The following is a 72,089-nucleotide window of genomic DNA, read 5'->3' as shown; positions in this document are numbered from 1 at the left end:
AGAGATCTACCAAAAATCACCTCGTTTTTTCAAATATGAGAAACAAAATGGAGAAGATAACTTATGTAAGGGGACATTATGAGACTGTATTTGTGGGACTTGGGACCTTTTTGAGTTTTGTATTTACTTATTACAATGAAAAGTAAGGGAGAACTGGAAGGAATATCGAAAATTATGACCAAAGGAAACTCCAATACAGTCATGCAGCACAGAACAACATTTCAGTCAATGATGGACCACACGTATGACGGTGGTCCCAGAAGATCAGTACCATAAAGCCTAACTGTGCAGCAGGCTGTACTATCTAGGTTTGTGTAAGCACACTCTATGATGTTCTCACAACAACAAAATTGCCTAACGTCGCATTTCTCAGAATGTATCCCTGTCGTTAAGTGATGCATGACCGTAGTTGGTTACCCAGCTTTACTTGAAGCAAAGAAAATTGCTTGTTAAAGACTCACTTGTTTCTTTTCTGTGACTGTGCTTGGACTACTACTCAACTCACTCTTGTCATGTGAATTGCACTTCAAGTGTTAAAAATAAATGAACAAAATACTTATTTTAGCAAAACGTTTTCATTCCCTACTTCCAAAAAATTCAATGTGAACAAATAAAATTCATCATTTAAATACAAACCATTTTTAACAGGTCATATAAATGATTGATTCTATTAACTACTGAATCAATAAAGTAGAATCTCTTTCAGTGCCCTGGGAATTACATGATGAATCTTTCCTTTTCATCAATAACTCTGAAGAGCCCTGTGTTAATAAATACTTCATATTTCTCATCACAGATTATTTGTCAGTGAGTAGTACGACTAGAGCAACCTCCCAGATCCCGGATCTGATTCACTGTCTATTTGAACTTAGAGATAAAGATTCTAAGGAATTCTTCCCCTAAATGATGAGAATGGGACCTATTAGCAGAAATATAATTATTCTGAATAAATAAAAATCAAAATCTTTCATTTTTTCCTTACGTCCTTTCATTTTTTCTCTATCTTACTCATAACAACACTCTGTTCTTAATGATTTTCATTTTTTCCTAATTTCCTTCTTCAAAACCATAAGGGAATTGCATACTTATTTTTCTTCTGTTTCCCTATTGTATTTATCCATTCATTTTCCTTGTATGTTGTGGACAGATTATCAAAGTTCACAAATATTTTTTTCTATAGAAAAATAAATCACATAAACAAAATAATTCTAAATAATTTCTAGTGAAATTATTATTTTGTGATGTTTTATAACTCAATTCTCATATTATACAAAGTATATGTGTTTGAAGCTCCAGATAAACTGACAGGATTTTAATGTTGGGATGGTTTCGTTTTGTACATGGGCATGATCTGGACAGTTAAAATTCATGACAAAATTAATATCTTCCAGTGATCTTACTTGACTTATTTATCAATGATAATAAACTCTGAGGTTGATGAAGAAGAGGGAAGGCTGAAAAGTCTGCCTGAGCACACAGCTAAGCAATTTGTTTTCTAATGAACCTAAAGACAAAAACAAAAAGATTTTAGTTTTAATGACCAACATTTAGAGATGTCAATCTCTTTTTTTTATTTTGGCCATTCTCGTGACTATAAATGGTATCTCACTGTGGTTTTAATTTACCTTTCCCTGATGACTGATGATGTTGAGCACCTTCTTCATGAGCTTTGTAACCATTCACATATTCTTTTGTGAAGGCACTAAGGTTTTTGCTTTTTTCCCCATATCATTTGTATTTTTATTATTGATTTGTAGTTTGTTAGATATTCTGGATTTTTTTATAATCATATTTTGATGCAATTATTTTTTCTAAGTCTGTGGCTTGCCCATTTATGTTTAATGGTATCTTTTCATGAGCAGATATTCTTAATTTTCATGAGATCCAATTTACCAATTTAATCTTTATGATTCATACTTCATAAAACAGCTTGGCCTATGCCAAGGTAATAAAGATATTCTCCTAATGTTTTCTTCAAAAGCTTTATGATTCTGAGTTTCTCATTTGCACCTATGACCATCTCAAATTAGTGATAATGTACAGAATGTGGAATGGATTGCAGTTCATTTCTAACCATCCCAGGAACATCTGTTAAAAAGACTTTGCTACCCCTTTTGGATTGACTTGGTACCTTGATCAAAACTCAATTTGCCATATATGTATGTGACTATTTCTGAAATTCCAGGTCTCTTCCATTGATCTATTGTCAAACATTGTGCCAAAGTACAGGATCTTGATTGTCATAGCTTTGTAAGTCTCGAAATCAGGTAATAAATGTTTCTCGAATTATTTTTTCAGTGTTGTTTTCGCTGTTCTAGATCCTATGCATTCCACATGAATCTTAGAATCAGCTTGTTTATTTCTCCCTAAAAATTCTACTGGAATTTTGATAGACATTGCTTTGAGTCTGTATATCAGTTTATAGAAAATGAATGATATTAGTTCTACCCATCCAAAAACATTTTATATCTTTCCATTTATTTGTGTTCTTTGATTTCATTCAACAATGTCTTGTAATATCAATGAAGAAGTCTCTTCCATATTTTGTGCAATTTGCTTCTACATATGTGATGTTTTTGATGTTATTATAAATGTAATTGTTATTTCAATTTTATTTCTGAATTGATCATTGCTGTTATATAGAAATGTAATTGATTATAGTGATTTTTATCATGAAAACTTATGCCTTCTTGACAAATTGATCTTTTTACCAATAGATAATGTCCTTTTTTATCTCTGGTAATTCTCTTTGTCTTGATATTAATATAGCCATATATATATATATGCTTTATATATACACATTATCTATTTATTTATTTATATAATGTATATATATATTAAAATCTAAATATATTTAAAATATAAAATTTAAAAATATAAATATGTTTTATTTATTTATATATATAATGTATATATATAAAATATATAATATATACTTTTATACCTTTTTACTTTTAAGCTACCTGTGTCTCCTGGAGACAGCTTATAGTTGGGTCTTCCTTTTTAATCTAGTCTACAAATCTCTGCTTTTAAAGTGAAGCATTTAGTCAATTTATTTAATATAATTTTTAATATAATTATTAATATTGTTTTGTTTAAATTCTTCAAATTGGTATTTATTTTCTATTTATTCCATTTGTTCTTTGTCTCCCTGCACCAACTTTCCTGCTTTTTGTGGGGGGACAGAAATGGATATTTTTGAGAGTTTTATTTTATTTCATGTATTGATTCTTAAGATCTACACCTTATGTGTAATTTTAATAGTGGATCTGAATATAATACACATAAACAGTATACAAATTGTGTAGTAGTTTCCATGTATCCATTCTACCATTTGTGTTCTCTTTGTCTTATACTTTACTTATGTATATGTTAAAAACTTCACAATACAATATTATTGTTTTTGTTTTAAACCTTGGTCTTTTAAAGAAATAAATAATATAACTAAAACACAAAAGGATTAAAAGAAAAGCTCTTGAATTCCATTTAGTATCATTCTCTTCAGCCTGAAGAATTTCTTTCTGCATTTCATATTTCTTTCTGCATTTCTGGAGATAGATTATTTTAGCTTCTTTCTATCTGAAAATATCATTATGTTACCTTCCTTTTTGAAAGATATTTTTGCTGGATATAAAATTCCGGTTGACAGGTCCATTCTGTTTTTCAGCACTTTCAAGACGTCTTTCCTTTGTCTTCTGGCTTCCATTATTCTAGTGAGAACTTCTCCATCGTCTCTATTGCTGTTCACTTGTACACATGTGTCTTTTTTCTCTGGTTACTTTTAAGCTTTGCTCTTTATCTTTGGTTTTTAGCAATTGACTACCATGTGGTTTTCTTTGTATTTATCCTGCTTGAATTTGTTAAGTGGCTTGAATCTTTCATCAGTTTTAGAAAGTTCTTAACTAATATTTTATCAAATATTACTTCTCCCCCATTCTCCTTTTCCTCTCCTTCTTGGACTATTTGATATTTTTCCACAGATCTCAGATGCTCTTTGCATTTTTTACTCTTTTTTTTTTTTCAATTTAGATATTTTGTTGACTATTTCAAGTTTACTGAAAAGCTTCTTCTGCTATGTGCAATCTGCTTTTAAATTCATCTAATGAATTCTTCCTGATGTTACATTTTTCACTTCTAGCATTTCTATTTAATTTGATTTTAAAAGATAGTTTTTGAATTTATGCTAACATTTCCCACTTCTTTGTGAATGTGTACCATTTCGACTATATCTTTTATCCTTTTTATCATATATGTTTTAAAGCCACGATCTGATGATTCCAACACTGAGTCCATCTCTGGATCTGCTTCTATGGACCATTTCTTCTCTTGACCATGCATACCATTTTCTTGCATTGTTGCATGTTTTGTAATCTTTAAGTATATGCCAGACATTTTATATAAGAAAATAGTAGAATCTAAATCAAATAGTGTTTACCTCCAGAAACGTGCAGGCTCCTTTTTCTATTAGTCTACTAGAGGTGGGATAATGGCTTAGCTGGGTCTGGACTTTGCTGCTGCTTTAGTTTGATTCAGTTCACCACTGGCTTGAAATCTTTTGAGGGTGGAATTACATTTTCTTATCAGTGGAGACTGAGATCTGAGCACTGACAACATTCCAGAGATCAGTCTGTGCTTCACAGCCAAGCCACCAGCTTTCCGGATTGTTAGGGATATCGCCACATTTTACTGCCCAGTTATAATTTGGGGGTTACTCTCTAGAGTCTCTTTGCTCTCCAGTCTTACCACCAAATACTTTCTGTACCTCAGGAGATATTTTGTAGCCTTTCTCTCCCTTCTCTATTCTTTAGAAAGCAAATGTCTATACACTCGTGTAGGGCCACCATGCCTTCGAGCGGTTCTCTTAGCTATCCTGCCCACTCTCTACCTTTAATATTAAAGCCTGGAGTTCCTGAGCAGAGAATGTTCTTGGAGCTCTCCCACCAGGCCCACGATCTTTTGTACTTAAAAGTCTAGATTACCTCAAGAGATTTATCTTAGCTGCTTAACTAAATATTTATCCTAATAGGATGTATCTCAGAATCTTTATTTAGAGATAAAACCACATTAATACTTAAGAAGAAATTTGTTTTTAAAAGTTACGCAATCCACATAAAGACAATTTGACAGTACATAGTCTAGTTGATACTAGTTTTTTTGTGAATTAGAATGTATTAAAATATCATTATTTTAAACTCTATTGCTTAGATAGCTTCTTGGTCTAGCGGAACTCTGTCACAAGGTGATTCTTGATTATATTCTCTGCTTCTTCATTGCTTGCTAATGAAGCTTGGGAGCATCATGTGACTTCATTGCTTCAATTTTCTCAGTCTGTTCTTTATCCACTCCAGGGAGAAATGTGAGAATTAATAAGTCTCTAAAGTACTTTGAAAACTTTTAAACAGGTACTATGTAAATCTAAGCAGTCATTACCATAGACAGTATTTTAGAAATTATTTTTATAATTCAAAAGAATCATAATAGTCTTTTCAATTGTATAGTATTCATCACCATGTAGATGAGGACTAGCTAATGATTCATGGATCTAGAATCTCAATTTCTAAACAAAACACTAATAAAATGCAAAACTGGTTCACTTTAATTTTAGAATGTAATGATATCTACACATGGGAAACTGCATACAGCTTTTAAAATCTTGGAAGGAAAATACAGTTTATAAAATTCCTACTGGATATCATAGTCCACTTGAATCAATGGTAGTCCGTGGAATTGCATTTGCAATTGTGTTCCCATGCTAACTCACGGGAAAGAAGAAATCTCTCATGTTATCATGGAAGATGGAGTGCGGCTGATGGTCACAATGCATGAGAAGAACTCTGTTCCCTTTGAGGACAAAATTATTAAAGTGTTTGTCTCCCAGAACAGCAGGACGTTTCCATAAGCCCTTGTGAGTGCTCCAAAGAGAAAAACGAAGCTCCAACTGAGCATAACCAGTACTGAAGCACCTAAAAAAGCTACTTTAGAATTAGGACACTTGAAACTACATAGAAGCAAAATTAAGTTTCCAAGGAGCGTTCCTGGTTCCTTCCCTGAAGACCCACAGTCTGCATGGCTGCTTGAACACACTATGGTACGGAGAGATAATAGTAACTCAACCGAAAAATCAGGGTCTGTGCTATGTGCCAGTCCACCAAAGTGTCTGTCTTCATCCTTGGAACATGTTGCTAGTCTTTTTCGATAGAGAGGCTTCTTTTGAAATCTGCTGTGTAGTGGTGTAGTGGCTTAAGGAGAAACAAGTATATTTTTAAAAGCCACGCAAATCTTCTATTCTCAAAGCTACATTTTACAGTTATAGGGACCTTAATGTTCTGTCATTTCATGAGAAAACTGTTCATCTTCTCCAATAAAAAATGCACTAGATCAGAGGGCTCCAAACTGTTATGATACACAGTAAAATGATGTTGAGCAAAATCCCCCAGTATATGCGTATTTATTTATTTATAAATTATATGCATGCACTAACATTACTAGCCAGGATGTAAAGGCAGAAGACACACTTGGGATTACAGCCATCTCTAATGATGATATGCATAAAACTATAATTGAAACAGTCTTAATAATTTCAATTTTGTTGGCTAACTACTTGTCAGATATTTTTATGTTTTGTTTGTTTTGTTTTGTTTTTTCATGAATATTGGCTGATGTTGAGCTCATTGAAAACTAATAGTTACAGCTCTGCCAATGTCTAGTTGTTTGTTTGTGCTTGCGTTATGAGTATAACCTTTAATCTGTGGTTTTTCTGCCAGAATCTTTTAAAGTCACTTGCACTTTTTAACGAACAATGGCCTTTCATTACAGTGGGTGATATAATGCACAGACTTCCTAAACCAGGCACACGTAAACTGCAATACGCCATAAGAGACTGAATATTTGTATAGCATATATGACATACGACACTGTGACATATGAACTGAGTAGGAAGGCCTAGTTCATTTTATATGCTAAATATTAGAAACAATTAATCTATTTCATATTTCTAGATTAAAAAAAGAAGGAAGTTCTAATACTTTCTTTCTGTATTCCATCTTGCTCACCCACTGGGCTCTGTGCCCCCCACCCCTTTGGAGCACACTGGTTTAAATGACTCATATTTGAAAATGGAAAAATGGAACATGATTAAAGGAAGGAAAGGGCTATTATTTATCCTAAAACACTTCATGCTCCAAGTAAAACTCAAATTGAAAATCAAGAAATGATGACAACACAGGCAAGGATCAAATTACATTAATTTCTGGTGATCTTTATCTAAAGAGACAAGATTATTTCTTTCCTAGAAGAGAAGGAACCAGAGTAACACGTGATAGCGAGAGGTGACTCCATGAGTACAGCATGCAGGAGACTTACATAGCTGACAGGGAGAGTACATAAAAATGAACAGAAAGAATAAGACTGCTTAAGAGAAGAAATGTGGGTAAAAATCAAAGTGAAAAATTCAGTGAAACTCAAACTGAGGGAGGAGAGATATTTTCATTATATAAGAATATGTTTTTGTTGTCATGATAAGGTTGTAATAAAAAGGAAGGAAGTTATTATCCTCCTCAGATACTCTTGTCAGCATTTATATCACTGGTAAGACCAAGTCATCGTCTGTTGGTACATTTAGCTACAATGCCTCAGTGACACCACTCTCTCGCTTCTTATCCTTGTCTCTGTCTCAAGAAACAAGTCCCACTCCTCCTCTAAAGCTCAGAGTCCCTTTTGCGCCACTCTGCTCCTCTCTTCCCAGTACCATCAAGACCCTAATTCTCAATTGATCCCCGCCCTCTTAGACATCTTCAAACACTCCTCCCAGTTTTCACCCTATGCCTTCAAATACGTATAGTTGTCTGCTCTCCTAGAAAATGTTCTCTTGACCCAGCTGCCCTCTGTAGCTACTGCTATGATTTTTTTCCCTTTTACTGTCAAACTTTTCAAATAAGCAGCATATATGTGCTGATTCTATTTTCTCTAACATACCCGAGAATCAGGTTTCTGTTCTTATCACCTTGCACAAAAGAATTTCCCAACATTCTCATCCAGTCTTTACTATGGCCTATTTATGTTGGATAGCTGTCTCATATCACCTCTCTCCCTCCTTCTCCTTCCCTGCTACACCCCTACCCTGGTCTTATCCATTTCCTGCCCCTAATCCAGACTTTCTCTTTCCTGTTCAGGATCTTTGCTGAACCATTATGACACCTCTCTGTTCATAATATTAATGTTCCCTACTTTAAGACACAGAACACTTAATTCGTCATTCTTTCTTTTAATTTTCTCATTATTTTCCCATCCCACTTATCAAATCATTGTTTGTTGCAATAGAAGAGACCAAATAAATATTTAGTGAGTGAATGAATAAATGAATGGACATGGATCCTATGCCCCGAAAAGAAGTATCCTTATTATTCCATTAAGTCCATAACTTCTATCTTTATTATGTTGATAAACTATAGCCATTTGGTTTTAGTGGGTCGTGGAGTCACTGTATATAATTAAATGTGCCAAGCTACTTAAATTCCTGTTAACTAGCCAGGAAACTGCAGTATAGGATTACTAGCGATACACAGTAGGGTTGAGTTAAGCAGCATTTCATAGCTGCATTCTTGTGAAGACTAGATGGGCAGCCACTCTGTAAGCAAGTTTTCTTGCTGGAAATTATTCCATTATTAAAGCACCACAAACAAAAAATGTTCATAAACATATACACTACACAAGAGTTAAAAGAAATAAGATGTAATACTTAAAACAAAAGTTAAAAGTTATGAAACATAGGCATTTAGAGACGATATTGACTCTCTTCTATTTTCACCTATGATAAATTTCAACTTGTTTGTCCTTGGGTTGTGGGAGCCTGGTATGTGTTGAAGTCTTTCAGCTAACTAGCTAATATATTTAAGCTTTTCTCTAAGAGTGACATTCACTACTTTCTCTCTGCAAGTGCTTGCCAATCAATACAGCAGAGATGAGCTCAAAGTCATGAATAAGGTGATTATGTGGCTTTTGTGCTTGCCTGACTATGCTGCTTCCCTCCAGGGAAAACTTGACACGCCTGAGCTTCCTACTTGCTTTGCCACATCATACCCTAAGTTTTGATTTGGCTGATTTACTACAGAATGAAAATCATATAGACCCCTCTGCCTCCTCCCAACAGTTTATTCTTGTGGTGAGTCATTGTAGCAAAATGTGAAATCTGTTGACAAGCCTGTTCTGGTTAGAGGCCCTTGTCAGCCAGTCTGGAGGCTAGTTTCAGTAATTCCTTTTATGAAACACCAAAACTCCATGTAACAACACAGTAAGTGGATATAATACATGACATAGCCTTACAGAGACAATGATGCAATGTACTATACTGTTTATATTATTCTTCAATTTTAAAATCCTCTTCTGTTCTGGAAAGCCTTCTATAATTATGCCAACTTTTAGTGATGTCCTTTGCCTCTGAACCCTTACAGAAATTAACATTTTGCCCTGAATTAGCATATGTGCTATCGTTTTCTGGTTGTTGTTATCAACCACCTGTCCTCTTTGAGGGTGGGGACTGGATCTTTTGGTTTAGATCTCTGAAGTATTGCACGTTGTAGAATATGTAGTTTGTCAATTAGCATTCGTGCGTCTACAGAACAATTCAGGTTGGCCATGGGGTGGCGAGGAGTGTGGAAGGTAGTGACGAAAATAGTGATAAAATGTATTAGTCGAGCATTTCTAAATTGCAAGCAACACAGATCCAAGCCAAATTGTTTTATTGCCTCTTCCATTCAACAAATATTTATTGAGTATCTACTATGTGCAGAAACTGCCCTAGATGCTTGGAATCCATCAGTGCACAAAACAGAGCACAATTCCTCTTCCTGAGGAGACTGCATTGAAGTAGAGTGAGATAGACATTACACAATAAACACAATAAATAATTAGAAAATATAATGGAAGATTATCGGGGAGAAAAGAAAAAAAAAAAAGTAAATGGTATTTGGAGAATTGGTGGGAGGAGATTCAAGGTCAGGGGACACCTTGTCGTGAAGGTTCTAATTTGGTAAAGATCTGAAATAGATGATGAGAGAAAGCCATGCTGATATGGGCATGTTCTAGGCAGTGAAGGCAGTCAGTGTAATCATGCCTGATGTGTCAAGTTCAAGGCCAGTGTGACTAGAGCAGAATGAACAAGGGGGAGTATAGTAGAGGAAGAGATCAGAGAACTAATAAGTGGTGTGTGGGAGTGGTTGGGAAGAGCATTATCAAGTGGGTTTTCATAGGTAACTGGAAAGAAGTGAAATTTTAGTCAAGTGAAATGGAAAGCTAATGCTAATGCAGGGTTTTGAGCAGAGGAATGACATGATCTGACTGAAATTTTAAAAGACTCAATCTGGTTTCTTTTTCTTTTTTCTTTCTTTTTTTTTTTTTTTTTTTGAGGAAGATTAGCCCTGAGCTAACTACTGCCAATCCTCATCTTTTTGCTGAGGAAGACAGGCCCTGAGCTAACATTCGTGCCCATCTTCCTCTGCCTTATTTGTGGGACGCCTGCCACAGCATGGCTTTTGCCAAGCGGTGCCATATCCGCACCCAGGATCCGAACTGGCAAACCCCGGGCCGCCGAGAAGCGGAACGTGCACACTTAACCGCTGTGCCATCAGGCCGGCCCCTCAATCTGATTTATGTGATATCGAAGCAGGGAGACCAATTAAGAGGCAGTTGTAGTACTACAGGTGAGAGAAGGGAGTGTCTTGAAGCACAGTGGCAGTGTCTAACATTATTAAGATTCTAGAGATGTAGTTTAGATTCTAGATATATTTGGAAAGTAGAATGAAAAAAATTTTCTGATAGATTATACTTGGGGTGTAAGAAAAGGGAGGAGACAAGGATAACTTCAAGGGTTTTGGCTTGGACAACTGGAAAGCTGCAGTTGCCATTTAATAACATGGGGAAGACTGCAGGGAGAGCAAAGTATCAAGGGGAGGATCAGTAGTTCAGTTTGGGGCGTGTGAATTTAGAAACTTCTATTAGATGTCTGAAGAGATAGTGAGTAAACAATTGGACATACAAGTCTGAAACTGGATGTGAGATCTGAGCTGGAGCATAATTATGGCTTTAAGCCACAGTGGCCAAGAGCACCCCACTCTCCACCTGCAAAGTCAGTAAATGGCATTATGACGGCTCGGCGTCCACGCTAATTTGCATGAATCGTCAAGGTTGTGACGACAAGGAGAGACAGCTTGTGGAACTGCTTTCATCACCTTCTATTTGTATTCTGAATATCGGTTAAGTAGAAAAATTTGCTTCTTATGCTGACCCCACTCCCCAATTTGGGTTTTTCTCCAAGGCAATGGGTATCAAAATATGAAGCATGATAGAAAGATACATCCCTGAAAAGGAAAGTGCTAGGGCTTACGAGACTGATTTGGATGAAAAACAGCCATCCATTTCTCCCTTATAGGTGTTCTCGAGCAATGGTCAGAAGCTTGTTTTCATAATTGTACACTAGTATCTTATATCTAAGGATATCTGATATTCCTGTAAGCCTAAATATATAACAAATGTGCTTGTTCTTGGAGACAATGCTTTAAATGCTAGTTTATTACTATTGAATCGATTTGACAAAAGTAAAACAATATCGTCATTCACAGTTATGGGAATAAAAGTTAGCGATGCGTTTTTCCAACAGTGATTTTCTAAAATGTACATATTCACTTTACCAGCTCAAAGATGGTGCTGTTAAATTTAAGCCAAAATACAGTTGCGTTAAGTTTTAAGTACCTTTAGTCTCACAGAGTTGCATAAACTAACAGACCCTAGTATAAAGTTCTCATTGCCAGAAATTCTGATTATACCTCTACGGCACAGGAAGTTTGGAATCAAACAAGTTTTTAAGTAATTAGGAGCTGTAGAAAATGTTCCCAAATAACACACAACAGAGCAACAAACATTTACTGTCCTGGATGGCAAAATGAAAAATAGGAAACTACTGTTGCTTGTTCATAAAACTAACACCAGGGATCAAATACGGGATTCAGTGATATGCAAAGTTGTTTGCCCCTGAAACCAATCTAATATTTTTTTTTGAGGAAGATTAGCTCTGAGCTAACATTTGCTACCAATCCTCCTCTTTTTTTTTTTTTTTTTTGCTGAGGAAGATTGACCCTGAGCTAACATCCGTGCCCATCTTCCTCTACTTTATATGTGGGACACCTGCCACAGCATGGCTTGATAAGCGGTACGTGGGTCTGCGCCCAGGATCCAAACTGGTGAACCCTGGGTCTCTGAAGCGGAGTGCACAAACTTAACTGCTGTGCCACTGGGGTGGCCCCTCAACCCAATATTTTAAGAGAAGCACCCTGAATATCTTCTCATATGCATGCTCAGTCTAGGAGCTATGAAATTTCTCTGCATTTTAGTTTCCCCTCTGAGAAATAAGAGTAATAACAACATTTTCCCTGAAAGGTGGTAGTGAAAACAACAGATTATGCTAAAGAACCTGATAAAAAAAAGTATTTCTCTAAAATGCCATGCAACTCCGAGGTATTATTATATTAATTATAATAAAAATCTTATTTCTAAATATTAATTCTAATATTCAACAGAAATAACATTCAATTGAATTCCTATATCAGGAAATACTGATAAATGCCCCATTGATAATTCTATTAAATGTATATGACACCTTTGTTAGCAAAACCCAAAGCACACATACACACCCAAGCATTTCCTTTCAGCTATGGTAAAGCTACTTCATGACATCTCATTGGCCTTTACCCACCTGATTCTGCAAAGCATACATTTTAAGAGGACGAGGTACAAGAATTTCAAAATATACAAGCTTACTGAGCTAACGTGGGTGCTGACAGGAAAACCTTTGACTATAATTATTCTAACAACAGCATCAGGTTACAAAGTCCCTCACCATGTGGGGTCGAAAGCTTCCCCTAAAGAAGCAGAGTTTTCTCAGTGAACACTAGGCAACACGGCTCATAAAAAAATTCATTATGGCGCCCTTCTCCTCCTGTGGTAAGAAAGATGTAGAATCAGGAATTTTCCCAGTAGATCCTTCTTACGGCATTTTGAAAATAAACTTGGACACACACACACCCAAACCCCCTGACAGAGTGTGTGGAGTTTGATGAGAGAGTTGTAGGTAAGGCATGTCACATGCCTCAGATCAAAGGTGCCACGCATACTACAGCAGCCTCTTTTAATGCAAAGGTCCCCCATATGCATGGGCTAGGAACTGCCTCTGCTGACAGAGTTATGGGAAATGAGGGTGGAATGTCCAACATGTAGAGAATAGGCCTGTAATTATTCACAAAACTTCGGGAAATAAACATTCGCTTTCAAAAAATTGTTTTCAGCTGCTTTAAAAGCCAGTGACAGCTAAATTACAGTCCAGGGAAGGAAAAGTTTCCATTTTCTAATTTGATGCATTTTGTTGCATCATACTACATTATCCAGAGTCGGGGCTGCCACATCCTGTCAGGCTTCAAACCACAGGCTGGAAACTCCACACAGCTGAAAGGGCTGTTTGTCCAGTCACACAGTGTGCTAAATGTGCTGTGAGAAAAGCATTTGGGGACTCGGGGCAATTCTTTTGGTTAACATTGCTAGGATTTCCACAGTGCTTTTGGCTGTACATGCTGTGGCTTCTCCTTCAGCATCTTCTTTGCTCCAAGCTGTGTTATGTTTATGGAAACTTGACGGGCTCTGCCTAGGAACAGCCCCAAAAGCACATTCTCCCATGCCTTTGCCAGGAAAGGAGGATGGAAAGGGAGAAGGAGGAAATGGTGGGAACCAAAACAGCAAGTCTTGGGTGCTCACAAGCTGACCAGTAGCTGTCGGGAAAATAAATAAGGTGCTGATATCTGACAGTCTAAGAGGGAAGAAAGGAAATTAAGTTTTTATTAAAAGAGATAACAGAAATGCTATCAGCCAGGCAGTTTCCTATTGCCTGCTGAGTCCAGGCAATGAGGACTCCCCGTTCTGTAAATGATAAACTGCCAGAAATGGCCTATAGATGCACAGTAAGAGATTCATAGAAGCTTCATTCTACTGCAGATCTTACTCTCATAAAACATTTAAGATACTCTAACCAATTAGATATGAAAAAATTAAAAATTCTATATACATTGCTTAATTTGAGGCCTTGAGCTAGATTTTTCCACATTAAACCCTAGACCACGACCAATTAGAAATATGTATTCAAAAGGCAAAATATTTAATACAATTTTACACGCAAAAAAATGAAGCTGAAGTTCTGACTGAGATTAATATTTATTACAAGAAATTCAAAGTAATATTCCCTGACTCCTTATTAAGATCTTACATTACCATTTATTATGACTTTGAGCAACTCAAAAAAAAAACACAAATAAAAAAATTAAATATAAACTTGAAGTATTAAAAAAAACCCCTGATAATCCCTCCCTTTAGATTAATCCACTTGCCTGTCAAATTTGCTACACAAACTTTGAACTGTTGAAGTAGGCAATATTTCTCACCCCAAATGATACCTACACCTTGAAAACCTTTTATCTTTTTAAAATTGTGAATGGCCCAAATAATTTAGGGTAGAACAAAATAGGAAATAGAGGACTTGCTCCAAATGAGGTAGATATTTTTATTAGCACAAATTAAAGCTGTTCATATGTATCTGCTTCCTTCAGGACGCTGAACTGGGAACAACCAAGAACTCCCAAATAACGTTTCTCACACTTCCCAAATTTAGTATGAAGAATTCCTGGGTTGCAATGAAAGTGGATTTTTTTTTTTCCAAATAGGTTTTCAAATTCAGATATTATGAGCAGTGTTTGGCTGACTACATGATTCGCGGTGGCGAATCCTTCAGTCCTGGCGAAGCAGGAAGATCGGCGGACTTCAGCGCAGTCAGGTTATAAGTACAGACACTCCAGTTTTCACTTTAATGGGTTATTTTGGTGTGGAAAGGGCTGAAGCTTGAGTGAGGAATGAGAAAATAATTGTCTGAGTATGAGAGTTGTGTAGAGTTGCTCTGGATTTTAAATAAAGTTATCTTTGCTGAGCCAAAATCTATACTACATGTTCTGTCGAAAATCATTTCTGATTTCTGAATTTATTTAAAAAATTCTAAGACAGGAATGCAACTTAAATCACATTTAAATTGTATTTAAAATCTTTGGGGGAACAAAGCATGATAAAAATAAACAAGTTTAGGTACTACATGTGTATTCTTTATTGAAATAAAGTACTTAATTCAAGACTGCCCCAGAATATCTGTAGCTCATGTTATATATTCAACAGGAAGCCTATGGCCATGAATTATTAAAATCTCTGAAGAAAGAGATGAATTATGTAAACATAAGACATTGAAATAAGTCTCAATAAGGCACCTGGTTAAGACAGCTCTATAAGTTCACACTTAAACACACAACCTCTTTTCAAAAAGAGAGCAATGGTAGATACAATCGATTAGAAATAACTCAGCTCCAGAAATATGTTCATCATGTACTAGAAGTGGAATCAAACTGCAGAGCAGTAACAGAGCTGAAACTCAGTGCTTTCTGGGTTCTGGGACAGGTTGGCCAGAATGTTGGCTCCTGCAAGGTTAACAGAGTGTAGAAATGCTTCCTGTAAGATGGCAAGCAGAAGCCAGGCTTACTCCCTGAAGCCAGGCCTTGAAGCTAGGACTCTTTTCAAACTCATCATGAAAAGAAGCCAAAGAAAAACAGTGTTGACAACCAAGAGAATCAACAATTAAAACACCAATTTATTCCAAACAAAATTAATTTTAGGGAGTACTTTTACAGTCTTTAAAATAAAGATGCTTACGATGTTCAGTTCACCTTTTTCAACATGGAAAATAAATTACAAAATAAAATGTGAAGAAATGAAGAATGGAAACAGTATGTGAAAAGCTTATTAGAAACCTTGGGGATAAAAAAATGGGCTTAAAAGTCTCAATAAATTGTATAAATGCTGAAATAGGAACAAAGACAGAACTAGTGAATTTTAAGAACTGAGGAATTCACTCAAAGTACACCACAGAGAGAGAAATAGATGAAGAGCAGTTAAGAGCAGGAGGATAATCTAAGAAGCTTACATAAGTCCAAATCGATTTCTGAACAAAGGGAAGGGAGGGAATTATAGATGGATAATGTTTGAAGATAAATAGCTGAGATATTAAATATTTGAAGAAATCCTTGAATCTTCATGTCATGAATACATTCCAAATGCCAAAAAAGATATATAAAAATAAACTCCACATCTAGATACATACTGCAAAAATTGCAGAATATTAAATAAAAGAGAAAAATCTTAAACTACCAAAAAGAAAAGGCTGTTTATTTACTAAGAATAACTCTTAAACTGGGAGAATCTTCAGCCAGCAACAACCAAGGCTAGAAGACAATTTAATAGAATTCAAAAGTATCTTCAAAGTGCTGAGAGAAAATAACTGGTAGCCTAAAATTTTATACCCATCTAAGCTATCACTTAATAATATTAATAATAACAACAGCAAAAGAAAGCAGACACACAAAATCAAGAGAGTTTCACTAAAAGATTAAAGAATGTATGAGAAGAATAAAGCACAAAATTATTGGAAGAAAAAGAAAATATTAAGCAGAAATTCATAAAAATGTGTCAGTAAATATATTAACAGTTAAAATGGTAACTATTTAAAAAATGTAAAACTAAACCCTAAAATGTAAAACTAAACTCTACCTAGTAATAAAATACTCATTAAAAATATTTATACTTATTTATGTGTTATCCATAGAGAGTATAAATATCTTTGGTAAAATTCCTAAATACTTTATATTTACGGGTGCTATGCCTCAAGCACTCCAAGTACTATTCATACTCACCTCAGGATCTTTGCACTTGTTCTTCTCCTTGTTTGGAAATGTATCCTCTTAAATCTTATCACGGCTTTTGTCTCTCACTTTCATTCAAGTCTCTGCTCAAATATTGCCTTTTCAGTGCTAGAAGTCAGAAAGAAGGTGACAAGTCTACTTGAAATAGCCCCTCTTTTATTTGCCACCACATGATAGTATATATTTATTGATTGACTGATAATCTCTCCTCTTTGATTTAAGCCTCGTAAGAGACATTCAGCTAATGCTTGTTGAGTGAGGGAATGGAGAAATAAATGAAAGTAAAAACTAAAATAATGTTAGTACTGACTTCTGAAACCAAATATTTTCTAAAGTATTTATTAAAATAATAATATGGGCTAATAGAGTATTTGGATAGCCATTGTAAACATTATTTTAAGTACTTTGATATTGCCGAATATCTGGAAGAATAATGGACCGTGTTTCCATAGTCAAGCTGCATTCCATACATTATCTCATTTAGTCCTCATAAAAGCATAGCTGATGAAGAAATGGAAACTTAGAAAGATAATGCTAGTTGTTCAAAGCCATTGAGCTAGTGAGTAGTAAAATCAATGTAGTATAACAGAGGTCTATTCGACTCTAAATTCAGTGTGTTTTCTACCACACTGATCTTCCTACTCAAATGCCTCCAAACTACTTATTTTGTGCTTAACTATTAGCTGTGCTTAAGTCAACATCATCACTACCTCCTTGCAAGTTCTCTGCACCACGGAGGAGAAACTGAGAACTCTATTTCCCAGAATCCCCTTTCCTCCATGATTTCAAGTTGGACTTTGCCAGTGAGCGGCTTTCACATGAAAATGAAGGGTGGGAGGGAAGGATGGGCATTATTTTCCCAAGATCCTGGCAGCCAGGCACATAGACAGACCTGAGGTTCACAGCAGCTTTCCAGGGAGCTCCTGAGGACCACCTCCTTCAAAACTGCAGGTGAGATCATCAGAGGCGGCTCTTCTGATCTTTGCTTCCCCAGTTCTTCCAATGTAAGCCTCTGACTGTTATATTAAAACTCTTTATACCTGGGGTCCATAGAGTGGGTTCTGTTTTCCTGACTAAATTCTGAATACATGCATTTTGAATATGATATTTTATCACAACCTCTCTTAGCGTTTTAACAGATGAGAAAACTGAGGCATAAAGAATTAGTCGCTCTCGTGGCGTTATTCATAATAGCCAAGAACTGGAAGCAACCTAGCTGCCCACCAAGGGACAAATGGAGAAAGCAGATGTGATATATATATACACAAGGGAATATCACTCAGCCATAAAAAAAAGATGAAATCTTGCCATTTTCGACAATGTGGACGGACCTTGAGGGTATTATGCCAAGTGAAATAAGTCAGAGGGAGAAAATCAAATACTGTATGATCTCACTCATACATAGAAGATAAAAACAACAACAAAAAAACACACAGAGACAGAGACTGGACTGGTGGTTAACGGGGAACTGAGGAGGGAGGAGGGCGAAAAGGGTGATGGGTGCATGTGTGTGGTGATGGGTAGTAATTAGTCTTTGGGTGGTGAACGTGATGTAATCCACACAGAAATTGAAATATAATTATGTACACCTGAAATTTCTATAATGTTATATACCAGTGTTACCACACACACACACACAAAAGAGTCAGTTGTGCTACATCACAATAAATGACCAGGGATTTATCCCTCAAGTGTGTGCTGATTCTGATTAAATTGGAGGAGTATATTGGGGAGAATGTGGAGGCTGCTGGTCTCAGTGAGAAGCAGGGTCATAATCTCCTGGCTATGTCATTGGCAATACCTGGGTACAGAAGCAGGAAGTGATGGTAAATGTATTTATCAGTCATGTACTAAAATATCAAGGGAATAATAAAATGACAACTCTGGTTTGGCTTTCCGTGACTCACGTTGGTACCCTAGAAAGTCACACTTCGGACAATTTTTTAGCCCTCTGCACAAATCAGGACTAAAGATGTAGTCTCATATGTTAAACATTGTAAGTTAGCTATACCATTATGTTTTATTTTCATATTTTTAGAGGTTTCCAATCATTTTTTATTGCCCATTCAGTTACTATAAATCCTTAGTGGGTGAATAACCCTTCTTCTAAAAGGTTTTTATATTAACATATTTATTTCTGGGCTTACTCAGACAAAACACAGGCTTTTACTAAAAGCCCTTGGTCACTCAGTCAAATGTATCATTCATCCCGTGGTGCTGCACAACCTTAGAGAGGAGCATGTCTCATACATAAGATCAATAATAACTGTAATGTACTCAGCACAAGCAAGATTTGGTACTTCCTTCACGAAAGACTAAAAGACACTAAAAAGAATAGTGTTACTGTTACTGGCACCTTTATTCTTGTTCTACAAGCAATATGCAATTTAATTTGGATTTAACTTCCCTACTCTGTAATCTGCACTTCTTTCAGAATGCCGACATGAAGGAAATGGCATATCAGAAGAGTCTGGCAAATGTGCATTTTAAACATAAGGCAGGCATTATGAGATCTACTATGTGTCTGATCTTTGTTCTTGGTTCATCAGGCCACAATTCATGTCAAGCCATTTATCTTATTTTTATTTCAAGACTACAATTGCTACACTAGGTAGTTTAGCAGTTAGAGAAAATGATTAATAGGTCTCCTTAGCTTCTGATAAATGGTTAGGAATACAAAAATGGAACAAAACTAACAACAACCATAGAATATACAACCAGTGATCCAGAAGTGGAACGGCAGTCCCTCACCTATTTCTGGGAAGGAAGGCAACAATTTGATGCAAATATTTCTGTATTTTCCCACTCAAGGCTCATTGCTTACAAGTCAATTTCTATTATTGTTATTTTCCGATAATGCAGTAGATCAATACTATATTTTAAACAGACTATGTCTTAGAGGTTTTTAAAACTGCCTGCCCAGTGTGTCTAATTTGAGGGTAATGAGTGCCTTGGTTCAGCTAGGGTGTGAGTTCTAATGTCAGTTGTTCCCATTTCACAAGCAGAATGTTTGGCCCACGATTTGTCAGGTGATTATGATCTGCTTATGTCCACTCAGGTGGCCGCTGAATTGCCCGCAATCTGCACCATTAATCAAGATGCCTACTTGGTTGTTAAGGGAACTGAAAACATCAGTTCAGCTATTTTTTCCAATCTGGTGTTTTTCATGTGTTCCGCACTTTATCATGTTAGTTACTTAATTTCTCTGTTTTGCATTCACTTTTCCACTTACAATAGAAAAATGCATCAGTGTATCAGTGTTACCATAGTTTTTAGCCTGCATAAAAATCTGGCAATGCCTTTTAACCTGACCTTGATAAGCAGATTACTAAAATTTTCACAGTAAGAGATGTAGCTGGTCTCCAAAAAATACGTTTAGTTCAGTAGCATCGGAAAAGTGTGAAAACAGAATCATTTTTCTATTTACCAACCGAAATTATGTCCGTGTATTTCCACTATCATTTTCTACTTCATACTTAGTGGAGATACTTAAACAAATGTTAATAATTAGTATAATATTCTTGAGGACTTCGGTTCTTTCTTGAGATAAAAGTTAAAGAGAAAGCTGAGAAATTATCAAATGGGTTTTATCCACAAAGAAAAAATACCTAGAAAATCTAGCTAAAGCAGAACCTATTCTCAATTTTAAAAACGTTTTCTTTAATCCTTTTCAATCTGTTTTTTAAAATAGTAATTAATTAATTCAACAAATATTTAATAGGTACTTAATTTGTTACAGGCCTTTGGATATTTAAAGATCAGAAAACCCTCAAGAAGTTCTAAAAATGGGGATTCACAGTGAATTCAATCCCACGCTCCCTTTCCAACCTGTCTACTCACCAAATCTCAATTTGCTGCCCCCAAATATTGTACGAAAATAATTATAACATTGAAAGGGTGATACCTCTATGAAAAATACATAAAGCAAGCTAGGTAAATTATGCAACACACTCGTGATGTCTTCAGCTAAGTGTAAAACTGTGTACACTTTTCAGGATAGAAAAGTTAATTCAAGGTTTATGATTATAACCTTTAGGAGAGACTGGTCACTATACCATCCAAGTTATATATACGATACTCTATCCCAAGCTATTTTTCCCTGTATACTCTTGTAAAGAGAGAGAAGTTAAACAGCCTTGATAAAGACAAGGACAGGGTATCATGGTGCATGCAGAAGGAGCAACTAAACAGTAACAAGTCCGTCTGAGACTCCTGGCTTCAACAGAAATGTCCTATACAGGGACATCTAGATTTCTCTTTTTCCTGATAAGAGACTGGATCTCTAGAAGGAGACAGTGGCAAGAGATAAACTGTAGGCATTCACTTACTAAATGTTTACTTATTGTATTTCCATTCATGGGACATACGTTCAATAACTATTTCTTGAGTGTCTATCGTGCGCTAGGCATTTGGCATTTAAGAATCCCAGCATCAGTGATGTTTCTGTCCTTGAGAAGAAAAATGAAAATCCTAGCTAGAACCTCAGATCCATTCTTTCCCCCAACATTGATGACTCAAAGTCTTCTAAATTCTGTTTAGAAAAGCCACACAAGTCTGCTTGGGGTGAGCTTCCCAAATCTTCCCTGGGGAAAAAACCTTCCCATTATGAAAATTACACGTTAAAGAAATTAAACTAGCTCTTTCTGGCTTATAAACCATTGTTAAATAAATAAAGAACACCCCAAGCCTGAGGAAAACCCTAAATGACACCTAAAAATACAGATATCTCTGGCAAAGCATATTTAGAAGAAATCACAGAGAAGATAATTTTTTGACCACCTCTCTTTGTTTCTACAGTGTTGGAAACTTGTAAAAGCAAAGACTTCACTTGGAAAAAAGAAAAGCTGTGAGTTATTTCACTTAAATGAAATGCAATTTTACCAGAAAGGATCCTTTTTTCTTTCAAAGTGTGGCAACAGTAATTTAATTTAGGAGGCTGTTAACCCCTGAAGTAACAGATATATAAATCATATTAAAACCACCCAGGAATTTGTAGTGAGCAATGAACTAGATCCCAAGACCAATAAAAGAGTTTGGCTAAGTGACTTATCTAAAATGTACACCAGGTAGCAAAGAAGAGGATCCAGGCTGAATTAAAAGCAAATACTCAGTTTCCTTTTCCTGCTTTTCTATACTTTTCTCTTCACTCAGCCGCAGTTTCAAAGTAATTTTCTGATCCTTTCCAGTAAGATTTCTTTTCTCTTTTCTCTCACCTTTTTTTCTCAGTCAGAGTTTGTCATGAGTTTAGAAACTTCTGAAAAGAACTTAGCCCCATTCAGAAATCAACCCAACTCCTGTCCTCTCAAATATCTGATGAGAAATTCTGCCTGTGTTGAGTGTACTAAATACTATTTTGTCTGATTATATTAAACCAATTATATTGTTCCCACTTAAAATTTTAAAATGCTTTGAGGCAACTATTTTCACATTTCATAGAAAAGGAAATAGGTTTAAGATTCAGAAACTTAGCAGGTGCTCGGAACAACACATATAACAAGGAATTGCTCCTTGTGATTCAAGGTCATATCCTGTTTTTTAAAAATTTAATTCATTTGAAGATATGTAAATAGTGTATTATATATATATATAATAGTATATATAATATAATAATTATATTAATAATAGTATATTTCATGTTATATAAAACAATGAAATATTACATAACCCTTGTATCATTGGTCTATATTGAATTTTTGCTATTTATCATTAGTAATGATGTCTTTGCCAAAAATTCCTAAAAGAATTTTTAGGAATGGTCACTAAATTGACATAGCCACTGGACATGTGCTTTTCACAATCTTGATGTCCTACTTTCAATCTCTGAAATACATTTTAGCCAGTATTTTCTGTTGTGAACAAGAAGAGTGTGGTGCCAGAATAGGGAGCACTGAATTGTCCCAGTTATCAACATTTCAGTAGCCACAAGAGTGCCTCCTGATTTGCTTTCTCCAGAGCTGACCACACTTCAGCATTGCATGCATCAACCCAGGAGTATTCTTCCAGTGTTGGCTTCTCTCCTTTTTGCAAAATCTAAAACTGTAGGAAAATAGCAGACCCACTCGGTGGGCAGCCACTGCACCTGCCTCTAGGTCTTTATGAGACTTCTTTATCCTGTCTTGATGCTTCCACAGAAGGGCGCCCACAGCAAGTTCCTGATCTCAGTCATGCAAAGAAAATGCATTACTTACCAAAAACAATTTTCCTACTTGTAAGAGGCCCTCTCTGAGAAATGGGTACTGGGTAGATTGTTGAGAGTGAAGCTGAATTGGTTTGCTGAGGGACAGAACACAGAGAAAAAGATATAGAGACATATTTTAGCTTTGGTATAATAACAGACAATGGCATATTGTCCTACATGTTTAATAAGGGTTTGATCATTTTTTAAGAAGGAAAAAGTGACAAGATTGAAGAACTTGAATAATTTGGAATGTTAAAAAGAAGAAACACATATTGACAATATTTGATAAATTAAAAAATATAATTTCTTTCATAGAATTTCATAGACAGAAGGCAAAGATATTAAAATTTAAACACATCTTGGTATGCAAAGTTCCATTTTTGGTTACTGAGAGAGTTGCAAGAGGGAAATAATATTAGTTGATAAATAAGAAATAATAGCTACAATTTACTCAGTGGTTATTGTGTGTCAGACATTGAACATTTTACATGAATCACCTCATTGCTGGCAGACATTACTAGTGACTACCCAATAAATACCCTATGTTCTTCCTTACTAACAGGGCACTGAGTTTGTTTGGAGTGGAAATGTGTCCAACCACAAATCCTCTAATTTTCTAGCCTCCATTGTGGCAAGGGGTTTCCATAAGATGCAGTAATAGCCTCTGAGACATAATGGGAACCTACCAAAAAGATTTCCAAAAAAGGAGATGCTACCTCCTTCTCCTTCTCAGACTTGCAGGAGTGACAGCAACCTTGCAACCACAAATACGAAAATCACATGTGAGTAGATGCTCCAGCCCTGGGCTGCCAAATTCCAGGCTTCTTATTATGTGTGAGAAATACATCCCTAATTGTTCAATCCACTGTTAATTGCATTTCTGATGCATACACAATTTCCAACTGATGTATTATTTAATTCCTCCTGTGGAGTAAGTACTAGGTTGAATATATGAAATTTTGACTAACAAAAATGGCAATTTCATTCATTCATTTTTCATAATTCATTTAACAAGTATTTATTGAACATCTACTGTGTACCAAGCTCTAATACATGATAGCAAACTAAAAAAACAGTGCCCCCTATTTTCAAATGTATTACCAAAATATTACTGTCTACTCCCCAGATTTATAAAACTAAATTATAGAACTAGTTAACCAGATTAAAAGGATAATTACCCAAATATGAGTCAGACATGACAGGATGGAAATTATATAGATATGTTTATTTAAACCAAACAGATCATTTCCTTTTAACATCAATATGGGAACAATTCGAAATTCAATATCTTGTGCAGCGGTGCTTATAAAGTTCAGAAAATTGGAACTCTACAAAAATGGGAAAAAGAGAATAGGGCAAGTCCTCTAACAGGCTGCAGTTTAAAAAGAAAAAGAGGCCAAGATTCAGGATCTATGGGTGAGGAGCTTTACTTCCTCTCCAACTTCTCTTTAAAATGTGGGCCACAGACTTTGGACAGCAGCTTCGATCTGAGTTCACATCCAAGTGATTTTTTTTTATAATTTTATTGCCAAGAACAACCAGACTTGGCAGGAAGCTCTGACACACAAGCATTAGTTCCCAAGCAGTACCAACTGTGTCTTCTAAGAACTGTGGTCAGACACTCTAATGAGGCTCTTATGGGGAAAAATAACAATTCTTGACTTGAAATCTAAAAAAGAAAACAAAACAAAAACCAAAAAAAAGAAAAAGAGTTGCTCTAGTTGGTTTTAAAAATTCTTTTGAAGTTGGAGGAATTTCTCTTTATTTTTCTTAATATTCTGCCTCTATGAAATGTTGATTGGGGCAACAAGTGTACTTCCCAAATGTCTACACAGAAAGGACACTCTATTGGTTCAGGAGATCGAGCAGCAATGTTGAGATTTAAAAACCATAAGATTTAACTTGACAGTTGGGGAGAAAATTTCAGTTTTGCTTTGCAAGATTTTTATGAGGATTATCTAATAAGGCTGTGTGCTTTGTCTTCACAACTAGAGGGACTGAAAAAAAAGTGTTAATGAGAACATTGAAGGTTTTCACCAAACAAATATTTAGTAACATTTTAATAAAAATTTCATATAATATTTTAATGGCTTAAGTCTAGCAATTTGCTAATTCCAAGCACTAGCACACCGTAAGAGTCCATTGTAGACAGGATGGCTGTTGAAATACCTCACTCCCCAGGAAAGTATGCTTGTTTAGGTGCTTTCTGGTTTTGTTAAGGTTATTAGCTCATCAGAAAAGTGCTAATCTTTCCTGAGAGGAGTTAAAGGTGGCTTTGGGTCCTGGTCTGCCTGACACCATCTTCTCCAAAGCAGAACATGTGTCCTGCATGCAGGGACCTGAGGAACATATGATCTTGTCCATGTCAGGCAGTACTGCTGTTATAAGGATGGAACCACCACAGAAATAAGAGATAAGAGCAACCACAAATAATCATGTATTAAAGAAAGCAATTTCTTTTAAAAAATTGTTTGATCATTAAAGTTCTATAAAAAAAAATTAACCACAAATAAAGGCTTTCAGATCTGATAATGGACCAGCTCCAACTCATGGAAGAACCATGGTCCAACAATCAACCAAGGATTCCACTGAAAAGAAATACTTGAATTTTACCATCAACTGAAAAAGAAACCTCCTAAAAACAAATAAAAATGTTGGCCTATTTTGATAAGGAAAATAAGGAAAATTTTTAATTAACTGAATGTAATTTGGAATTCTCAAAATTATGAGAGTTTAAAAATAATATGTTTATTTCTAATTATAAGAGAAATATATGTTGACTTAGATAAGTTGGAATACATTGAAACATACAAAGAAAGTAAAGGGTCCCCATAAACCAGTAATCAAAAATGTCCATTGTTAAGAGATTTTGCAATGTATGCAGGTATATGTGTATTTTCTTTTTCTTGTTTGTCTGTATATATATTTAATAAAACGTGTATATATTTAACATAAAAGCTCATATACATTTTTGTCTTTTTTTAAACCTAATGTCATATTTTGAGCAATTTTCCATATCTAGAAAAGTTTTTTCAAAAGCATAACTTTGATATTGCAGATTGTGGCAAACAGACTCTAAGTGTAGCTGGCATTATCCCCACCTCCTGGTGTTCACACTCTTGGGTGTCCTTTGAGTTTGTGTGGGACCTGTGACTTGTTTCTAATAGAATATGTCAAAATTGACAGGGTGTACAAGATTACTCATATGTGAATGTTATTGTGTTATATAAGATGATAGTACTCATCTTTCAGGAGTCTCTGTCTCTCCCTTGTTGGTTTTGAGGAAGTACACCACTACGTTGGGAGTACCGTGTGGACACTAGTTGCTAAGGACAGAACTCCAGGTGACAGCCAGCAAGAAAGTGAGGCTCTTAGTCCTACAGCTGCAATTCTGCCAACAGCCTGAGTGAGCTGGGAAGCAGATCCGTGCCCAGTCCCATCTCAGATGACACTGCAGACCATCTCTGCATCTTGACTGCAGCCTTGTGATATCCTACGCAAAAGATCCAGCTAACCCATGCCAAGACTCCCGATCCACAGAAACTGTGAGACAATGTGTGTTGTTTTAAGCCACTAAGTCTGTGGTAATATTGTTACATAGCAATAGAAATACACAAAGTATTTCACTCTATGTATACACGATGATTTATTTGGCCAAGCCCTTATTGGATGATTAGCTTGTTTTCTAATTTTTTAATTTTTTGTAAATAGTCTGGGATAACCATGCTTGAACATGTATATTTTTGGTTAAGTGATCAATTTTGTGTACGTTTATTATTTATTTAATTATACATTGGATTCTGATATGTTCACTCAGACACATATTTCCTGGCCGCCGATGGGTGTCCTCTAGGATTTCTAAACTGATGAAATGTAACAACAAGCACAATGTACTGAATAAGGCCACAGGATTGCCTAGGGATTATCAAATTGGATAACATCTAGGCATACCAGATGAAAGTTTGCTGAATGAAAGTTTGGGGATATTTGAGTACAAAATTATTCATGCTCAGTAGGCTCTCTAGCAACTTATTATCCAAAGCAAACAAATGTATTTTGTAAAGCATTCCAAACTAAATACACTTGAGATTGAATTTAATAGGGAACGGGGATTTTTTTCCCCCATAGGCCCATAGGCTTAATTGGACCCAATTGATCATCACATTTCTCATTTTAGGCTTATACTTTTGCTTTAAAGATCTGGAAAAGTTATAAAACTTCTTGGGGCATTCCATTCTATAAAATTAATTTCTAATTCTATACAACAGATGTATAAAGCCTGGCTCTGAATGCCATATGCTTGTGAATATTTGTAATACAAACCACTAATAGTAATGTTTTTTAAACTTTTGGTCAGAGAATTGTAGGTATTGACTGTAATTACTGACATAAAGAATATCCAGATCAGCACTACCTTTTTGAGAAAACCAGGGCTACGTAAAAGACTATGATTTACTTGTAGGGACTTCCGTCCAAGCCTCTTCAAGTATTCAAAATCAGGACTAGCTCATACAAAGCCTGCAGGGGGCAGATGGGCAAGTAATGACTGGGGAGGCCAGGGTGAGGGCTGCCGAGGGTCATCAGAAGAATCCTGACTTCATCTATTGCAGGCAGCTACCACTCAGCATTCATGGGGGTGGGCTGAGTAATGGCAGATCTTTGGATTTTTCAAGACAAAGCTGGGAGATTCATGTTTTCCAGTGAATTCTTGTTTTAAATGTGTTACAAGCAAGATCAAATATGTCTACATGCTAGATTCAGCCAACAGGATGCCAGTTTGTGACCTGTAGTCTTAGTTTTCTTCTTAAATATGACAATTGCATGTCTATTTAATAAGTGGGGAAAAAAAAGTAAGTGGAACTGGGAATTAATAGGCACAAACTTGCAAAAAGGGACTTCTAGTCAGGCATAAAACCAATAAATCAACTTATGTGCTTTCCATAGGCCTCACATACTTTCCATAGGATTCAGAACATCACCAAAGGAATTTGCCCTGAAAGTCACAATCACTTGAAATTTTACGACATGTGCTTGTGAGGACTTTTATGAACACTTTTTTGGTGGAATAAATGTTAAAGGTAAATATGCAGAGAATCAATTATTCAAAAAGAAGAAATGAAAGTAACAAATCATATCAAAAAAAGTTCTGTTGATGCTATATCTGGTTGTCATGAATGTAGGCAAACAATTAGCAGACTTTCAGTTCTGCTTTCCAAATACACAGTGTTTGATCACTGAACTAGATAGCGCTCTATTTGGCAATGCTTGCTCTGCATCTTGAATTTCAAAAGCATTGAAGTAAACTTATGAGCCAGCTTTCTTGAAAGAGCTCTCCCATGGTGGACATAAAAAATGCAAAGTGTTCTATGAAAATATGCTTTCAGAGCTACGTGATGCTACATCCAGCCAACCTAAAACTCTTCTCATATAAGCAGGCCAGGTTGTAATGTTCTTTTAATTTTAGCAGAGACCTTGCTTTATATCACTTTCTATGTCAACATCTTTGTAACTTCACATCTTAATTTTAACTAGTCTGGGAAATTAGACAATTGCTTATGCAGTGAGAAATATAGGACAGAACATTCATAGGAGACTTTTTTCCCTAAGTCAGGTTTCTCCTAGATAGTTCTAACACGCTCCATCTTACTGGTGATTTACTCCACTTAACAGCAAAGCGTAGAGAGTTATTGCAAGGGTCTCAAGATTCATGCAGAAGAGGAAAAAGAAAACACAGAGAAGAGCCTGCAGTGGGAAACATACTGCTTTCCAAAGAATAGGAGACAGGAGGGGAGTCTGGAGGAATGTGTGAGTGGGCTTGACCCACGGGTCAGAAGCTAAACAGGTGGGAGAGGCAGAGAGCAGGGCGTGAAACCAAACTGGCTAAAAGAAGCCCTAGTAAGAGACAGCAGACAAGAGAGTAGCAGCCTTCTGAAGTGCAGACATGAGCAGTTATATAATGGATCTGATGGATGTGGTCAAACAGGCTGGATAATTATGCCCCACGTATTCCATTTTGTCCTATATCTCTTAAAAGCAAAACTTTTCTTTCTTTTGGCTTGAAATATCTGAATAATTGCCTCAACTCTCACATCACTCATTCTAATTACTCCTGAATCCATTACCAATCAACCAATCAATAGTTGCCAATCTTAGAAAGATAGTATTGATAGCAGTTTTGTACCTCAGAGGAGAGAATTTTATAGTTAGGAACTTGTGGTTTTTTAGATTACCTGGTCTCATTCTAGAATGTCTTCCAATTTGCTAAAATTTTATGGGTCAAAGGATAGGCGATAAGTGGAAGTTTCACTCTCTTCAAAGCTATCTCTGACTTTAGATTTTAGGACAAACTAAGGTCCAAAACACATTCTGGGGGACCATACACACTTTTTTAAAGCTTCTAAGTCAGGACTCTAATGACAAGTGAATACAGGTATTTTTAAATCACCTATATGCCATAAGCTGATTATATAACTATGTTTCAGAACAGGCCTTTTAAAGGTACAATTTTTCAACTTAAACCACTGAATATACTGTGTTTCTGAATGCCTGATATCAGAGGATATTACAGGTAACTAATGAGTTTGAAAATATCTTTCAAGATTTCTATTTTAATGATTGATAGCCTATTTTTAAGAAAGAGAAGGGATCAAAACCTACATTAACCCCAGAATCCAGGGGATATTATTACCCACAAAACAAAAATATTGAAATATAGATAATACTACATACTTTGTGTCCAGGTAAAAATTAACCCAACAACACCTCCTTCTCTGGGAAGGAATGCTTGCTGATGGACAGACTGTCCAAAAGATGCTAATCAACCCATCCATCTCAGGGTGAAAAGAAACAGATGAGGCAGGGCAACTATCAGCAGGGGTCTGGGTTACATACATAGTATGGTTATTTTACATCGTCCAAATTACTCTGAAAATTCTCAACAAAGAATAAAATTTTTCTAAATCAGCCCCCAAATTAAGATTTTTGCAAATGGTGGTAAACTAAAGTAAGAATCTTAAAGACATTTGAATGTTCTCATCCTTTCAGCAATTCAACTTTTAGAAATAATCAAAGAAGAGTATGAAAATCTTAGTAAAAAGTGTTCATAATAATAGCTTTTTTAAAAATAAAAGTGAAAAATATCTGATTTCCAAAAAACAGTGGACTAGATAATTCAAATAAATTTTACCGAATATTTAAGAACATGCAAACTACCATATATTATTTGGAAAATAAAGCAGAAGGCAGAACTTTTAGAAAGGATTATTTTTATACGTGTGAGAGAAAACTGTACTTTGCTTTATTTCTAAGTTTTCTATAATAGACATATTATAAAAATAATGTTTTTTTCTAACAACAAAAAACTTAAGATTAAGATAAAAAGATATTTAAAGGGCCAGCCCCATGGCATAGTGGTTAAGGCCAGCGTACTCCACTTTGGCAGCCTGGGTTCACAGGTTTGGATATTGGGTGGGGACCTACACTACTTGTCAAGCCATGCTGTGGCTGCAACCCACCTACAAAATAGAGGAAGATTGGCACAGGTGTTAGCTCAGAGCAAATCTTCTTCACCAAAAAAGAAAAAAATTTTAAAAATATTCCCTAGGGGTTAAGAAAGTTGCCTGCCAGAAATAAGCACTCTCCTTCTCCTCTTCCTCCTCCACCTCCTTCTTTTGTTCAAAGGTTAATGCACTTTGTATGTTTCCAGTTGAAATTTGGAGATTCTAGCTCACTGTTGTCCATCATTTTCAATAATTCCTTTGTACTCTTACGTTACAGATTCATTTTCTTCAAACATATTATATTATTATTCTTGGAATTAAAATTAGAATCATTAGACCAGAATAGCCCTGGATTCCCAAAGACAACGGTCTGATACATTTGTAGACATGAGTAGACTTTGACGTCCTGTCCAAGCCTCCCCAGACAGCTTGAGTTGCTGTCTTCTGTTTCTTTAGTTTTCAATGCCAACGCCTTTTTTGTTCCCTGCCTATATTTGAGTAAATCTCTAATTTTCTGTGAATTAAAAAAAAAAGATTACTTGGTACATTTTTTCCTGTCTGCTTGTTTACTTTGTAGTCCAAACTTACAAATATTCAAATTTCCAAGTATTTTAGCTGTACTTTTAATAGCATTGATTACATCCAATAACCTCTTTCTTCTGTTTTCTCTCATTTTTTCTATCAAAAGCAATTTTATCTAATGTCTTATCTTTTTTTATAGTCTGTGTGAAACTGCTCCAATTTAAATAAAGATTAATAATTCTTTTTTCTTTGTAACTTCTGTCATTTGATGTTTTCTTATTCCTTTTAGTTTCCTTTCCTGTATTTTGACCAGTTTACTATTTTCCTGTCTCCATCCCAGAAGCCTTTAGGAACTCTGATTAGTTGTTTTGCATCCCATCATTCTTTTCTCTATAGCGCAATGTTTAAAAGAAATCATCAATAACTGGACAAAAATCCATGGAGGTATACACACGTTCATCTTTCTTTTTCAAGAATTGCAGTGACTCCTAGGGATGAAAGACTTTTTCCAATAAATATTCTATACTTTCTCTTCCATTTGAACTTCACTAACCTTGTCAGAGAAGTGGGTTCTATTTACCATACAGAAGTGGTGGTGACATATGACCTGTACCACAATGGAAAGCAAGAGTTTGAATAAGCAGAAAGTAGAGGAATACTCACTCATAACCTACAATGAAACACAGCAGTTTAAAACAGTGGTTTTGATTAGTGGAAGACAATGTTTGAAAGGTGTTGTCGACACCATCCTTGAAGTCTTATAAACTTCAAGATAAATAGTCTTAGATTGGTGATACAGAGAATCCAATGAAAAAGCCATTGTGCACAGAGGGCTGTAGTCTTTAGCGTGTTTTCCTGGGTCATTAGTGACTTCAGTTGGAGTTAAGCATATTAAAGAGCAAGCGCAAGTTTAAGTGCACATTTAACTGGCTTAAAGATTCTATTTGCACACTCTCTGAAAATTGCACTAGTGAATAGAGCTAAAATCTATTTGAGTCACAGATGTGCTTTAAAGTCTTCCTGGGTAAAAATGGAAAATGTAAAGGGATGCCTCCCTGGCACCCTCTGTTTAGCGTCACTCTTATTAGACTGTTGATTATTACGAAATAAACTTAGACACAGTTAAATTTAGCCTCATGGCTCATCTACCTCCCAAAATTGCTATCTCCTTAAAGAGTGACACACCCCTAAAATATGTACCATATTAAGCCAATTATCTAGTTGGTATATTTCCTGTCTGACATAACCACGCTTTGGCTTAGAGATCAATTCATTGGGAAATCTTCTAAACTCTCAGAAACTGAATTACACAATGAAAAGTGTATCTACATGCAACAAGATATCAAACTGGATTTTTTCTATTATCTTTTAATTGGGAATAAGGCCCAAAGATGAGGGAAAAGATGCTAGTTATCCCACAATCTAAGTTTGGAGAGACACCAGTGAACCCCCAGCAGTTAGAAGCAGTTCTCTAACTGTGAGGCTGACTGAGAGAAGCAGAGGTGTGTTCCCACTACCAATATGATCGTCTTCATCCCTACCCCAGTTTACCTAAGAAAGGGAGGAGTACGGTTGGATTTTGAGTTTAATGTTTGTGGGGAAAGTGCTTTCCTCTACGAAACCAGGTGTGTATGGAGAAGGGAGCAGTCCCAAAGAATCACTCATAAAGAGAGTGCTGAAAGAAGGAGACACTGGCACCTCACCCCTGGATGAGTGCTTATTAAGCTGCAGAATCCACAGGCCTACCCTGGGGCAGCCAACAGAATGGAGTGTGATGACAATATTCTTGGAAAAGATGTTTGGAAGTTTCCATTTCTAGCATGTTGTCATTTTAAGTAACCACCATGTTGTCTGCCCCATAGGGAAGAGAAAGAGAGGCATAAAATTTATTTCATAACATTTTGGAGACTTATTGAACACAAAACCTGGTCCAGGAATTTCTACCAGTATGAGGCCTCGCTGGAGTAGCTCACTGCATGGGAGTTTGAAAGAAACATAATGTCAGGTGCCTGGAAAAAAGAGGATGTCCTTCCAGTCTTTGCTGGCCTCAGAAGAACACAGAAAGGAAGCCAAGCACTTCCTATGGCTCCATATATTGGAGAATTTAGGGTGAATAAAGGGAGGAACCACGTAGAATCTATGAGGCTACTGGGCCAAGCAAAGGGACACCCAACCCAGAAAATGGATTGTGGCATATACTAATTGGCTTTGGCAGAGACAAAGGAAGCAACTCAGTGATCCCTCTTAGGGAAGGATGGATTTTCAGCAAGAGAGGAGGCTAGGGAGAAGGATATTATTCCAGGAAACAGGGGGGACTACAAATCAACCATGGCCTCCAGTATCAAATAGAAGCAGACTGAACTAGAACAAGCCAGAGACACTTTCCATACTGACATGCCATGGCCTCATAAGCAGGGTCATGTGCTCACTGATAGTGGGCAAGAAGGTGGCCCACAAAAGACAGAGTCCAAAGGGAGGAGAGGAGGGAGATCGACCAGAGAAAATACAGAGGAATTGTCTAAGGGGCAGATCTTGTCTCTTCCTTCATCTCAATTTCCGCCACCATATCCACAGCGAAGGCTGGTCCTGGTGGAGTGTGAGTGGAGGTTGGGGAATTGGGGAAGAAGTCAAGCTTGGAATTGAGTTTGAGACTGATCTTATAAAATGAACAAGACTGAGTTTGAGGTTTAAGCAGCAACTGAGAATGTCTTAAACCAAAAAGGGCTGGAAAGTTAAGAAATCTGACCAAGATTTCATTACAGAAAAGCAGAATTGTCGTTATAGCTCAATTGGGGGAAGTTGCAATTAAAACACTCAATAAACTGGCTAATACTGCATGGAAGTGAATTGGAAAATGAATGCACTTCCATTCCTCACTCCACAGCTTAAGAAGAGCGTGACGACCTTGAAGTGGCCACTTATTAGTCTCATCTCCAAATCAGGGTATAACTATGTCAATTTGTTTAAAAATCAAAGTGCTATCCAAGCTCTACTCTTGAGTATAGCATGCGTGTTAAAAATATGAACTTTGGAATCAGAAGGTCTTGGAGTGGAATTCTGTTAGTAACTGGGTCACTTTAATCCACTGGAACCTCAGTTTTTCCAACCAAAGAAGTGGGGATAATTATACTTACTTCAGACAGTTGATATAAACATTGATTGGAATAATGTATGAAAAATACTTAGTCCTTAGTAAGCACTCTATAAATGCTATCATTGTTGATATAAATAAAACATTTCTCTGCCTTTATGTCTAAATGACAGTCACAATCACAGTGAAATTCAACTATTGTCAGCACACTAACCTTTCTGCTCTGTTCCAATTAAAGGTGCCAAGGCCAAGTTGGCTCATGTTCATAATGGTGCCCTGTAACAATATTGATGGACAAAAAAATCTTCCTGAGATACTTAGAAAAATATAAAATATTGGAAGTGCTTATTAGCAGACTAACATTTTAAAGGGAGATCACTATTTAAATGAATCATTGTTCACATATGATTCAAGATGTAGGTGAGAAAGTAAATACTACTCTTATAGTACCTAGACAGTTCTTTCCTTGAAGAGTTTTTCTTCCTTTCCCCCTCATTTGATTTATACTCAATTTTAATTTAGTTCCTTGTATGTGGAACTCCGCCAAGGTTGGGAGGACTGAAATTCGATCCACTTCTAAATATTTGTTAACAAAACTCTAGTGTTTTTCGGAGTCAGTATTTCAATGCACTTGCCTCCCCTACCCACTAAGGGCTGACGCCAGCAGCCCGGGAAGCAGGAGTAATCTACAACTGTCTAACCAGCTGTTGGCACAGCGGAGAAAAATATTTGACTATGCAAATGTCCTCAACTTGCAAAACTGAGGAAAAAGCACAAAATAGAATGATTTGAAAAAGTATTCAGAAACACTGTGGCAAAGATTTTCTGTGGCTATCCTAAAACACTTCCTAGGATCTGTCTTTTGCCACCTCACTGTCTTTCCTCTCTTCTAAAGGTGATTTCCTCAGTCTTTTCCTCTAGATGTAGGTGTAAAAATTTGATACTCATTCTGTTCTATGTTAACAGTAACACGTAAGTCTTTCGGTCTCAATCAAAGTTATGGAACAAGGTTTTGCTGGGTGCCTGGACTGCCATAGTTAATTTTTAGGAATATTCTTACCTACTATGTCTTCCCACTCCCATGTGCTCAAAATAATACTGCCAATAGAATAATTTCTATTTGCAGAATCTCTAATTCCAACATTTCTAATATCACCCCACCACTATCACCAACACACACACATGCGCACACACACGCTTCAGTCTTTCCTCAGGCAAACTGAGATTAAGTCACAAGCACAGGTGGCATTGATGAGCCCAGAAGTGTTAATAGAAATGGAATATAAAGAAAAGTGTTGAAAAAGAAGTTGGAAAGAAGAAGGGAGAAACTTTGGGCTTAGAACTAAAAGAATGAGAGAGCTGAGAGCAGTGAGTGTTCTAAGTTCATCTGAAGAGCCAATCTGTCCCATGAATTGCTTTTAATTCTTTTGCTCAAGATAAGCTGATTATGGAAACTTTCAGAATTCCCTTTGTGGTTCATTTTTTTCCTGCTTGGAACTCCCTTCATTTCTGTTTCGACTAAAAATTATCTTCTACTCTCACTTCAATTTGCCAAAATTTCACTTCCAATCAGTTCAATTCATTCTCTCTAGAATGGGTTGATTACACACAAATGATATACCAAGATGATGCTGGCCATCTTTAGATAAGACTACCTAAGACAAATCCCCTAATAGCTCATCATTTAAAAAATACATCAGAAATATTGTTTTTCTAAAATATGTATATGTCCATTCCTGTCCTAACACAGTGTGCTCCAATGCCTGAGAATATTTAGTTGGGTACTTACCTAGACCAATGACAGCTGATTTGATTGGAGAGAGACTGAACTTCAAAGCCCAGACCTCTCAGAAAGACGTACAGTGAGTAAGGAAAGGAAAGACTTGGAAGATTCAGAGCTGAGATGGAAGCAGTGTTTTCACACTGCTACAAAGTTTGCACAGTTCAGAGTTCTCCCAAGCTTGTACCAATAGAAGCATATCAAAAACAGCAAAGGTCATTCATTGCTTCCTGTTGTGCTTCATGGGCTTTATAAACACACAACAAATCTTGATAAGCACCCTGACAATTAAGCACTAAAATCATCATGCAGTGGACATTTGCTTTTGCCTCCCTAGCATCTATTTCCTCATTTTGGAAAAGTAGGCTCCAAATTTTGATTGGGGATCTATCCATTCCCTACTCTCAGTCCATCTGTTAGGATGGGGCTCTATGCTCAGCTCCAGGAAATAGAGCATCTGACCTGGCCCGGGTGTCCTACACACTTCATGCCCTGGAACACAGAAAGTGGTTGGGGATGGGCAAGTCTTGGGAGAGTGGAAAGGTGCTTTTTAACTGACCTTTAACCTGAAATGTTGTAGCTTGTCATGGCTTCCCATCACAGCAGGAGAGACTTATGAGAATAGAGCCAATATAGAGCAAAGGGAGCTGAGATATGAGAGAGAGAAACAAGATCCTAACTGAGTTGCCATGACATTTTTTGGGTCCCAGCTCAAATTGAATCCAAAATTCATGCCAACACCTTAAAATATACTTGCTCAAGGACATACAGTTAAGTGGCAGACCTGGATTTTGAATCCAAGTCTCTTGCTCTCAAAATACCATATTCTTCCAATTAAACATGAGGTTTGAAGGCAATGGTTTCCCTTGAGGAGTATAATGGTTACTTTTATGTGTCAACTTGGCTAGGCTATATTGCTCAGTTGCATGATCAAACACTAGTCTAGATGTTGCTGTGCAGGTATGTTGTAGATGTGATTAATATTCACAATCAGTTGACTTTAAGTAAAACAGATTTTGACTTTAAGTAAAACACTTTCCAGCCTCTACAATCATATGGACCAATTACTTTAAATCTCTCTCTCTTCCTCTCCCTCTTTCTATATACATTCTGTTTCTCTGGAGAACCCTGACTGAAACAAAGAGTAACTGAAGGCCACCCACAGACTGTGGGAAAGTGCCAAAGTAAATATATTTCTCTCCCTCAATGAGTCATTTCCTAGATGACTTTCCAGAATAAGACAAGAAGGACAAACCTCCGTGATTAAGGTCAGAAAGATGCTATTTCTGTCAAGTGCCTCATGAGAAATTTTGTTTGCTTTTTTTAAAGTGAAAAAAGTCTATAGATATTTAAAAATAATTCATGTCAAATTGTCCCTGTGCAATACTTTTTTAATGCAGACTAACTTTGAAAATAAAAGGCAACTAAAAAGCATTGGTTCGGATAGGTGTGAGCAGATATTCTTATTCTTTCAAAGAGTTTGACAGCATGTTAGTGCAGGGATAGAGTCTGGAAGGAGAACTGACCAATTCTACCTTGATTCACACTTGATTTCTCATATCATCCTTTCCTGTATTCATAGCATCCACTCAAAAGATGCAGCATTGTTCAATATAGTGTAGAATGTAAGTGAATGATCAGCTTGGCTTCACAGCAACTGTGCTGACATTTGCTAAAATGACCAAACCCAATGGGATAAATAATTCACAGTTTCCCTGAAAGACATAAGGGACAGGCTCTGACGGGTTGATAAAGAAGACTGCTGCTCTTTGCATCTGCTTTCAAAGGACGGAAAACTTGTCAACTCTATCCTAGTTGTTAAATAAACCATGAAATTCACAACCCCAAATTGAGATTCTTGTTTCCAGCCACAGCTATTCTTAATTTCTTTTCCACCGATACTACAGCATAGAGAGATAAGTCAGATGATTTGCAGCTCGAAGTATAAAAGAAGTTTCAGAGAGACAATAGGAAAAAAGAAGGTTTGGTGGGTTTGGAAAATTCTCTTTCTTTTAGTACACTACAAAATGTGAAGCAAAAGCACAATGGCTTAATGAGTTTCTGTCTCTGTACTGTGACAAATCTACAATTTGGCCATTGTAAAAGTAATGATATGTTTCATTAATTTCATATGTTCTTTTAATAGAGTATTTGGAGAGAAGGCATTTTTGCTTTAGAAATTAGAGCAAAGAAATAGTGATAAAAGCTTCAAGTTGGTGTTCAGTACTTCCTGGAATACATTAATAACATTCAACCCCCTTTTCAAACACACAGACAAATCTCAAAATGATGCTTTGTGTTCCCAGTCATAATCCTAATAATGGAAGATGAGAAGTCCTTACCTAGTCTCTCCCCACAATCCACCCCCCGACACACCGCTTGCACATGCACACACACAAAAACACACTACACTTTTTACTAGTACATTTGGATCTGAAAGTGAGCATTCTATAACCCCCATCCATCTACTCAGGCACTTGTGGGCAATATCCTCTGTGCCATTTCCAAATCCCCTATGGGGACCTTTTCACAAACAAGTCACATAGTTCCCATGGTCTCACCTTGCCTTTTCACAAATATCCTCATGCTGGGCTTTCTTAGGTTGGATCCTCCAGAAGCTGACCCCAGACAAAGGTTTGAATACAAGAACTTTATTTGTGAAGGGATCCAGGAAGCACCTGAAGGAGGGGAGGGGAAATGAGACAGGAAGTCAAAGAAGCCATTCAAGGATGCACTATTGAGCAAGTTACTGTCCTGGGCAGTGGGGATGAGCTCGTGCTAGGGACTGTTGGAGCTCGTGTAAACCATATTTCAGTCATCCTCACTGGGCACTATCCTCCAACCCCAAAGTGCCATTGGCCAAAAGTAGCTCCCAGGGGAATGAAATCCCTGCACTACTAGCCTGCACTGTTTGTGGAACAAGCGAAGCTATTAGGAGGAGAGACAAAAGGGCTTGCTGTAGGACCCTATTAGCATGTGCAGGACGGGTGAATGAGAGCTAAGAAGATGTGGGTAAAGTAAATGTGGCTGTTAATAGTGTCATAGGAGGACATGTCTGTTCTCTAAGTTATTCATTCAACAAACTCCATTTTACCTCAATTGTCCAAATGCCACTATCCGTGAACCACTTGGCAGAGTTGTCAAACCAGTCACTGGAATATATCCATCTGCCACACTTCCTTTTGCATCAAAAGCTTGGCAGTGGTAGGTTTTACTTGACTTGGTCTTTAGAGAAAAGCTTTGGCTTGTTCTGTAACTCTCTAACAGAGGCAGCTGGAATCCACAAACCCACTATGAAATTTGGATGGGATCAATGTGTTTATTCTCTAGAAATGTCTTAGTTGTCTTAGTGAGTTTTTTTATTTTTATTTTTTGATGAGGAAGATTAGCCCTGAGGTAACATCTGTTGCCAATCTTCCTTTTTTGGCTTGAGAAAGATTGTCCCTGAGCTAATATCTGTGCCAATATTCCTCTACTTTGTATGTGGGACGCCACCACAGCATGGCTGGATGAGTGGTGTGTAGGTCTGCACCTGGGATCCGAACCCACAAACCCCATGCCGCCAAAGCAGAGTGCATGAACTTAACCACCATGCCACTGGGCTGGCCCCCTTAGTGAGATTTTTATACCAATTCTGTGAATAGAAAAATGAGGCTGGAGTGAGTACATGGTAAGAATGGGAGAAGGGGAAAATTTACATCACAGAGAAAGATTATAACTAGAAAAAACCAACAGTGGTAGGATATATCTCAAGGTCCTTGTAGTTTTCTGAAGCAGGGAAGGTGAACTTTTGTTGTCATCTATTGTCTTTCTTAGAAACACCCTTTACCCAGGCCTGGGGAATTAAGGGCTGTCTTAGCAGCCACTCAGGGATAGGCATATTGGCCATAAACTCTGTTGGCATCCTGAGGTCTCTGCAGAGGCATTTTCAGTTGGTGGTGCTCTCAACTAGTGAGAGATTTTGAGAGACACTCATTGCCAGGCTTCCATGTATTTACTTTTATAAAATCATTAGCCCTGCCAAGAGAAAGCATTAATTAATACCATATTGTTAATTACATCATATTTCTCATTTATCTGATCACCTGAATGCTTCCTGAGAGTGGGATTGGTGAGAGGGAGGGAGAGACAGGGAGACTAAAGCAAGATACAGCTGAGTAAAAATGGTAAGCTGCAAATGCAAATACATTTAAAAACGGAACCAAACAAAGAAATTAATTTGTAAACTAAGCACTCATGGAAGATGCGAGCTGCTGCCAGCACATGCTTGTTCTGCAGTCCGAGGCCTCTGTAAGAAGCATCCTTCAGGGTACCTGCTTGGCCTTCACCCTCATGGATGGGTTATATGAGTAGTCGTCTCTCTCCAAGTAGCTGCATTTCTAGGTCTGGTTTTCTTGTTCTTAGAGTGATCAGATTTCGTACTTGAAGTCCTAGTATTCCTGGGCCTGGCAGGTTATTGTGTGTCACTCCTGGCCACCGCAGCACTCTTCCAGATAAGTTCTTTTTTCACCATGCCCCTAGCAAAGTCTTCCAGTAACTCAGGTCTTTGAAGACACAAGAAAAAACACTTAAATGGGGACTGTGCAGACGTGTGTGTGTGTGTGTGGGTACATGTGTGTGCCTTTTGTATAAGCGCATGCATGCATATGCGTATGAGCTGAAGGAGAGCATAATAATTCCCCAGAATGCCACAAATAAGAGAACAGCTGCTTGTTTCAGATATTAAAAGAATGTAAATTGGGTTGAGTTTTCTTTTGGCACAAGAACAAGGAATGCTTAAGTTTCCCACTCGCACTTAATTTATTTTTAGGTTTACTCACCACCATTTGTCAGGTTTCTTGAGCTTGACCTGAAACTAACCTCTAGATAAACGTGAAGGCAAACAGAGCCCTGAAACTCTATCTGTATGTTCTTTTGTCTTGGGAACTGTAAATCGGGGCATTAGGTGAATAACACAGCTTGGCTTTGTGTCATGAAAAGTAATTCGGGGCTGCGGGAAGGGCAGGATTTATGAAGCCGTCTGGCCAGGCTCGGGCAGAATGCCAGCTTACACCTGCTTTGCAGACAGGGCTGTGTGCAGTTGGTCACACTGCTGAAGTAGCCAAATTCCTTTTACTAGATAGAGGCACTGCTGTGATGGCCAAAGCAAAAGCAGGTAGGGGAGGAACCTGGGGGGGCGAGGGGGCGGGAGGCAGGGGGAGGCAACTAGTCTTTAGGAAACAAATCAATTACAAGCCTCCCTTTTCTCATTCCGGAGCAAAATTCCTTCAAAAATATTAATCTCTGTTTCCAAAACATTGTGGCTAAGTAATCTTGTGGGGTTGGCAAGAAAAGGAAAGTAAATCAATTTGCAAAGTTTCAGAGCTTTTTTTTAAAAAATGAAGGATTGTGTCATAACTAAGATTGCTATATAATTTATCACCCAAACAGGCACTTTTCAAAGAAAAGGGAAGAACTATGATTAATTAGGCTGGGACAGCGCCCCTAAATCGCGCCTGTCGAAGGCAGACTGGGACGGATGGTGACCCTAGTCATGAACATTTATTCTGCCACACAATGAACCTGCTGAATGACTGTTGTGTTACAAGGATGCTTTTCTAAGAAGTGACAGAAATTATATTGTTTCTTTGATGGAGCTGGACTACCTCCACACAGCAGATGGCCAAGTTGTCACAATGCCAGAGCACACTACAGAATATCCATAGTAAAATCATCATGCTCCCTGTTTTTCGACCCGTTCCCCTTCTGAAAAAAAGTGCAAAAAGCAGAGCAAATCTCTGCGTTTCCTGACAGGGAATGGCAGCAGACAATATACACGGCTTGTCAGCATCTGATTAATTAGGATTAAAGGCACGAGTTAGAACTTACATGGGGATAGCACTGTTCTTTGTGATCTCAATGCTAATGAAGTTGAACATGAACTCTACCTTTTCTAACAAAGTCATCTCTTAGGGTTTTCAACTTTCTTCCCACTTTCCCTTACTTACAGACTCATTAGTGTACTAGGTCCCGATGGATGCCATAACCAAATTACCAAAAATTTAATGCCTTAAAACAATTTGTTGTTAGTGCCATCAAGTCAACTCTGACTCCTAGCTACACTGTGTACAGCAGAGTGGAACCCTGTCCAGTCTTTTTGCACCATCCTCTCACCTTCCGGTGCTATATCAGACAAGGCCTTCCTGTTATTCATAGGGTTTCCATGGGCAATTTTTTTGGAAGTGGGTGGCCAGGTGGAAGCTCCACTGAAACCTGTCCACCATGGGTGATCCTGCTGGTATTTGAAATACTGGTGGTGTAGCTTTCAGCATCACAGCAACATGCAGCCACCACAGTATGACAATCAACAGATGGGTGGCATGGTTCCTTGACCAAGAAATGAACCTGGGCTTCAGTGATGAGAGTGCTAATCTTAACCACTAGACTACCAAGGCTGGCCCTTAAAACAATAGGAATTTATTTTCTCACAGTATGGAGGCCAGAAGTCCAAAATCAGGGTATGGGCAAGGCGGTGTTCCTTCCAAAGGCTGTAGGAGAGAATCCTTCCTTGCATCTTCCAATTCCTGGTGGCTCTTGGTGTTCCTTGGCTAGTAGCCAAGCACAACCCCAATCTATGCCTCTCTCTTCCTATGGCTGTCATCCCTGAGCTTCTGTGTCCTCTCCTCTCTCATAAGCACACCAGTCATTGGATTTAGAGCTCATTTAAATCCAGGATAATTTCATCTTGAGATCCTTAGCTAATTATATCTAGAAAGACCCTATTTCCAAATAAGGTCACATTCTGAGGTTCCAGGCGGACGTGAATTTTAGGGGGACACTATCCAACCCACTACAATTAGTGAACCACAAACAAACCTATTCCTCAAAAATAAACCTTCAACTCCTGCTGTCCCCTATCCCACATCCGGATAATTGACTACCTGTGTTCCACCACCACCACCCCACTCTATTTTCTGCACATCTTGTGGATATCTGCCTCTAATGTCTTTGCTTCCATTGCTGTCTAGCTCACGTAGGCCCTGAGGATACCCTCTGCAGTCCAGTGATAGCCTTCCCTTTCCATCTCCTCAACCGACCAACCCATTGACCCAAAGAGAATAGCCTCGTTAGTGATTTTCTGAGTTACTTTTCTTCCAAGACTCTATGTTGTGGTTTTTAGGACTTACACACACACACACAAAATAACAGGGCAAGGTAACATATGCTGGGCATCTCAAGAGTTGTACCAGGAGGTGAGAGACCAGAAGAGGCGGGCATCCACGAAGAATGTGGAACCTGAAATCAACCTTAATAAAAGCTTAATGAAAGTTTGGATGAGTTGGAAGAAGGGCAAGGGTATTTGAGTCAGAACTTTAAATCTCCCTTTTAATCTTCAGCCACAATGATAACCAAAATGTCTCTTTTGGCTGGCAGAGCCAGAAACCCAACTCAAACAGGTTATTACAGATTACTGGCTCCAGTGATGGGAAAGTTCAAGTTTAGGCCTGGGGATGGCTCGATCTCGCTTCTCTAAGAGTGCTATCAGAAATATACCTTTCTCCTCTTGACTTGGGCTTCCTCTGTTTTGACTCGATTCTCTAAGAAATGGCCACCAGCAGCTCCAGGCTTACATTCTATCATCTTAGTAAATCCAGCAGAAAGTGCTTGTCTTTCCCAGGAGTTCCAGCAGAAGTGTGTGGGCTGATGCTACATGGCTGTGAGTGTCACACATCCGCTCCTGAATAATCGTTCTGGCAAGGGGCAACTATACTCTTGCTGTCCAAGTCTGAGTAACCTGCCCAACTCAGAGCCATGGGGTGGGGTCAGCCACACCCAGCCCATGTGGACTAAGGGGAGGGAAGGGTTATTCCTCACAGGAAAGCCATGGTGATGTTAGAGGAGAAGAAGGTGTAAATGTGGGCAAGAAAATCAAGAGATGTCCACTCCACTTACTCTGACAATTTTATGGCCACTTTGGACACTATCAAATGAATTTCTAGCCGGTTGCTAGAGCTGTGTTTGCCCCTAGAAAACCCACAACAATACAAGATGACTGTTTTGGCACCACAGATACTCCCATATATTTTGTTTACCTATAGTGCCTTAGACCAAATTTTCAGGCAACTAGAAAAAAGTTACATTTGTCTGCTATGGCTGTCATAACAAAATACAACAGACTGCTTGGCTTAAATGACAGAAATTTATTTTCTCACAGTTCAAAAGGCTGGAAGTCCAAGGTCAAGATGCTGGCAGGGTGAGGTTCTCCTGAGGCCTCTATCCTTGGCGCATACGTGGCTGCCTTCTCTCTGAGACCTCACATGGCCTTTTCTCCGCATGTGCATCCCTAGCATCTCTTCCTTTCCGTATAAGGACACCAGTTGAATTTGATTAGGGCCCCACCCTTACAGCTTCATTTAACCTTAATTACCTCCTTAAAAACCCTCTCTCCAAATACAGTCACTTGGGGAGTTTAGGCTTCAACAATTTTGGGGAGGACCCAATTCAGTCCACAATAAAAGAGCAAACATTTTCATTGATTTACCTCTTGTCTATGAGTAAGAAGTGGAATAATACATTTTGACACTGATCAACACTGGCATGTGGTGCCGCTTCAAATATTTTTTCAAGTGCAAGATCTAAAATGTTTTCCTGTTTCCAATTCATGATATCTCAGAGGTCACATTCTGATCCCAAGCACAGCCAGAATCCTATTAGTCTTCCCATATCAATTAACCCTACAATTTTCTCCATTTAATTGCCAGATGTTTTTCCTTAGGTCAGCAGATCAGCAACCAGACTGCTGCCCAAAAGAGTATTTTTAGACATGAATGACACATACACACACAAATAGTTTATGGCATGTTACATAATTATATCCCAAACATACACTGATGTTATAGTGAGGCATGGTTTATAGATACAATCTCTAAGTATCACAGTGCTTTATTATTTGAATTCCTTTTCCCCCTAAGCCAATGTCAACATACAGGAAAGACCAACTCAGAACATGTGATACCTGTTAAGTGTAACATGAAATATGACACTCAAAAGCAAATTGGTTACTAATTCCTGGAGCTGAGTTTGTTCAGTCTCATTTAAACCAAGTTGTCTGCTTCTCAGGAAACATTTAGCAATCCAAATCTAGAAAAGAAAAGCGAAATTGAGCTCTGACTATAGGTTGCCTAATAAAATCCATTTTGATTCATTTCTTCAGCTTCCAATGGTGCTAAGTTCTCCCAACACTTGTAATACAATTCTCACTTGAATTTCTCAGGTGCTCGCTACCCCTGATCTGTAATGCAGCAAGTCACTGTGCCCCTGTTTTTGCCAAATTGACTTCCGAGTCATATGTTAGAATTAATTTGCCAGATATCGAACTATCCCTTGGTTCCTAGTGTACAATTTGAAAAGAATTTACAAATGAAAAAGAATAGGATAGAAGTCACCTCTAAAATGTTTCCATTTGGAAGAAAAAAATAGTACCTACTTAACACATTAGTTCCTTTTGACAGGCCTTAGTTCTGGATGACTTGGGGAGAATTTGGAATGTCATTCTTGGCATTACTTTCTCGTTGGAACCTTGACAACATCAACACCTCCAACTTCGTGAAGACTAAAACTGGGCTTACCACAAAGCTTGGATTAAATACAGCTCGTTATTTACACTCAAAAGTTAGCCTTGTCTCACAGCCTCCTTTTGAGAAAAGGCACAAAAATCAGGATGCGGGTGCATGAAAGTTCAGTCTCTGAAGACTGTGTGTACACACTCACATAAAACAGAGAAATACGTGTTGGCAGGGTGGTCCAATTTAAAGTGGTACAACTCAAAGCTGTTGTGCATTAATTAGGCTAGTTTTTAACAATCCTGGGTGTACATTTATATTTAGCTCTGTAGAATAGAGCATAAACGTAGAACAACCATCAGCTCCAGGGTTGGACTTACACGTTACTGACATTAGCAGTATCAACAAAAGGAAAGTAGCACTGAGGGGTAATTATTATAGCCTAGCTTCATAAGGCCTTTTTTGAAAAGAAAAATTCTAAACTGAAAATGAAGAGGATAACATCTTGAATGTAATACTTGACAGATTCTATTATGGTTTCTGTCACCTTTTGGTATATTTCCTAACCGTGTATACTATAGAAAAGGGCAAGGAATTAATCAGGTTGCCAAAAGAGTTGGGTTACGCAGCACGCAGAAAGCACTTCAGCTACATTATTTGCACAATTTCTGTAGGGAGTTGTGCAATAGAGGCCTTAAATTTAATATGTCTGGCCCCCGTCCACCTGGACTCAGTTCAAACCCACTGCCTGCAGCTCGCTGAATCCAGAGTGGGAAATCAGTCATTATATTAGGAACGGGTGGCAAATGATTCCAATTCACATTTTTCAGCTGGTATGTTTTTTAACCTGGAGCAACACCAAATTGGAAAATTCTGCAATTCTGCAAGCTGGGCATTAGATCTCTATTGCAGTCTAAATACATTTCTAGTTTGAGGAAGATGACAAGATGATTTTTCTTTAGAATTTCTTTAGTTGCTGTGCCAGCAACAGAAATTTCAAGGTCCACCACATCATCACCTTCCTGCTGTCCTTTTGTTTCTCACTAGGTGTGGGAGGATGGTGTCAGTACAATTAAACTGCGAAGATCTATGTAAACATTGACCTGACTCCTTCATGCTAATGGACACATTATATAAATTGAAAGGCCATATTCCGTAAAGATGAAAGTCTCTTGGAGATGGTTTTTAAAAACAAAAAGGAAAGTAATGCTGTAAAAAAACAGACAAAGAAAATGAAGAAGCAAGTGATAGAAAAAGAAATGTCGGCCAGCTTCTAACCACATGAAATACAGTCAATCATTTTAGTAATAAGGAAATAACTCAAAATATAATATAAATGGATCTCAATTTTTATTCGTAACATTGAAAACTAACATCCAGTGCTGGTGAGGATATAGGGCTATATACTTTGCTGGCAGAACAATGAACCCCCACAATCTTTATAAAAGTAATCTATAAATATAAATTAAAATTTTAAACGTTTGTACCCTTGAACCTAGAAATCCCAATCTTGAAAATATACAAAAATAAAAACAAGAGTGCATAAACTTGGGGGCCGGCCTGGTGGTGCAGCGGTTAAGTTCACATGTCCCGCTTTGACAGCCTGGGGTTTGCCGGTTCAGATCCTGGGTGCGGACATGGCACTGCTTGGCAAAAGCCATGCTGTGGTAGGAGTCCCACGTATAAGTAGAGGAGGATGGGCATGGATGTTAGCTCAGGGTCAGCCTTCCTCAGCAAAAAGAGGAGGATTGGCAGCAGATGTTAGCTCAGGGCTAATCTTCCTCAAAAAAAAAAAGAGTACATAAACTTGAAAATACAAGTTTAATGCAATATTATTTGAAGTGGCAAAAATTAGTAAAACAACTCAAAAGGCCATCAATAAAGAAATGCTTGATTAAGTTATGGTAAATATAGTGACTTGCATGCAACAATTTTAAAATTGGTTCTGTAAGTATTTACTTAGAGGTGGTTATATAATGTATTACTTAATTGAAAAAAACAACAAATAACAGAGTATTATGTAGAGCGTAATCACCTTTGAAAAATAAAATAAATTCTAGACGTGAATATGAGCATGCATTTGTGTATGTGTGTCTATTTTGTGGAGAAAGGTATGGAAGGATAGACAACAAAGGAGCGGGAGTGAAGGGTATTAACATTTTCTTCTACAACTCTGTATTGTTGAACTTTTTTAAATAAGCAAGCATTATTTTTTGTAATCAAAAATGTAAAAAAAAAGGGAAAGGGTAATTAATTTTGGAGTTATAATTTATATCGTATCAGAATTCTCCAGAGAAAAAGTACCAACAGTATGTGTGAGTGTGTGTGTGGAGAGAGAGAGATTTATATATAAATATTTATATTTATGTATAATATATAAACTATATATAAATATAATACAAATATATAGAGAAATATACATAGATTCAGAGTTATTTTAAGGAATTAGTTCATGTGGTTTTAGGGACTGACAAGTCCAAAATCTGTAGGGCAGACTGTTTGAATTGAATTGTTGTAGTTTTCCTTTCATTTTAATCATAGGGCATGGAAGTATTAAGATATGCCCTAAGGGATTTCCTGTATTCCAGACATGCATATCATACTCTTCTTTACCTCCATTGTGGAATAACAGCCCAATTTCCCTTGAGTAATCACGATCAGTCCCTCAGCCAACAGTACATGAATGGATATACTTCTTTGCCCATTGATCCAGAGACATGAGGAACCCAAAGTTCCCCTGCCAGCGGCAGTTTTAATTTCCAGTTCAATGGAATCACTGTTGTGTCTCCTGGTGGAAGCATTCCTCCTTTTGAAACTAAGACCTCTAGACCACCAGAGCATAAGGTCATAGGGACAGGAAGCAAAAATTTTGCTAGTGGCTCATGAGGAATTATAATCAGTGGTGCCACGCCCATTTCCACCCCTTGAATCCGGGGACTCCTGAATCCTGGCTATAGGAGAAACAGCACCACATATGGGATGATGATTTAGGGCATAGGAAGCTGCCAAAGTCTCCAAAGAGCATCCCTATCTGGCACTCCCAGCTCAAACACCATTGATTGGATCTGTTGGTCCAAGTGGTGAAGCAGCTTGTACAGCAGACTGGACCTGTTGTAGAGTCTTCTATTATTCTGGACCCAACTTAAAACTAACAGCTTTTCATGTTCCTCGGTAAATGGGCCAGAGTAGCACTCCCAAACAAGGAACGTGTTGCCTCCAAGATACAAAAAAGCCCACGAGGCATTGTGCCACTTTTTGGGCTTGAAGAGGGATAAGATGCAACAACTTTCCTTCACCCTGGAGCAGATGTCTCAACATCCCCCATGTCACTGGACCACTAAAGTTTCACTGAGGTAGAAGGCCCCTGAATTTCTGTCAGACTTACTTCTCACCCTCTGACACACTAATGTCTTACCAATAAATCTAGAATAGTTGCTATTTCTTGCTCATTAGGTCCAACCAGCATAATGTCATCAACGTAATAGACCAATGTGATATCTTGTGGAACGCAAAGGCGATGAAGATCCCTGCAAACTAAATTGTGACATAAACCTGGCGAGCAGATACCTCTGAGGTAAGAAAGTGAAAGCGTATTGCTGGCCTTGCTTGTTAAATGCAAACTGCTTCTGGTGGTCTTTACTAATGGGTATGGAGAAAAAAGCATTTGCAGATCAATAGCTGCATACTAAGTACCAGAGGTGTGGTAACCTTGCTCAAGCAATGAAACCATATCTGCTGAAGCAGCTATAATTGGAGTCACCACCTGGTTAAATTTATGATAATCCACTGTCATTCTCCAAGATCCACCTCCCTTCTGCACAGGCCAAATAGGCAAACTGAAAGGGGATGTGGTGGGAATCACCAGCCCTGCATCCTTCAACTTCTTGATGACGGTACTAACTTCTGCAATCCCTCCAGGGATACAACAGTGCTTTTGGTTTACTATTTTCCTAGGAAGAAGCAGTTCTAATGGCTTCACTTGGCCTTTCCCACCATAATAGCTCTCATTCCATAGGTCAGGGAGCCAATGTGGGGATTCCGGCAGTTGCTAAGTATGTCTACTCCAATTATACATTCCAGAATTGGGGAAATAACTACCACACGGATTCAGGGACCCACTGGACCTACTGTGAGATGGATTTGAGCTAAAACTCCATCGAGTATCTGACTTCCAAAAGCCCCGACGCTGACTGATGGGTCACAGTGACATTTTGGGTCTCCTGGAGTTAGTGTCAGTTCCAAGCTAGTGTCCAGTAACACTTGAAAGTCTGGTTATTTCCTTTTCCCCAATGCACAGTCACTCTGGTAAAAGTCTGTAAGTCTCTTCGGGTAAAGCTGGGAGAAAGATTAAAAGTATTAATTTTTGGCAGTATACTGGCGTCCTTCCTCAAGGGGACCTGGCATCCTCTTTCATTCAAGGCATGCTGGGTCTGTAAACTGGCTCAAGCCTGGGAATTTCTTGAGGGGCCCTGACTCTCTGCTTTTATTATTCAAGTTAGACTTTAATCCACTTGACCTAAAACTCTTCCACTTATACAGATCAAGTAAGAATTCAGCAGGCTTGCCATCTATTTCATTTCAAAGAACACCATGATCAACCAGCCAATGCCATAGGGCTCACCGAGTCAGACTATTCTGATTGCTGTTTTGACTCTGCTGCCCATTATGGAAACCATGCCCACCTTGTCTTTGGTGATTGAATGTTGCCACTTGGCCCCTATCATTTGGGATCCAATTATCCCCACTGCATTTAGATTTCCCAATTCAGATACAGCAGTTCCCCCTGTAAATTCTGATCTACAGAAAAGAGTGACTACGTAGCACTTCAAGGATGCTTGGGGCTCCTCTTACAAGTTTATATCTCACAGTCATGGTGAAAGGTGTGTCCTCTGGACCCTCCCATGGTGTATGAGCAGCTCTTAAATGATAAATCCACTCTAATATTCCAACCTCCCTAGGGCTTTGAATTCTTTCCTCTACAGTATACTCAAGGCAGGTCAGTATTTCAACTTTACTTACCATGGGCCATCTTTTGGTGCATGTTTCAGCCAACCAATCAACCAAACTGTTAGAGCCCTTTCTAACCCCCCCAAGCTGCAACGTGAAATTCAGAATCTCTGCCTAGTGGTCCCATATCAATAAATTCACCCTGATCCAGCTTAATGTTTCTTCCACCATTATCTCACACCCTTAATATCCATTCCTACACATATTCCCCAGATTTCTGTCTGTGTAAATTAGAAAATCATGCAGTTCTTTTGGAGTGGAGTGCATCTCCTTACAGGCATCACTTTCTACCTCACCCTTTGGGGCCTGCCAGGACTTGAATCAAGTTATAGGTCTAAAAGTAGAGAGGAGTGGTGGGGATGGATCCTGAAGAGAATCAGCAGTCATGCAGACCTTGCCTTTTATGAGTTTTTGATTAGGAGTTCTTATGGTGACACTTTGTGTATCTCTATTGCCATATCACTCTATAGACAATCAGTTCTCTCTTTACCACTGGAAATAGAGTCATTACTGTCTTTAAATCTAATCAAACTAGAGAACCAACTCCATAAACTGCAGAACCATTTCAGAAAACTCATCCTTAACATTCTGTTCCTCTAGAAGCACTCTTAGTACCAACATCTTTATCAGTCAATGTTTCCAGAGGAAGAGAACCATAGAATACATCACTAGATAGATAGATAGATAGATAGATAACCAAATCCACAGAAAAAACCCTCACAGAAATCCCTAGATTAGTCCGAATACATAAATGGCTATTATGGCCCAGTCAAACTGACACAAAAAAACTAACCATCACAACAAATGACAATCAGTAGCCCTCATTAGAATATTATGCTTGACTCTAGCCCAGGTGAACTTTCCTGAAGTAGTCTTGACTGATCTAAAAACATTTCATCTTAATCTAACTTGGACACTTGCAGGGAGATCCAAACTGGATTATATATAAAATCTTAAAAAGTAAGAAATGAAGAGATCACCCAGGTTTGCCCATTTATTTGGTGGTTGAGGAAATAACACGTGTTTTTCCTCCATTAATGCATGCTCATCATTGCTGTACACTCTAACCTTTCACGAAAGGGAGCTCAGAATGCCTGGACTCAACTTCTGGCCCAGCCATCTTCCTCAGGCAGATTATTTCATCTCTATGAGCCTCATCTGCAATATCTCAGAGTTGAACTCTCATCTACTCAGTTCTGTATTGCTAAAATTGTAAGATTAAAATAATTTTAAAACAACTATTGAAATAACAACATAAATGTATGGAGCTGCTACAAAATGTTGCTTTATTTCCAAAGACTTTACTTGTTTTCACGCAGCATGCTTTTGAAAACATGAATAGCAAAAAAGAATTTACACTCCCATCAGAAGAGGGTCAATGGGATTTCCCTGAGCAATGTTCTGCATCCTAAATCAGAGGTTATCCTAACCGGCTCTGTGTTCCCTTGAGTGGGGTGGGTGGCTCTGACATTTGCTATAGAAATTGTTGCCTTTGCAAAATGAAGATGAAACTGTTTGCCCTATAAATAGCTTGTATTCTGAATTTTGTTCCCAGGAGTGCACAGCTTATCTTCTTTTCCTATTTCTTGTAGTAGCTTAAGAAACAAATTTATAAGTTGCCTGAAGAGTTAAGACTGCTGCTCATGGAACAGAGGTTTTCTGGTGCAAAGAAGACTAACCCTTCTAGGCATTAAGTACTTGTCTCTCATGCTCTGAATGACCAGCTCTGGAACACTAGAGCACTTGCTATAAATACTTCTGGAGGCCTTGATAGAAACAACTTTATATCCAAATAGAATTCAGCAGAATATCTCAAAATATAACCTCTTCACCTCTTACAGTAAATAAGTAGCTGTAGCAAAACAAAAAATAAAATATGGGATATGGCCATGAATTTGAGACCTGCGGCATCATTTTTAGCTGTGTAACACTGGATGGTTCACTTAGTCCCTGAGTCTCAATTGTCTGGTGTGACAATGGTAATAATAATGTCTACCTCTAAGTATTATTGAGATAATCAATAGTATAACAGTGTACATGAGAGAGATTTGTAAACTTCACAATATTGGAAATATTAATTGCTCTCTGACAATCTTATGCTCTTGTAAAGGCAGAACAGGTTATAAAAGAAGTAGGTGTTATTTGAGAGTACTGAATCACAATAATATCTCCTTAAAATGAAATTAGAATTCCTCAGACATAGCAACATAAATCCACAAGTGTTTATCTCTAGAAGCAGGGAAATGGGAAATGATGATCAGCCTTTGTGCAAAGAATGTATGGTTACAAGTTCAGAATAGTGCTAAAACATGAGTTTCACATATTTGTTCCTACCAGGCGGAGAGAGACCAGCCAGGAGATAACAGATGGAGTGTTTGAAAGGACAGAACTAACCTTTCTGGAGAAAGTCTGGGGATAGGTTTTTCTGGAGGGAGCATGAAGGCGGGAGCACCGTAGATCATTCTAATACATGGACTGTCAGTAAATGTCAAGACTTGCAATAGAAACCTCTCAGTACAGATAGCACCTGTTTCTCCAGCTGGTTCTCAGCCTGAAATTATAAGGAAAACAACATGGAGGCAGGAAAGGATCTGTTTGGGAAAGATTAGTTTCTACTCTAGAAGCAATAGAATCAACAGGAAGTTCTTACATGTGATCTTTATTCAAAACTAGAAGGGGAATCCAGTAGTGAACATTTGTTCTGAAATTTCTTTAACTTGGATCAGACTACACGCCCTACATCTTCTGGATCTGGCTAAATAACAATCTTTAGGACATGGTATCTTGAACTTCACACTAACTAAAAATAAGAACATGGATGTCATTTTTGATACTGCCTCTCAAATAGTTCTCAAAAGTGTCCACCTCTCTTCATTTCCACCTCTACCTCCCCACCCCCACCAGGCCAGCCTCCACTGGACAACTCTCTGCTGATTGGCAGGCTTGCCACCTCTCTCATGGTATGCAGCATCATCTTGCTAAAACCTGAATGTGTTTCCCGGCTTCAAACCGTCAATGGTTTCCCACTGTACTTCGTCCCATGGCTGCAAGGCCCTATATTTCAAACTCTTCCTCTCCCACTAGCCTCCTCTCCAGCCACTTATCTGACATGGACCTGTTGTGAAGATCCTGGCCTTCCTTGAACGTCCCAAGTTCTTTACTGCATAAGCAATTTCTCTATATACCTTAACCCCTTCGTGTGGAATGATGTTCCCCTCAGGCTTCCCACTGACTCCTTTCTACTATTCTTCAGGTCACAGATTGAAAGCAATTCCTAGAGAACTGATGACTCCCACATATTTACAGCCCCTCTGATATTCTCTATCACTACCCTTGATTCTGCTCCTTCATAGCAATTCTCATCACATGTTCAATTACAGGTTCAGCTGTGTTTTCATTTAATGTCCTCCTCCTCCTACATGATAAGTGCCATGAGCAATGACCATTTCTGCCTTGTTCACCATTTTATACCCAATGCATTGCCTAGTGCCTGTAACAGATAGTTGCTGAATGGAAAAATGACTAAATTTTAAGAATATTATAATAATTTTCCATTCATCTAAAATAATTAAAACATCTTAAATCTTGGTTGTCATTGTTGGGAACTCCCACTACACACACACAACTGTCTTCTTCAAACTGCAAGACTGACACTAAACGATGTTGAATTTGTTACAATGATCTCTCCTTAATGAGACAACAAGCCACTTGAGATTTTGGACAGTGTTTTGTTTTTCTTTAGATACCTAACATTTGACAAAGAATAAGCAGCCAACACATGTTTATACAAAGTTTTTATCTTTAAACTCAAATTAGTGAGATGACGAAACTTTAAAATATTGACCACATGTTAATTTTTCAAAACCTATGTGCAGCTCTCACTAATATGCTTGGGTGCCCCATTTTACAAATTGTAGGCAAGACAGGAACAAAATACTACATCAACGGGAAATACCTTGTCCTTGTAAAGAATATCAGGGTAAATCTTCAGGTGTCCATCTAACTTTCCATAGGTGAGAGGGTACAGTTAAGAAGTACTCTGGGGGCCGGCCCAGTGGCATAGTGGTTAGGTTTGTGTGCTCTGCTTCGGCACCCCAGGGTTCGCAGGTTTGGATCCTGGGCATGGACCTAGCACCGCTTGTCAAGCCATGCTGTGGGGCATCCCACATAATAGAGGAAGATTGGCACAGATGTTAGCTCAGTGACAATCTTTCTCAAGCAAAAAGAGGAAGATTGGCAACAGATGTTAGCTCAGGGCCAACCTGCCTCACAAAAAAGAAGAAGAAGAAGAAAAGAAGGAGGAGAAGAAGAAGCAGAAGCAGAAGAAGCAGGAGGAGGATAAAGAAGGAAGGAAGAAGCAGAAGCAGAAGCAGAAGCAGAAGAAGCAGAAGCAGAAGCAGAAGAAGAAGAAGAAGAAGAAGAAGAAGAAGAAGGACTCTGGATCCAGATTACCTGAGGAGAATCTGAACTCGGGCACAACTGACAATGAGATCTTAACCAAGTTTTTTACTCTCTTTGTAATTCAATGTCCTCACCTATAAAATGAAGAGAATAATAATAATCCTGACTTCAGTGTTTTGTTGTAAGGTAGCCTCTGAGCTGAACTCTCAATAATAGAAAGGATATCAACAAAATGGATGGGGAAGACAGGAAATCAAAAGTCAAAAGAAGATGGAGACATTTTGAAAATAAACTGGAGCCTGGACTGCAAGGGGAGGCATGGTAAGAAATAAATCAGGATGGTCAAAAGCCTTGAATGCCACATGCAGACTTTGGATTTCATGCAAGAGGCAAAGAGGCTCATTTGGGAGCTCTGAGAATAGATTTGGTGGGATCAAAACTATAGGATGGGCATAGTGACCCAGTGTTGTTTTTGCTGCCCATTCACCCATCGGCTGATAACACGCTAATTTTCCTCTATGTAAATTTTCCTTACCCGTCTCATAGGCTTTGTGCTTCAGGTGGAATTCATTTCACTCTCAGCTCCAGGAGCAACTCGGTGACTCAGACTTGGCACCCAAAGGATTCCTTTCCCCTGATGACCAAGATTGGTTCAGAATGGACATGTGGTCCAAGCAGCCAACAAGAGGCAATGGGATTTTTGCTGATACTGCTGAGAGATAGATACACCGTCTTTTCGGTTAGACTCACATCTGGGAGGTTGTAGGCCTAGATTTGCTGGCAGGTATTTTTGCCACCCCATAAAGCCTGAGAATGAAGCCCACGTGGAGGAGAATAGAGTTGACAGAAGTAGAGAGCCTGGGTCCTTGTGATGTCATTTGAGCTACACTTGAACTACCCAACCACTGGCCTTCACACGGACCTAAGTCAATAACTCTCTTTCCTTGAGTTGGATTTTCTGCCCCTCACAACGGAAAGAATCCTGATTGATATTGCAGTGACAAAGATATGCACAGGGCCAAAGGTCTAAGAATAGAGATAATGAAGGGACAAAAGTAAGATATGATATATGGGGGAGGGGAACTTGGTTGAGGATGATTTTCGTAGTTCTCCCTGATTCTTTAACTACAGAGTTATCATTATTATTGAACAACACAAGGGCACTGTGTTGTTCACTCATATGACTGCTATCAGGAACTGTCACAACTGTTTAGGAACACTAAATAATAAGACAAATTTTCGTTTGACCATAAAATTCCATCATTACTTCTCTCTCCTTCCCAAATTATGATCAGATATAATGTTAATACAAGGATAGTCTAACTCATTTATTTATACATTTTTTTTAAATATTAAGAAGCTTAAATGAAGGAAGGTATGGATATCATGACTGAAAGTAGATCCAGTGTGACTCATAGAGACTAAATTTTATTTGTCAGGGAATATATGCATTTGGAACACAATAAATCTTTGTTGATGAATAGTAACCGCTAACACTTATCAAACCCTTACTCTAAGAGACTTACATATTTTAACTAGTTTAACTTTAACTATTACTCTTTCAGAAATATACTTTTTATGTCTATTTTACAGTTGAGAAAACTGAGACACAGATAGGATAAATAACTTGCCTTGGCTCCTACTAGTGCCAGGATGCAAAACTGGATAGTTTAGCTGTAGAGCCATATACTTAAGTACTACACTTGGAGGAAGTAAAGAAATTAATGAACAAATATGTGGTCCCTTCTTTTTTCCCAGTGGTGGGAAATACATGGCAACTGGACCAAGTCTTTGTGACAACTTGGCTCTGTTGCTCTTCAATAGAGTCACATTCTCTTAATGTCTTGGTTACCACCTGATTATCAATTATATGCTTTGGGAAAGCTGTGCTCACTATTCCCCGTCTCCCTGGTACAATTCAGTACACTGAAAAGGCAATTTACTCAAATGAAAACCTTTCTAAATGCTAGCACGGTAAACTGGAAGACTAAGTGCTGTTTCTCTATATTGTCTACTGGTAGTAAGGGAGTAGTTGAGTCACTGAGAGAATTTGGCTCATTACCAGTCTGATGTCTAGTACTCCTAGCATTTCCTGCTCATATTGAAATGGATGCCAGGTACCACCTGTGTGTTTCAGATGAAAGTCTTGCCCAGAAAGCAGTGACAATTTGCCCACCAATTTATAGTCTGCAGTATTAGGTGGGACGGGTGGCACTGTAATCACTAATCTGATGTGAATCAACACTTAGCATAATGGCACAGCATTTTCCACTTGAATTTGCACCTGAGTTTGTGCCTCTCGGCTTCCATAGAAGTGCTAATCATATCTCATAAAGACGGCAATTTAAAAATCAATCTCCGTGTTCATAGAAATATGACATTTAATTCTTGGCTGATGTCGCTATCAGGAGAGAGGTAAGATAAACTTCCAGTTAAAAAATCAGGGAGTTCATGCATTTAGTTGTGAAATATCTCATTGTCACAAAATGTCTACCCTCCCTTTGAGGGATGCATCTTTTTGAGTTCATAACGACTCTTCTGGCAGCCTTTAATGTGCGCAGCCAACTACCTCTTCACCTTAAGACATACGATCTTGAAGGCTTTCCTTAGAAGCATCAGAAGAGATATTGGGTTGGTTGGTTTGTTTCTTTAGAGGAAGATAATTCAGTATTGGTGATTGAAATAAGAGTTAGTTCCGTACACTTTAAGCTCGTGGTTCTGTTGCTCCATGGATTTTGGCAGCATCAACTTCAGCGCTTATATTGAGTCTGTAGAAACCAGAGAAGCACTTCCTGTCTGCTGCCTAAGGTTGAAAAATGTTTTGTCTCCTGTGAGTGTGATGTCCAAATCCTTAAGTTAACCTTTGTTACCTCCTTTGCCAGAAGCTATAGAGCTATGCCTCCCCCCCCCAATATTGTTTATACCTAATGACCTCTTAAAATAAGATTTTTCCTTTTTTTTTCATTTCCCTATATGCAGACCTGAGTGAAAGATAAAATTTGCCAAGCAGTGTATTGAGTGGAGTTCTTCAAACTTTTTTTCCCAGAAGCCATGTATTACTCTGAAAAGTAATAAGCTCCTAGTATTATAACATTTCTTCTCTCTTAACTCTCTCATATTGTTCTTATTTGTGTGAGCATTAAGAACTTAAGTGTCTATTTATACATACATAAGCTCATCTGCTTCTGACATTCTCACGTTAGTTGATTTGGTCAAGAGGTACTTGAATTTTCTTCACACTGAATCCATTCAGCAGATTTTATTCTACGTCATAGTAGCTCAGACACTTCTATCCAGGGCTTGTCTTTTGAAAGAAGTTTGACGGAACTGGATCCTTTATACCCTGACACATACTTTCTGGGAAAAGTTTGTGGAGTGGGTGTTCACTATGTATATTTCTGGTCTATTACCTTGATGAATTCTTCTGTCGGGATTTCCATGTATCTAGTTATTTAGACAAAGTTTCTCTGTGCTTTTTTTTCTGCACCATCGTACTCAGTCAACTCTTGAGTATTTCATTGACTCTCTCTTTACGCTCCTGAACTAGATTTCAAGTTTCTTGAATAATTTGGCCTAACACTTTCCTTTTTCTCAATGTCTAGTTGAAAGTGCTTCTTTATTTATTTTCTGGCAACGCCATCCACTTTTTTCTTCTATTTAGAACCTTTTTCTGTTGCATGTTTTTATTTTTTATTATTACTTTTGTCAGCAAACTGAGCCCAGGAACTCCCATTGGTTCAGACAACCTCTAGTATGACTCCTTTTGAAATGGGTAATTCAAAAGGTGATTGTTGATTCAAGGCAAAAAGTCAAGAGGGAAGGCAAAGAAAAATACAGAGGTGGGAGTGAGGGAGATTAGATCTAGATTACAGGTTTCATCTTTTGCGAGCTTAAGCCAGTCCTCTCCCTCTTTCTTCAGAATCCTATTTAGTAGACCATCAGAGACCCATCTCCCTCTAAGTCTTCCTCACTGATGTCCTCTTTTCTTTTTAAACTTACCAACTTGAATCCCCACAGTACTATCCATCCCACCTTCCTGAGTCATATTATTGATGTTGTGAAGGCTTGTCTCTTTCTCCCACTCCACTAGCTAATGTGTACATAAATTGATAGTTTATTCCTTTAATTTATATATTGGTTCAGTTCTTTGTGAGTCCAAATGTACAGCTCCTTTGTCTATTAAAACAGTGGAGCGAAGGGAAAAAAGGCAATCAAAAATGCATTTTTGTTAGTTTAGGTTAGGGTTTATAATAAAGAGTTGAGACAGGCTATAGGCAAAGGAGAAAAGTGTCTGTCTGTCCTTACTGTCTACATTAGGCAGTAAGATAAGTAAGACAGTAAGAAGTTAGAGATACCTATTTCAGACTGTAAGTTTTTGAAGTAATGGAGAGTAATTCTTTAAAATATCTTGCATAGCTTTTAGAATCATAATTGGAAAAATGTTTCCCTTAATAGCACCAATTTTATCTAAACATAAAAGTTTTACCAAGACCGTGATCTCTAAATCTCATTAATTGTGCATAATTATTAGTAAAAAGTTTTGAACATACAGTCCCAATAAATATATGTTTATATGGATATTCATATATATTGCTTTGACTATATTATATGCATTATAAAGCACAAAAATCAAGTTGAAAATTAATGAGATTAAAGCAATTTTTAATGAAATCATTTTTCCCCGAACATGTTGCCCATGTAGTTAATAATGAAGGCAACTGTCTTTGACTCTTCACTTTCCTTCAAATGTCATATCTAAAGAATGACTAAGTCCAGTCCATTTCATCTCTAAATTTATCTCAATTCTCACTTCTCTATTCTTACCACAGCCTTGGGGTAGAATCTCACGAGCTCTCACCTGGACTCTCTCGCTAGTCTCCTTGCTTTCTTTGCCTCTTTCTCTGCAATGTGAGCTTTATCCAGTGGCCTGGGTGCCCTTTCCAAAACTCGATACTGATCATGTCTCTCAAGTCCGTCAGTGGCTTAGCATTGCCTACAGGACAGAGTTGAAACTCTTGAGCATAACACAGACCTGCCCTTGCTTACCTTTGCACATTTACCTTCCTCCTCTCCCACCTGACTCTCTAGCTGTGTCAAACTGATTGCAGTTTTTTGAAGGTACCAATACCTTTCTTTTATTTTCACCTTTGTGTGTGATATTTTCTCTACCAGAAATGGTCTTTTCTTCTTGTCTACCTGGTAAACCTCACTATTCAGCTTAAATACCACTTCTCTTGGAAAGTTCTCTTTAATTCTCTTTGCAGAATTAAGCACTTGCCTTTCTGTGATCTCTTAACATTTTGTCTATATTGAATTAGGTCATTTGTCATATTACTCAAATAACTTATTTCCATGTCTCTGAGTTCCTAAATGAGAAAAACTCTGCTCTGTTCCTTTTTTGGATTATCACTATCACAGGCTAGGCATGGAGTAAATGCCTGATCATTCTTCACAAACAGAGTGGATGGATAAACATTAATTGGACAAATGCATAATTTTGGTGGCAGTGAAGAAAACCTTCAAGTGGGCACTCTGCAATAAATAATCAAACAAAAACATTTTGACAATATATAAGAAAAAAATTCCTCTTGCCTAGAGTTTTTAATATTTTCTCACAGCTCAGTAGCTTTAAGGTCATTTTCAAAGTCTTGACTCTTCTATTGCCCATTCAACATAATTAATGATGATAATAATAAGTAAATGTATGTGTTTACTATGCATGCAGCACTGTGATAAGCAACTCATTGCAATATCTAACTTAACCATCACACAGTCCCATGAAGCAGGTACTAGTATTCCCTTCATCTTGCAAGTGAGAGAGTCAATGAGGTCCTAAAGGGTACAGAGTGTCTCTTTCTATGTAAGGGAAAACAATAAGATTTAAAAGCAGGTCTCCAACTGCAGCCTCTTAACTCAAATGGTCTGCTGCCTTCAGGCCGTATATCTCCAAGTCTGTTTCAGAATGTCTATCCTGATATTATTTCCTTCCACTGCTAGAGTGGAACATTTCCAGTGTTCTTATGATAGCTGCAAGTAAAATGTGTAATAAATATGATGGTTTTACATACTGTATGTCCCATAAAGTTTCTAAGATCCAGGAACTCTCTGGAAGTCTCTAGAGCAGACTGGTTTTTTGTAAGTCAAATGATTTGTTTCACTGAGTGGCCTGGCTTCACTGAATTTTACTTCCGCCAGCACCATCTCTTGTGTGGCATTATCATCTGCTATGGTTGAAATGCATGCTTCTGCAGATGACACGTTTTATCTGTTTCTATTTGCTTAGCTAATTCTTACCACATCAACAACCTCAGCTGAAATTTGTACTAAATTCTTTACTGCCTGATCATTCTTCATGGGTACCATATTAGATTAGCCTTGCAAATAAGTAGGTGGGCAGAGAAAAGCTTTAAAAATGGTGTGTGCCTTGTATTATATTGAAATATTGCTTGCTAATTTTTAATTACAAAATTACAATCCATATGATGTTCATTAGAAATGTTCAGCAAAGATAGAGCAGGGCAGTAAAACAGGGAGAATTGAATGATATCTAATAAATTTAAAATATGAAAAAAACCCTATCAGTTTGTTAAACTGCATAAAAATACAGAAATGTTACAGTACTTTTTTTTTTCCTTCTGATTTGGAATAAGTTGTTACTTGACAAAGTAGGTAAGTGACTGTTTAGTAAGTAACCGAAAAACAATTCTGTTCCTCTAAATGTGGGAACGAAAGACTTCTTACTTTACAAAATTTTAACAGAAACTATCAACAACTCAAAGTAAAAGCATATTGAAAACAAATTGGATTTCACATTTGATAAAGGAAATATTTTGAAGGTCCTTTTGAAAGTGTAAGCTGTTTATTTAGATCCATTTATCATTGTCTGTATTAAACAACATTTATTACACTTCCTCACACACATGAGACTGCAAAGCAAATTAAACAGGTGTCTGCCTACGAGGATCATACGTATACTGCAACAGACACCACTGAAAATATGCCCAGAGTGGGATATAAATATCTGATTGAAACATCTTAAGAGGTGATATGTGGGTAATTACTGATTATCCTGTATTTGGTCTTTACCGTCTTGGTATTTGAGGGATGACTAGTGACCATATTGTCATCAAGACTTGAATGGGAGTTACCACTTGCACTTTGGTTCCATTTAACTAGGAAAAGCTTTATGGGTGAAAGGAGTTTTCAGGAGGATCTTGAGTGCAAATAGGGGAAGCGAGGCATAGAGAGAAAAAAAGAAAGATATGGAATTAGTGAAGAGAAAACTTAAAAAGGATCTCATCCTACCCAGATTTATGCCAATGACTTATAAATATATTCGTCTACCTCGACCTATCTCTCAAACTCCAGATTTGGATGCATGCTTGTTTACTTGGCATCTCCACTTAGATATCTGCGTGCTCTCAAACGTACATCTTCAAAATAAGATTGTTGATCCCACTCCCCTATCCCCAAACCTGTTACCTCCTAGTGTTCCTCATCTCAGTAAAAGGCACCACCACCCAACCAACCATAATTCCTCTGGAATCTTACTCCAAAATATGTCAGGATCCATTCACTTTCTCTCCTTCTGTGCTACCATCATTTGTTGTTGAAGCTATCATCATCTTTTGCCCAGACTATTTCAATAGCCTGCCATCAGCCTGCAGTCTCTCAGCAGTCATCATTACATTATCCAGATTAACTCAGATCATAGCACATTTCTACTTAAAATGCTCCAATAGCTTCCAATTTCCACTAAAGTAGAATGCCAAATTCCTTAACAAGACTTCAAGGAGCCATGATCTGGTTCCTGACTATTTCTTCCACCTCATTTTCTATCACTCTCCACTTAAGAGCTTGCTTCAAAAGCCGTATATATATACATTTCTCTGTGTGTGTGTGTGTGTGTGTGTGTGTGTGTGTATGAGGAAGATTGGCCCTGAGCTAACATCTGTTGCCAATCTTCCTCTTTTTGCTTGAGGAAGATAGTCAGTGAGATAACATCTGTGTCAATCTTCCTCTATTTTATGTGGGATGCCACCACAGCGTGGCTTGAGGAGCTGTGCCAGGTCCACACCCAGGATCTGAACCTGCGAACCCCAGGCTACCAAAGCAGAGTGTGCAAACCTAATCACTGTGGCACCAGGCCAGCCCTAACCATATATATTTTTTTAACGCCATTTTTTCTTGCTTTAGGCTCTTTGCGTGTAACTGTTTCCTACACCTCAATTTCTTTCTTCTGATTTCCACTTGGCTTCCTCCTTCTCATCATTCCGGTGTCACTTTTTCAAAGAGAGGTTTCACTTCCTCAGCACAACCTTTACTGACCATCCACTCTAAAGTAGGCCCTTCCTCATCCCCGGAAGTCACTTTCTGTAACGTCAACTTGTTTTGCTTTCTTCCTAGCATTTAACATTATCTGAAATCACTGTGTTTATTTATCACTTTATTAGTTCATTGCATGCCCTCAATAGTTTGTAAGCCAGATCAGAGGTGAGTTCTTGAGCCACTTGTTCACTTCTGTATCATATGTATTGAGAATAGTCCCTGGCCCCTGATAGAGTCTCAATAAATGACTGTCAAATAAATAAAAGAGAAACTCATAGAGTCATTGACTTTCTAGCGGTTACAAAAGGAAAAGGAGTTTCATAAACTTCATGTTCAATGGTGTACAATCTTAAAACATGGAAAGAAATATCTGAGACCATCTGTGCATCAATAGGGTTAGGTGTCTGTACTCACTCATTGACTAGATTCAACTTATGACTGTCAAAGGAACTCACATAATCAAGTCTGATCTAAATAATATTGATAAAGGGTCAGATATTCTCTTTTAATACGCATTTTGCAAAGTAAGGATGGAGTTACAGAATTGCTGCTTGGATTTTCTGCTTCCTTGTACAATTTATAAAAACAGGTGAAGCTGTAGGTGTCCTGCTACTTAGCCAAGAGACAAACTTATCATTTTTACTCACTTAAGCAGTATCTTAAGTTCCATTGTCTTTGCAATTACTTCAAAGATGAGAGATGAGAGCATAAAACTAAACTGTTAAAGTAAGCCAACTACAGCTGGAGACCATTAACAGCAAAATTGGGTATGCAGAAAAGAGCAGTGGGAGGCTGAAGTGATCTCAACTGGAGAAGCCACATGGAGGTTAAAAAATTGCACTGAATCCTGATCCACAAAGAACACCAACAATGCTTTTTGATGTTATTCTTTCTGCCTCCAACCTTCACAAAACACTCCATTTATTATTTCATCTATTCTAACAGTTTGTGTGCGTCTGTAAATTGGAAAATATAAGGCAAAATAGTGTGTGCCTTTGTAATTAGGGACAAGATTTTAAAACATCTCTAAAATTGAAGCCAGTTAGCATCAATACACAATGGCAAAAATGAGACTTATGCAGAAGTAACTGAGGCTCCTGGAGATGATTTCTAAATGTTTTGCTGCTAGGACTAGGATGTCTCCTAAATTTAATCAACACTAGAAGCTTTACAATTCCTTTCTGGGAAATATTAAGCTAAAATAAGATAAGATGTAACCAAAGTCATGTAATGTCTACCAGGAGGATATTTTCAGAGCAGAAAGTCTTGGCATGGGGTGGCATGGCGGGAAGGGTGGGGGAGTGAACATTTGTGACTGGTCAGCTTTCCTCTGAAATGGACACTGATCAGGTTACCAGCAGCCAGTCTCTCCACCACACCCTTCCTACCTGCAAAATCCCATGTGAGATCATACAGTACTTGTCTTTCTCTGTCTGACATATCTCACTTAGCGCAATGTGCTCAAGGTCCATCCAAGTTGTTACAAATGGCAGGATGTCCTTTCTCCTGGTGGCAATCATACTACAATATATAAATGTGTTAAATTAACATATTGTACACCTTAAATTTACACAATATTATATGTCAAAGATATTTCATTTTTAAAACATCCCATGTGAGAGAGGCAAGTACACTTTCTTCTTACAAGTTAGGGGCCAAAATCTTATTCTCTAAAAACATGGAACACTATTCTAGTCCTTACTACACCAGATCCTCATTTAGGACACTCCCTTGACAAAATAAGAGCAAAAACAATGACAATAACCAAAGGTACTCAGTCTTCTCTTTGGATTTTATTGATTTATATTTATCCGTGTGTTTGTTTAATTGAACATTAAAACCTTGGAGTAAACAACTCATCCTTCTCATGCTCACAGAAGATGCACTCACCTTCCTCCTCCTTAAAGAACTTCAATCTCAAAACAAAATGCTGAGGTACGTCAGATTTTTAGGCTTTCCCCCCCCTTGTAAAGCCCAGCTTTCCCATAGCCACTGTCACTGGCAGCTGGAAACTTTGATATCTGGTTAAAATGTCTCTTTTCCAAAAAGAACTGTGTTTAGAAACCAAAATACAACTAACATTTTATGATAAATTATGATGGAAAATTATTACCCAAATGGGATAATACTTTATGTATTTCAGCAAATAAGACTTTTTTTGTCAGTAATAACTTTAGCAAAGGAGCTTGTTATCGTTTGGAATTTTGAAGGGGGTTTCAGTAAGTCAATTACTAAAATGGTAGCCACCTCCATCCCACCATTTCTCTCCGCGACTCCCCTCTCCCATGGTATCATTATATGTAAATTGGACTCAACCTCTGCAGAAAGACTCATCCGTATAATAAAATCATTAGACCATAATGATATATGAAATGAGAAAGTGGCAGAAGGAAACAGGTGTTTGAAAGACATTTATGCAGCTCTGTGGAAAGGTTCGTGGCAGTTGCTATGTTACTATTAGCTAGAGGGTCTTATTATGCCTCCAATTTAATACCTAGTAATATGTTTCTCTCAATCGTGCACAGGCAAAAACGTGGGGCAATGGAACCTGGGAAAACGTGAGAGTGGGTCCATCTGAAGGGCTGTGTAAATGTATTTGACTGGTGGTGTGTGTGAGGGTGTATCTGTCTGTCTGTCTGCTTGTGAATGAATGCTTCCAGTTTGGACGAATCTGACTCTGAGAACTGATAGCTAAATGTACACCAGGGTGTCCGTTTTCTTAGCCTCAGCATTAGGCAATAGAAGTCGTTTAGGCCAGCAGTGTCGTTTAGACTTTAAATCATTTCCTTTACAATTTTATTTGAAAGAAGAGGAGCCTAAGAATAATAATACAACAAGGACTTCACCATCAGACCTTAGGGATTTGACTGTTAGAATGCCATGTGCCTTTTTCAAATAGCAAAGTTTTTTTTTTCTTTTCTTTTTACTTTGGTAGTTCCATCAAACTGGGGCTGCTTTATTGAAAAGGATTCAACTTTTTTTTTTTTAAGAAACATTACTTCGGGACATAAGAATAACAAAACGTGAGGTTGATTTCCCCTAAAGATAGAATGGCAATGAAATGAAAAAGAAACAGTGCTGATGTAGAGTGTAATCCTTCCTTAGAATAAAAAGCTCAAGTTAAAAGGACAAAACTAGTCCATGCTTCTCAAGGCGAGAGTGATGGTAGGAAGACCGCTATTTTGACCTAATGGGAACTGCAAAGGGAATAATGAGGTTACCTGACCCCACGCTAGTTTGTAAATGACTGCTTTCTTAGAGAACAATTCCATCTCCAGCAGCTATCTACCAATTACATTCTTGACTAACTCACATACACCATACACACACACATACACACATACCGTGGTGGCTGTACCTCTCTTCCTTTCTAAATCCCAAAATATTTCATTTTCACCTCAAGTGCTGTTTCAGTGGGTTTAGAACATGCTTAATTCAAAATAATCCTACATTATTCAGCCAGAGGTTTTGCGTTTCTCTTTAATTATCCTTGTGCAAGCTCCTTTTGAAACATGTTTCATGTAGGTATTTGTCTTTCCTTTGCTGCTTTATGCAAATTTTTAAAAGACATTTGGGTACAGAAACTTGAGCCGCTATTGTGTCTCTTTAGGGACCCACTGAGGGAGAGATAAAAATTGTTCATGCATTCCAAATGCCAGCCAAAGCAGATTTTAACCATGCAGCCCTGTCAGAGATCCCTCCTACTTTCGCAAAGTAAATAGCTTTCTGTCTTGCCTGTCACCTTTTGATCAATGTCTTTATGATAACACAATAGCGTTATGAAAACAGTAAAAGGAAATATGAAGATGATTATTACAAACGAGAACTCTGCAACCCAAAATGGGACTGAAAAGTGGGGGAAAAGCAAGCTGATCGGGGGAAAGTAAGAAAGGAAACCAAATGGATGTAACTCCATATATGCTTCGATTGACTTTATTGATCTTTTCACCCTCTCATCACATTTACCTCCAAAACAGTCAGCCAACTCAAGACTTAATTATTTTCTTTCTAAGAAAAAGAGAGTGAGAGAGAGAGAGAGCCAGAATCTGTTCATAAGGGAAGCAGTCATTGCTGCTCATTTTTTTAAAAGCACTTAAGGGTCATTAGTCTAACACTGCAGCAAATGTTTTATTCATTTTGCCTTAGCCCAATTTCTCAGCTAAGAATTTTGCAAGAAAACGATGCACAGTTCAGTAGGAAGGTGATTGATCAAGCCAGAAGGAACAGAATTTGGGCATCCTGATAAAAATTTTTCTCAGTCTTCTCAGTTAGAATAAATCAATTTTATTTATGTAGTAACACTTGAATACTAACTACCCAATGCCATCCGTCAGGACAAAATTGATGACTATACCTTTAGGTTAATATTACTTGAACATTTCATTCTGAATAATTTATACACATTTCTGTCTGAGTGTCAATTCGAAATTGTTTATTTGGTTTCAGCAAGTGTAGCTGAACCACGGCTTTTACTAGGAAAAGGTTCCCATGTCTGTTTATTTTGTGCATTAAAGGGACTTGTCCTATTTTGGGGCCTTGATGTTATTCTACAGGAATTGAAACATGGAACAATGTTGTACCTAATGTCGGGTTGCTTATAGCTTCTTTTTTAAGGGCCTTTTCAAAATGCTCTGTAGTCTTCAGTGGTGAAAACAACTAGAATTATATATAATTGGATAAAAAGCTGGCCAAATAGAGGTGAGCAGATATTTAATAATAACATTTAGATGTTGTTTGTGAAGAAGGTGTGAGTATATTGCATTAAGTCTCAATTGCTATTTTCACTCTTCGGCAAATAATCTAATCTGTCCACCAAGATTAGTGCTAACACCGTCCTCTCCTTCTGGGTGACTTTCAATGTGTATATTATTCATCTTGTAAAGAACGTGATACATTTTATAATCACTCTATTTGCTTCTTCTTCAGTTTTATAGTAATCACCTTCCTACTGGGCAGATAACATGAAAACATGTGCATGTTCAGATTCTGTGACTGAAATAAATGGTCGTTTATGAAATGCTGTTCTACGCAATAAGAAAACAGAAAGGCTTTTTCAACTCAACTTAATTACTGAGGATCTTGACCTAAGTCAGCCTTATGACTGGTTGTGTTTCTTCTTCTCAGATAAGCGCCTATAATATCAAAAAGTGTAGGGGCTGGCCCAGTGGTGTAGTGGTTAAGTTCATGTGTTCCACTTTGGCAGCTCAGGGTTCACAGTTTCCCATCCCGGGCACGGACCTACGCAAGGCTCGTCAGGCCATGCCATGGCGGCATCCCATATACAAAATAGAGGAAGACTGGCATGGATGTTAGCTCAAGGACAATCTTCCTCAAGCCAGAAGAGGAGGATTGGTACAGATGTTAGCTCAGGACCAATCTTCCTCACCAAAAACAAAAAAAAAAGTATATGTAATTCTAAGGTTTTACCGAATTACGTATTTTTACATGAACAAAGAGAATCTTCCATTCAATTGCAAAGATTCTACTAGATAGGTTCTCTTTTCCTCTCCACCCTCTCCCTACTCTCTTTTACACACACATTCCTTACTTTTGAGAAACTTTCTCTCAAGCAGTCATCACAGAGTTCAGTCTCATGAGAGTGTCTGACAAGCAATGGGAGGAAACAGCATCTTTCACAAGGTAATGCCTTAGACATTAGAGGAAAAGAATCAAAACAAGGCATGAATTCCAAATAAATCACTCTCCCGTTTGATTTATAGAAATACTTCTGTGTTCAGAGTCCTCATTAGCAGAAACCAGCAGAGCAGTTGCATTTTATAGATGTACACAGACACACCACACACACACACACACACACACACACACACACACACAAACTGTTGGAAATGAATCAGGGTCGCCATTAGAAAGCATGCCTTCAGATTTGCCTCAGATGTGATTATGATGTTAAAGGAATAAAAATAAAATCTACCCATGAAAGACACATGTACTTAGGCACCTATTAAAAAGTAGCTTGTGCTTACCTCTCCTTTGTCACCATGTGCAGCTTCCTATCTTAAATACTTTGAATCATATATTCAACTCAAGAGATATTTATGCAACTCTAATTATTTGGAAAACACTGTTCTAGAAACAACACAGTTGCCAAGCTGAGTTAAGTCTGGTTCTCTAAATGAGCTTAGAGTTAAAAGAGGTTGAGAATATAAGTAACACAATAAATATATTATGTTGTTATGTATGTATACATGCATATGTATAAATAAACAAAACAAGGCCAAATTTCATAAGAGTAGCATAAAATACTTTTGAATTACTAGAGCATGATATATTTTATTGGAGGCATTTATTTTGGTTGTGTTATATCCGTTATGCATAATGCTATGTTTTGATTAAAGTTTACATGACAATGTTTTAATTAAGAATTTTTAAAGTACTTCATATATTCTATATTGCTATGCAAGGATTAGCAGTTATTAAAGTTACATGGGTTTATTGGCCAAGGGAAAAAAGGTACTGTGCATTTTTAAGGGCTCAATTGTGAGAACATATTCCTAAAAGATTATGCTAAAACTAGACCAGCTATAGACAACATCCAATAAGTTTAAACACTCAGGTGGCATTCATTGTTTAAAAAGGTGAGTCTCATTACTTTCTAGCAAATTCCAAATCAAGTAATCATTACACATATAGTCCAAATCTTACTATTATAATAACACGTAATAGTGAATATCTATTGTCAATATTAGGAATATTGCTTCATAACGTTAATTTGTCTCTATCTTGTTAAATGAAACACACCTAAAAAAATACAATTGTTATAAATTAATAGAAATGTAATTATATATTTATTGCTTGTATCATTTCACTTAATTAAGGACTAGCCCTAAATATAATACTTATTAAAGTTCAATCAATATTTTTAATAATCAATAAGTAATAATTAGAACCATTGGCCATTTCAATTATTATTGTCTCAAATAAATACTCATTTTAAATATTCAATTTTCTGTGCTACTCAACTACATGACTTCTCAAATAACTTTAATTCAAGATTATTTCTTTCTTTATCTTAAGCCTTAGCTTGGGATATATCTTAAAAATATAACCACATGGACCAAAACAACTTGATGGATAATTTTTAGGGATTACTTAAAAAGGACAAGAAAATTCTAGAACGGTTACACCAAGTGAGTACCTGGATTCTGGTCCTTGATAAAAAGAGCCTTGAAGACTTTTCCATGGAGCTACAGTAAAAGGTCTTTATTGAGTTTCTCAGAACTAAACTCTGTCACTGATATATTGTTAATGTTTTCAGATGAATCTCAATATTGCAGAGAGAAATGGGTTTGTTTATGGGCTGGTCGGATCCAAGCTAAACTAACGAGGAAAGTCGTTCAGGCTGGCCCTTTCCATGATTCTGCTGGCCAGGTGGGCTAGTTGTGGCTCTACTGTCGGATTGTTGGTCATCGTGCGTTCTCGCAGCCCAAGCAGTGCTGAGAACAAGAGCACAAGTCTTAAAATTAACACTCATAGTCCTGTGATCTTCAAAGCTTCTTTGGGTTCTGTAAATGCTCATAGTAACTCTATGAGTTGTGTTATCTCCATTTTATAGGACAAGAAATCAAAGCCCAGATGCCAAATACCTAATAAGAAGTGAACCTTGAATTAAAATCCAGAGCCTTCTAAATGACAGAACTTTGGTCTATCCACCATAGAGAGCTACATCCTCACTGAGAAAACTCCTCACTGGTTTCTAGGTAGAAAACTGCTCCTCTGCTGGCCCATCATTACAATGAACACCTGAGAGTGGTTCCTTGGGGCCAAAAATACCTGGTAAGAAGGAAGCTTTTTATGTAGATTTTAATCTACTAAGCAATTATTGGCGTAATTGGTTGTACTGTCCATCAGTTGAAGTAGACATGTGGTCCTAAAATGTCAAAACCAGAAGGCATTAGGAATATAACCAAACTCAGCCCCTCTTCTAAGTGGTTTCCACGGCCCTCTTAAAACTGTGAGAAACCGTGTTTGTTTGCTTTTTCCATATTTCTCTTTGCCAGTGCTGATTTAGGAAAGGGAAATATTGTCTCGTTAAAATTTTTCAAATGAGAGAAAACAGAAAAATATGTGGCATATTAGATTAATCTGAGAGACATTCATATTATTAAAATGTGAAATCCATCAAGTGTAAAGTAACCAATCCGAGATGATTAGAAGGTATAATAACTCCTGGCAGTGAGGAGTTCTGCTCATCTGGTGCACTCACTCTGGGAACGAGAATTTGCTTTACACTTCTCCCTCTGACACACCTGAGTGAGAGAGTTCTCTCTAACAACACCTGAAGGGGTTCTTTAACACGTGTTTTTTAAAGACAATAAATATGGAACAAACCATATACAGTTCACTTAACACATTAAGCTAATATGCCTGTAGTTATATATGAGCTGATATGTATATTTATATAATCATACTCCACAAATAAGTTTTTTAAGGTTCTATGATCCACCTCTCCTCATTCATTCAGTTTTTCGTTAACACACATTCAACAAATATTTGTTGTGCACCTACGAGGCCCTGGAGATACAAAGGTGAATACAACATTTGATCTGCATTTATTAAAAATCTACTATTACAGTGAATTTTTGGAACAGCCAGCACCACCAGATAAAACTAAGACAGTTGGAAATAGGTCAGACGGTAGAATGTGATCGCTATTCTTAGGTGAAATATACCTAAGTAACTTGCTCTTGCCAGGAAAGAACCAGTATCTTTGGACTGAAGAAACCTTTGAACCACCTGAAAAATCCCTGCTCAAAGTTAACCCTTTGTTTAGATACTCTTGCTTCATCTTTTGGTAGACATGTCTCTATAACTAAATCAGGCAGAAAAAATTTTTGCTTTGTAGCCAATAAGGCAAAAGAAAGTTATCAATGGATGTTAACACAAATCCATAA

The 72,089-nt window shown here is 37.6% G+C and overlaps 1 long non-coding RNA gene across 1 annotated transcript; it reads right to left on the bottom strand.

Moving 5' to 3' along the window:
• Window positions 1–16,820: 16,820 nt before the first annotated feature.
• LOC138917307 (uncharacterized) lies at window positions 16,821–38,580 on the bottom strand. Its single transcript, XR_011425116.1, has 3 exons — window positions 38,461–38,580; window positions 23,018–23,102; window positions 16,821–16,937 (listed from the first exon to the last, which is right to left on the bottom strand). It is a non-coding gene; the product is annotated as an uncharacterized lncRNA (long non-coding RNA).
• Window positions 38,581–72,089: the final 33,509 nt, after the last annotated feature.

This window comes from Equus caballus, chromosome 14, assembly GCF_041296265.1.
Source record: "Equus caballus isolate H_3958 breed thoroughbred chromosome 14, TB-T2T, whole genome shotgun sequence".
Lineage (NCBI taxonomy): Eukaryota > Metazoa > Chordata > Mammalia > Perissodactyla > Equidae > Equus > Equus caballus.
This window is presented reverse-complemented; position numbering and strand designations above follow the sequence as displayed.